Here is a 72,089-nt window from a genome sequence, read left to right on the forward strand (position 1 = left end):
CTGACTTCCCGAAGTCGTATAGATCGATAGGACTAGCAACCCACACTAATATGTCGCAGTTCAATGTTTGATGGATTGGTCGTAGAAGATCTATAGACCGATAGGTTGACTTTTGTTAGACTGATATATCGAAGTCCTACAATCTAGCTTGGCTGAGTTCGATAAATCGACGTGTCGAAATTCCTTACGTCCGTATGTGAGAAGTCGACAAAGAAACAGACATTTCGATTGATCGATAAGATGAGCACCAGTAGAATCACGTTGTATGTTGTTCACGTTGAATGTAGAACATCTACAAATCGTTAGGTCTACAACGAGTATAGGAGTTGCTCGAAGAGAAATTGATCGATAGGTCGAAGTTTTGTAGACCTTTGTGCCTACTGCGTTGTACTTTAAAGTCGTTCTTAGATAGACCGATAGCTCGAAGTTCGGTATACCAGTTGGTCAAAGTGTGATATTCCGAAACGCAAGGTTCAATATATGTATTGGTCGAAGTATCATATACGATAGGATCGATGTTCCATAGATGTGAATGTGAATTCATATGTATCGATTTGTCGTGCCCCTATGTACTGTAGGGCTGTGTACGATAGATCGATATGCAGCTGTTCGGTATATCGGAGAGTACGTGCTTATTGCATCTTTACGTCCCAGTCGACGTATGGATAGTTTGATGACCATTTTATCAATAAGTCAAAGTTCATAGTATTCATAGATCGTAGCTCGATACGACAACATGTTGAAGTTGGATATACCAACTGGTCGATCCTCGATATCGCGGCTTATCGATAGCACGTCAAAGTTCGATAAGTCGATAGGTTAGTGTTGTATATGTCTATAGGTGGATGTTCGAAATCCCTGCGTGCTGAAGTTTGTATCTGATACGTCTCCTTTCGACTTACAGACACATTGAAGTGCGACCTATCGATGCGTCTAAGTCCGCCATATCAATCGGTAGAAATTAGTGCTTTTTTACATTTTTATGTTTATATTTTTGGAGAGAGACACTATTAAAATAATATATGTACATGAATATAATTTTATAATATTTTTGGTAAATTGCTTAGTGGTAAATTGTAATTTTGTGATGTTTTTGGTAAACTATTTAATGGTATATTACTATTTTCCAATAAATGATGATACTCATAAAGCTGAAGATTCATACAAGAAACAGAGAGCTACATTTTTCAGTATCTTTCCAAATATGAATTTCTCTTTCCTCATAACTATCAAATACCTATTCCAATAAGTAGCAAGCTTCTTCTCTATTCATTCCTTTACAATAAACAGTAGCCTAAAATAAACTGCAAACAACACTTTCTACCGCGAGTGGCGGAAGCCTGTGATCATTTGTGCTGTCCCTTTCCGTATGTATTCAGCAGGGATGTTATACCTATTTGGTTCGGGTCCCATGTACTTGACCAATACTCCAGGACGAATAGCTAAAGCGTTTTGTAAGCTATCTTCTTTGTAAACTGACGGCATTTTCTCGTTGTTCTACTAATCAATTATAGTCTATCAGCTTCTTTACCTACGATTGAGCCTATGTGATCAGTCCATTTCATATAATCACAGAGTATTATTTCCAGTTATTTGAATGTGTCACAAATGTGACTCCAAGATAACATGCTGCGCCTCCTTTAAAACATTAGACTATCTAGAACAATGTCAGTATATTATAACAATCGATTTAAAAACTGGGCACCACTAGCCTGAGGTAGTCGCAGAAGACAGACCAAAGATAACTTTCATGTTCCCATGGAGAAATAACCAGTACAATAAGATGCTGTTAAACACGCCATCCGAGTGTCAAGAGATTATTAGATGGGCTCTTACATGATTTAAAGCAAAAAATTTGCATGGTATATTTGGATAATATCATTGTATGTTCAAGGGATATGAACGAGTAGGACAGTGCAATAGTAAGCATACTGGACTTGCATTTGGTGGGAGAATGATGGGTCAGACACACGTCCGACAATCCTGATTTAGGTTTCCCCTGATTTCTTTAAGGCAAATGCCAGGATGGTTCCTCAAAAGGGCATGACTGCTGTCCTTCCCCATTATTCCCTAATCCAAGTCTGTGCTCCATCACTAATGACGTCATTGTTGATGGGACATTACACACTGAACCTCTCCTCCACTTTCTCCTCCTTCTCCTCCTCTTCCTGCTCTTCGAGGGATGTGCCAAAGATCGTGAAACGTTTGGAAAATATATTCAGCAGGCAAAAATCTGCACATTTGAGGCTAAGAATAGGCAAGTGACATTTTGCGCAAACATAGGTGAACAACTACGGGTATGTGAGTAGGGGGAAAGGTGTTCTAACTAATCCTCAAATAGTAGTAGCAGTCCAGCAGCTCACAGTGCTACAAAACAATTATGTAATTATTATCACCAATATATCGAATTTTGTGCAAATCACAGACGCTTTAAATCAGTTTTGAGAAAGTGCCTGATATTTCATTGGTCAGCGGAAAATCACACAGTGTTTGAATCACTGAACGCAGCATTAGTGTCTGATCCAGCACTTCTATTTCCTGATTTTGAGAAGGAACTTTTCACCTTATTTGACGCCAATCATGAAGTGGTTGGCTGTATTTCGAGCCAGAGTATCGGTGGGCAGCAATATCTAGTAGTGGAAAAGGAAATGTTGACATGATATATGGAGTAGTGTACTTCTGTTATTTATAATGGTGGAGATTTAAGGTCGTCACAGAGCATATATTATTAAAATGGCTGTTGAGCACTCAGGCTCAGTGAGTATGATAATGAGGTTATCAATGAATTAGATAAAAAGCACACAAATGAACATTTATTGATTAGGAAAGTTGCACTGTTGAACACAATACGCAATAGTTTAACATACCGGCAGAGAACACAAGTGACTGACTCAGACTTATCGCAACCGCAGTTCGTGATGCATGTGGGCATGGTCCGCAGAACGACGAAATGCTGAATGCGTTTAGTGGTCCCAGCAGTCTTCACGGACAAAGTATTGGAATAAGTGCTTGATCATGTTTTGTCAGGTCATGTGTGGATGCCAAACAACAGACAGGCGAATAGTTTGTTTGTTTGTTTGGGGGAGGGAACCAAACATTGAAGTCAACGGTCCCATCGCATTAGGGAAGATGGGGAAGGTAATCGGCCGTGTCCCTTCAGTGGAACCATCCGGGTATTTGCCTGAAGTGATTTTGGCAAATCACCGGAAACCTAAATCAGGATGGCCGCATGCGGTTTTGAACCGTCGTCCTTCCAAATGCGAGTCCAGTATGCTAACCACTGCGCCACCTCACTCGGTAGACAAGTAGTGAAAGCGTTCCGGTGGAGAACAAGAAAACATGATGTTAAGCAGTACGTGAAGGACTGTCTATCTTGTACACAAAGAGCTGACCATATTCATCAGAAATTCCCTTCATAAATGCTGCCAGAGGCGTTTAGGCACTTCGAGTTGTTTGGACTTAAGGCCGTTTAGTAGGACATCCACTGAAAATACGTATGTGCAGACATTTATAGATAATGTTTCGAGATTATTGGCAATGGTGGCTGTTTTTGATCAGCAGGCTATTGGAGTGTCTAAAGCTTCAGTTAATAGATACATACTTAAATTTTGGGTGCCTGACACATTAGTTATAGATCAGGGTACAAATTTTGTATGAGACATTATGAAGTAGTTATCTTGTACTTAATATCTAGAAGTGACGCACGAGCTAGAAGTGACGGACGAGCCCATTCCATCCACAGACTAATAGAAGAATGCAACAAGTCCATAAGATCATCTCTAAAATGTTGAGTTATTATATTAGTAACTGTTTACAATAAGCTGTTTGTGCATTTAACTCTAAAGTACATACTGGTACAGTCCCTCACCTTTCGAGGTGGTGTATGGTGGAAAAATTCTATCTCTGTCAGAACTCATGATCCTTAAATGAGGACCAAACTGTGAATCAGTTAAGAAATTTACAAACAGAATATGGGAGGTTATGGCAGAAAGTAACGTGAGCCAACATTAAGGCTTTAGAAATATACAAACAGTCAACACACTGTGTGCGAAACTGCCACAGTATCGAGTGGATCAACAGCTGTTAGTTTCTAACCCCTACACACCTAAGAGAAAGACAAAAATGTTCTAGACAAAGCATCACAGACCTTGTGAAGGCATCGAGATTACTTTTCCAGTAAGTTTTGATATGCAGTTTCGGACAAAAACGTCTATTGCCTGTGTAAGTAGGGTTAAAACTTTTAGAGAATAGGGGATGTGTTGCCGGAAGTCCCAATGACGGAGGGAAGACGCAAGTAAACGATTCAAATGTCAAAAAGAACACAGCCACGGACAATAGCGCAACCTGACTGAGGTCACGTGACAAGCACTAGTATGTTAAGTTTAGTTCTGTTAAGTCTAAGAGTTGTTTATTTCAATTAAGGAAGCAGTTAAAGCAGTGGAATGTATGACTGACCACCAAACTGTGATGACAACTATGAATACAGGTATTACAAGAACTGTTAAGAAAGATAGGAAAATATTTTTGCTTAGCGCGAGATAACAGGATAGAAATTGTTGTGTATCTGAGTAGTCAGCTTCAGATATTCAGTACTGCGGATGAAGATGTGGAGCAGAAATTTAAAAAAAATATTTAAAACGTTCTTCAATATGTCTTACACAAGTATGTTCCGAGCAACGTCTTAAGAAATAGGGAAGATCCACCGTGGTCCAATAGCCTTGTTAGGAAACTGTTCCGTAAACGAAGAGAGCTTCACCTTGGTTCTCTAACATTCTGCGTGGTGTCTGTTTGTTCTAAGTCGTGTCTCCCTACAACTTTCACGCAACAACGCTCTGAGCGTGTTTTTTTAGGGAATTGAATAGTTTGAACCAGGGACCTGTTGATGGTAAGGAGACGCCAGACCACACATGAGATGTAGAGTTCAGAAGAGTTCAGTGAGACTAGCGATGATATAATCAAATACTTAATGATTTCAGCGTCAGCTCCACAGCACTCCCTGTAAAAGACTCTTAATACTAAGTAAATTTAGTGGAAGGGGTTCAAGGCTTTCCTATTTTTAGTTAGGTGGTAAAACAACGTCGAGAAAGTAGTTAAGTTTACCATTGGAATTTTTATTCTACTCACAAAACATTGTTTATACATTGCACTATTGATAAAAGGAAATATTTTAATACAGGATGATAAAAACCAATTGCGTTCAACAAAAATGTGAACGAATATTCCCTGAATGGGTTTCCAAGTTCTATAATGGCTCGAAGGATGACCTATGCCATATCACATCTATAATCTAGGTTTAAGTTAAGTTTCATAAAGGAGAAAACTATCAAAATGGTCTACAGTGACCCTCAATTATCTTTAATTACTTATTTAACTTGTCGTAAATTACAGTGGCTGATGTTGCTTCTCAATAATTATATAACAGAAAAATCATCGTGTTTCAGATTTTAACTTCTAATAGCAAATGTGAATACCACGAAGTTTAATTGACGATCGACACTAGTATTACGTAAAAAGGGGATGTAACAGATGAGACTTCTGCAGTTCTGAGTGAAGCCTTATGACTTTTATGTGGCATCGCATGCGTTCATTACCTTGTCGTTGGTTAGGCAGGGTCAGGGGTCGGCGGGCGGCGCAGCTCCACACACCTCGCCGTCTCGGAAGCAACTCTCTGTAACTTCTCCTTACTACAATTTACCGAAGTTGGTTTTAGAAAAGCTATCTGGCTGTGTTTTCAACTGACCAATCAGGGTCTCAATGTTAACCTTAAGCTCCGCCTACAAAACGTCCGTCTATCCAATGAGAAACGTTATACTTTTCGTGGTGGGGCAATGTTTTTAATGTTTGCAACGTAACAGAGACGGGTATAGTCTCACGCTAAAACTTTCAGCTGGTGTGGGCCTTTTAGTGTTATCGTAAGATCTATACTGTTCTTCTGGAGGGCTCTATCTTTTAACATGGGCTGGGGGTGGTCTTGGCGGTTGGCTGGCGACGTGGGTGTCCGTCCCTTATCGTAGGGCCTCCTAGCCTACACGATTCTGCTCTCGGCTTCTGTTCTCGTTTCTCCCCCCCGGAACTTCGTCTGTTTCACGGTGGGAAGGTATGACATGCATTTAGGCGCTCTTGTGTTAGCCTGTGGTATTCCATTTGCTCACTCGTTGATCGTATTACTTTGGTTAATTTAATGTCAAGATTTATTCGGAACTATGTGACATACTGTCGGATTTGCTATCATGTAAGGGTTTTCATGGAAGGTGTTGGATTTGCCTGACACCTTACAGTTTAAGAGAAGTCATAATATAGCTGACAAACTAAAGCTGAACGAAGCGAAAGTCAGTGTATGGATAGCAATTGGAGAAGTAGTCAATTACTTTTAAAGTAAAATTTTGTTAGCCGTTGTGAGTAAAAACCCAAAGAAGTTTTGGTCTTCCGTAAAATCGGTAAGCGGCTCGAAATCCTCTACTCATTCACACAGTAGCCACACTGGCCCCGAAACGGAAGTTAACAGAGAGGACCGAAATACTGAATTGAGTCTTCAGAAATTGTTTCACCGCCGAAGATCGTATTACGGTCCCTCCTTTCAGTCATCGTACAAAGGTCAAAATTTCAGATACTGAAGTAACCGGTGGCGGAACAGAAAAGCAACAACTGTCGCTTAGTAGTGGAAAGGCATCAGGACCAGGTGAGATGCCTGTAAGATTCTACGAATATTATGTGAAAGGACTTCTTCCCTTTCCAGCAGCAGTTTATCGTAGATTACTGGAGCAACTAAGGATACTTATCGACTGTAACAAAGTGCAGGTCATTGCCGTTTTCAACAAGCGTGGTAAGGATGACCAATATAATCATAGGCCAATATCGTTGACGTCAATCTGTTGTAGAATTATGGAACATGTTTTATGCACAAGAATTATGACATTTCTGGGCCACAAAAATCTCCTCTCTAAAATAACCACGGATTCCTCTAACAGAGATCTTGGGAAACTCAGCTCGCTCTGTTCCTCCATGAGATCCATAGCACTGTGGATAACGACGCGCAAGTAGATGACGGGTTCCTTGATTTCAGGAAGGCGTTTGACACCGTCCCACACTAACTTTTAGAAAAAAAAAAGCATGTCGGACATCGGGCCAGATATGCGTCTGGATTCAAGTCTTTCATGCAGGCAACACTCAAACCGTCGCTCTTAACGGCACAAAATAGTCAAATGTAATTTCCGGAGTACCCCAAGGAAGTGTGACAGGATCATTTATGTTTACAGTGTAGACAAATAATGTAGTAGAAAGCATCCGAAACTCTTTAAGATTGTTTTCAGGTGATGCGGTTGTCTGTAAGAAAGCAGCAACGCCAGAATACAGTATGTATTTCCTGAATAACCTCCAGGGAACTGATAAATGGTGTAGGCTCTGGAGGTTGACCCTGAACATAAATAAAGGTAACATACTGCGCATACATAGGACGAGAAATCCGTTAGTATACAACTACGATATTAATGAAAAATTGCTGGAAACAGTACCTTCCATAAAGTATCTAGGAGTAACTATACAGAGCGACCTTAATTGTAATGACTACATTAAACAAATAGTAGGAAAAGCAGTTGCTAGTCGGAGATTCGAGGAACAATCTCAAGGAAATATTACTCCTCTACGAAAGAAGTGGCTTTCATGGCTCTTGTTCGACCGACTCTTGAGTGTTGTTCATCGATCTGGGACCCTTCCCAGATAGGACTTATAGAAGAGGTAGGAAGGATACAATGAAGAGCTGCACGTTTCGTCACGCGTTCGTTTAGTCGGAGCCAGTGCGTTAGAGAAACGCTCAACAAGCTCCAGAGGCAGACGTTACAAGACAAACGTTGTACATCACGAAAAAGTTTACTATTAAAGTTTCAAGTAGCACATTCCAGAATGACTCGGAGAACGTATTACTTCCTCCCACACTCAGTTCACGAAATGACCAAGACGAGAAAATTCGCGAAACGAGCTATAAAGAGGCTTACCGACAATCCTCCATCCCACGCACCATTCACTAGTGGAACAGGGAAGGGAGGATCAGTTGGTGGTACCAGAAATACCCTCCTCAAAGCGCCATAGGTGGCTTACGGGGTATGACGTAGATGTAGAAGGGTGTTGTAACATGTAATTATCGAATTTAGAACAGGGAGTTCTGAGGAACGCCAAAATGGTACATGCGTTAACGTTGGGGTTAGCCCAGTAAATCCAGGATACAACGAAAACAGTGAGCCGTGATTTAGAGGAAGTACAAAAACGAATGAGCTTACGGGACTGAAAACTAGGAATATCCAATCTATTACAAGCACTGGTAGCTAGACTCAACGATGTGAGAACTGGAGTGGAGTTGTTACAAGGAACAGTATACCATGAAGTAAACTACGACAGTTGTTGACATTGTTGCACCTGGGGAAAAAGGATTTCTTGCGGAGCTAAGACACGTAACACAGGTGTCGAGAAAGATCTCAGCAATGTTTTACGACATAGGAACCATGGAAGTCAATACAGACAGAGAAAAATTGTACGTATTGGTGCGACTACCAGTGGTATGGATGAACGCAGAGTGTCGATATTATGCGGTTCACCCTCATCCAGTAAGAGATAGCGATGGGTAAATAGATACACCCAAAGGTACGAGAGGTGTTAATAATTTCCGAGCATGGATATGTTAACCCTCTTGAGTTACTAAAGAGCCTACAAAAATGTTTGAAGGAAAATATCACCATCTGACCAGCCAGAGCAGTGCAAAATGATGCACAGATACGCGAAGTGCAACTGTTTCTAGGAAAAACGGAGGCAACAAAATGCTACAAATAAATATTGGCACCACACTCATTTTCAGACGGTTGGAGCACATTGGATATACTCAGTTTTTGCGCCGGAGACAGTGACACATATTGCTAGAACAATGGAAAACTCAGAGCATGCTAAATTTCGAGTTACGTGATAGTTGTATCTTGGTGAACGGCAAGACTTGCGAGATAGCCGAGGTGAACTTCCGTCACCCAGCTACACTCACGAGTGTGACCGCCGTCCAATTAACCCATTATGCGTTGTATTGGCCAGAGAAACCGTTGGAAGTACTGCTAACGCAAAATCTAATCTATTTGAGCTAAGCCCTGAATTCTGATCTCATACACACTTTTTACGCATTAATAGCATCTGAGGAAGGCAAAATTTCAACGGCGTAAGTTTTACAACATATTCAGCAATACCAAGAAATAAGACGCCGAATTGTGGTAACCATAAGCATTAAGATTACTGTTCTTGTCATTGTTCTAATAGCAACCTGCGTACCTCACTTTCGTCCCAGATGTAGATTTATCCATTCTCCAGACCTACCCACTCATCACATATCGCTCGAGTGTTTAACTAACGCATCCCGAGAAATGTACATTAGTAATACTGAAACATTAATGTAAGTTGTAAAAACGGTAATAATGATAATGAAGCACAACTGCATCAAAGGTATGGCAAACCGAAACTTAATAATAACTATACAGGATTAGGAAACAAATTAACAATCCACGTAAGTCGTCTTGCATGAAAAGAAAAGTTGATGCAATGGGCACAATGCACAAGAATGTAAGTAGATCTATACGTTTATTTCACAGGTTAATCAAAGGCATATCGTATCTCGTCACCGAAGCTTTTTTTTTACGCAGCTTTGCCAGTACAGTAGTTACCTCGCTTTTATGGAACTCGAAGTTGACTTTGAATTTTGTTTGTGTGTTGTTGTGTAAGAAATATAGCTTCCTTCCACCTTACTAATTGGGGCTCAAGTTACTAGCAGTCGTAACATCGGCTGTCCACTGTGTTTTAGACTATAGAAAGTGTCAGATTTGGTTTACAGAAGCGTCGTGGTTCACGGTAATGACCTACCTCGTTAGTGCCAGGTGGTGACGCAAAACATATGATTATAGGTAGAGAGATTCCAAGTGATACATGTTGATAAAAGATATATTTACGCCAGTGACTGTAACACTTTCTTTATTTCACGATTGAATTTTCGGCCTTAGGCCATTATCAAGTGCAGATTTTTGTGACTGTACGCTATGTCAGCTTAAAATGAGATGACACATTTGTATGTCGTTGTCATTACTAGTAAATACATTCGTGACGTTGTTACATATTGCGAGCACACATATCCATATGTCATAAAACAACATAGTCTGTTAGCCCATCGCTAGTCACTTATAAGTTGCTACATTTGTTACCAGTAGGTTCGATCAGCATGCAGGTGTTACGGCGGTGATTCCTTAAATCAAATGGAAGTCCCTGGAGGAAAGACAATGCTCCTTTCCTGAGGCACTATTGTCGAAATTTAAAGGACAGCCATCTGAGGCTGACTGCAGAACGCTTCTTCTGCCGCCAACTCACATTTGGATTAACGACCATGAAGATAACATGGGCGAAATTAGGGCTCATATGGAGGCTTTGGGACAGTGATTTTGTCTTCGCGCCGTCTGCAAGTGAAACAGAAAAGGAAGTGAGCCGTTAATGGTAAATGATACCGTCCGTCAAGCACTGTACTGTGGCTTCATGAGTATGTAAGTAGATGCAGATAACATCTGTTTCCGTATGAAGAGTACAAAATTATAAGTGTTTTCAGAGTAAGGCGACTTGTCACTGAGTTGTGACATCGTCATGCAGGTGATTGCCACGGTCGTATGTTGTGCTGGCTGCATCGTAAGGACGAGGCGGCGTCGCCCGCCAAACGTTCCTTTACGCAGTTTGGCTGCAACGTCTGTGCTCTCGAAGGCAGATCTTCAGGCACTTAGGTGGAGACTGCCAATTGTGTTTCAGCATGTTGGTTGTCGCGAAGACCAGGAGACGTTCATCCATCATGGATGGACAGAGACTGCAGCAGATGCTCACAAGTCAGCCTGGAGGATGCACATACGCGCCAGGCCTTGTCGGTGTGAAGATGGCAACTTGCAGACCGTCCGCAGATACCCGTAGTGGACGAGCGCTGGCTGCACAACAATCTATTCATCCGTGATGACCCAGCAGACAGCAGGCCACGACGGTGATAGACATCAGGCTGGCTGCATCTCGATGTTGAAGTCAGCATGTAGGAAACAGGCTAACCATCATCGATCGGCCTGTCGTTGTTTCGCTGGAACTCGACAGACTGTCGTCTTCTCTGATTCTGTCGACACAGACAGAATCGCAGCACGACTGAACGTGTCTCTGAGCTTCGAAAACCGCGTAATTTACATACGAATGTCCGAGCCAGCTCCCATGACGTGGTATCTAGCGATAGCCCTGTTTTAGCAGATCCGTCAGCGAACTTTGCCTCGCTATTATAATTCAGTAATTATTCTGGGTCTCCAAGCTCTGTTCTTTCTGCCTGTGTAGAGTTTTGCAGTGCCTTGTATGTACTACAGTAAAATTTGCGTTTCTGCATTCCTCACTCTGAGGTGGTGTAGCAATTCTCACTACATGACTTGACGACTGTTACATTGACAGTATACCTCGTTGACATTCCGATAAAGCACACTGACTCAGAGTTAACCTCTGTTCTGAGCTCTTCCGGTAGAAAATTTTAAAAAATTAAACATGTACAAAAAAAATTATTCTGTTGTGCAACACTTCTCCTTCAAATTTAACTTAATGCGATGAATTTGGCAAATGCTAAAGATGAAGCATTCTGCATCATTATGCGTTTTACCGCTTAAATTTCGAGAACGTACGTTTCTAGAAGGGTCAGCTAATATGTATATCCCTCCAACGTGTACCTCCCGAAAAGGCCATGAAAGTAAAATTAGAGAGACTCGAGCTCATGACCGAGGCTAATGAACAATCCTTCCGGAAGACCATTGGGGACTGGATCAGCAAAGATTAGAAGTAACAGTAGTTTACGAAGTACCCGCAGTCACACACAATAAGAAGGGTTGTGGATGCAGATGTACTTCAATCGTTAGATGTAACATTTTTTTCGTCGGTGTAACCCATTTTACGAAACAATAATAGAGATAATTTCTATAGCTGGATCATGTCAGTTTTCAGTCTGACACCTCGACACTATGCTAAAATTGAAAACCAGTAATTGATTACCAGTTTTCCTCCTCTGTTTCAAATTCTATTTAAATGTGCGAGACACTCTTTAAAATATGCCGATAACGGGCCGGACTAGGTCACACCACGGGTCCAGTCCGTTTTATGTAAATATGCCGAAGCCTGATAAGCGACTGACAGACCCTTCAAGCGTCAGTCATAACAGTATCTTCATGGAGCACAAAAGATATGTTTGGAACATTGCTTGCCGCGCGGGGTAGCCGCGCTGTCTAAGGCGCCTTGTCACGGCTCCCCTCGTTGGAGGTACGAGTCCTCCCTCGGACTTGGGTGTGTGTGTTGTCCTTAGAGTAAGTTAACTGAAGTTAGATTAAGTAGTGTGTAAGCTTAGGGACCGCTGACCTCCGCAGTAGGACCGTACTACAAATTTCAATAAATAAATAAATAAATAAAAAATAGGAATATTGCACTAACATATCACGATTTTGAGATAGTTGAAGGAATAAAATTGTCTTCGATGTGTTGTAAATATTGAAATTACACATGACACTCCTAACTTACTTGGATGGAACATTACGAATGGAATTTAAACTGCATATCTCTACCAACATCCTGTAACATTTAGATCGCTTTCAACGGTCATTCAGCTCTCGCATAGCAAACCAATGAAACATCAGGTCGGCTAAACCCTTGTGCCATACGAAAAATTACATGTTCCTTCTCCTTTTAATAACTTTCAGTTCATTCACATCAGCTGCTAACACTTTCCATACAGATTTTCCTTAAAGTTGAATATCCGAAAGAAAAAAAAATCTGCATGACAATTTTCACAATTTCCATTGTCAGTCGGACTTATTTTGATAACTATAGACGTTATTGCTCAAATATGTCTATCTGAGTCTTTCATTCGTAAATGTCCTTACTATCACCACCTCAATTTCGCTTCTGCTGGAAACATTTCGATCAGGAAATTATTCACATGAATTGATGTAACTGGTAGTTATAGCTCTTCCTGTGACGTAATTCAACATATTTATAATGTTTTCTAACGCTTTTGTAGTGTTTTTAACTTGTCATTTGGAGCTTTATATCAGCCACTGCTATTCTTTCTGGAGTGAGGGTTCTGGAATTTGACGGAACGTCCACAATCACGCCTCCGAAACAGCTTTCATTCAGTTCCCTCATCTTGTTACTATATCCGTGAGCGATGGCTATGGTTCCTCGTTGAAACACGGCTTGCCAGTAAGCAACATTAGGCGTAAGCGCCTGTTAAGCACACCAATAATTTTATGTGGCTGTTCAAGTCATCTAGAGCTATTGAGCAACTACTGTATTTGTTTCAATTATTTAAAAAGTACAATTAAAATGAAGTAGTAAATAACAACCACAAAAAATATAATACCCCATGCGTTCCAGTTTTCAAGAACATTTCACACTATTAAAAAAGGAATGTCTGAACAGAACCGAGCAGGAGTCTTTTTTGCGTCAGGGGAGGTGAATGAAGCGTGACGCGTATGCTTTCATCTCTCTCCCCTCTAACTTGCAAGGAGTGAGGAGCTTCGCATGTCGTACTTCATCCCTCCGGTCTCCAAGCATCTGTGGTCTTCCGGCAGGCGGCCCTTTCTCTGAACCGCGCGGAAATGAATGGTGGCGCTAAATGTCGTGTGCCCCAACTTCTGCTGACACTTGGCGCCTCCTTTCGTGTCTTCTCATCACATTCCCGTTAGCCGCACAATGCTGGCCGCCGTGAATGTTTTACTTCGCCTCGAACCTTACTCGCGAAAGGTTTTACTTGTGACTTGCTGCGCAAAGACTTTGATCTCCAAACTTTTCTCTCTTGTAGAGAGTCTGCTGACACAATCTGGCTCACTTATTTGAAATTTTCAGACATTCTATGCCTCCAGCTCTCTTCAGAAAAATTAATACATGTCTTAACGATAGTTCTGCACATAAGAGACAACACTCTCCATAACGTAGACATCAATTAAATAAGGCACAAGAACAAAGTCTCAGAATAAATAACTAAATCACAAACTTTAAATACAGAGGAGATTAGGTGATTTCCAGCCCTGAGAGCAACGATAGAGACGTAGTCTCATGTAACGAGGATATCACTAACATTCCGTAAACTATTCAAAGTGTTCATACAAGGGATTAGATTAATGGTAGCAATGAGGAAGTCCTAATATTTGAATAATTTCGAAGGTCGAGTGGATGGTTTTTATAAACTGCTAATTTGTCTGTCACCATGATTTAATAAATTGTTAACCGGTTGGTCCCCACCGACTGACGACAGTAATCTTTTAGTTTCATTCGATAAGCCTAAAATACTAAATTCCGTTTTTCTAAATTGAGTCAATGAAGTAGATCGTACTGAGGCTTCTCATGTATATGTAGTCAGACCAGCGTCAGAATGACAGATATTGAAATAAATGACCAAGAGTTAGGAAATCAATTGAAATCGCTCAGCAGAACAAAAGAAACTCGACTTGATGGGAGACATAGGTTATGCATGTAGAGTGTGCGAAATAAATTGCTTCTCTTCTAGTAGCAGTGAAGCGTAGGTCGCTGAAGGAGCGAAGCGATCGTCATGATTTGAAAAAGCGCAGATCAGCAGATCATTGCCGTTTCAGGAAGGGTCACCGGACAGATGCACCAAACAATAGGCCTATATTGCTGACGTCAGCCAGATGTAAAATTTTGGAACATGTTTTATGCTCGCGTGTGATGACGTTTCTGAAGAGAGAAAACATCCTCTATAGGTGTAGATATCGACATAGTTTCCGCAAACAACGATTGTGTGCGACCTAGCTCAGTCTGTTCGTCCATAAAAACATAGGTACCGAAAGTAGATACCGGCCAACAAGTAGATGTCGTGCCCCTTGACTACCAGAATGCATTCGATACAGTACCGCACTGTCACCTCATGAAGAAAATACGAGTGTGCGAACCGGCAGATCAGTGTTGTGATCGGACTGTAGAGTTCCTAGCAAACAATACCAGGACACAGTGTATCATTTTAAACGTAGAGAAATCATCATACGTAAAGTAATTTTTTGTGGGGCGCACAGCAAAGGAATGTTTTGAGGACCATTACTCTTCACAAATTTGGATAGACCTTGTAAGTAATATACAGAACAACGCTTGTCAACATTACATTAAAATTAAATAAACTTCTAACTACACTACATAAGTTAAGTGATAACAAATACTTCTTAGCTGATGGCTGCGTCAGAAAGTAGTAGCAGAGAGTACCTTCTCAATGCTCCTACTAGGGGACTGAACAGACGTTGCCAGTGGAATTCTTTACATAGGTACGTTTTTCGTAAGACAATACATTTTGATCTGTATGCATAATTAAAATTAAGTTGACGTAAGATAATACATAAGAGTGATTTTATATATTATTAAACAGCAGTCAAAATTATTGAAAATGTTTTAAAATTATTAAACAATTAAAAGCGACAGTACATGTGTGGTAGTCTGCAGCCTATAGCTTGTAATCTGTTGACCTCAATTCAAAGAGGGTCAGACTGTAGAGGAAGTCAGCGAAGTATTTAACGAACGCGGGCAACATCGATTGACCGCAGTAGCTGCCACATCTACGCTACACAGGCGCATAGCTTTTCTAGGACTCAAGTATTTCTTTCAGTGTTGCAGACAAACTGGCAGAGTCTTCGTGAACGAAGCTGGAGGCGTCGGTTGCTATGCGTCTATCGTTGGGTTGGACCGCAGAGCGTTGCTGGTCAACGACAGTATCTAACGTGTTTAGGTGACGGGAAAATAATACACTTCACTGTTGGAAAACTTTCCATGTATTTGATAATAGGGCAATATAGCGGATGTAACGACAAATAAGAAAGAGTAAACCATAAAACAACAGTCATGAGATTCAAAAACCATGCAACAGTAGAGCGACAGTCTAAAAAGAGAACTTGGCCTAACCCGCGTTCTTGCTACATCCGTACTGCTCGATAAGAAATCCTCGGATTCTTTGATGGAGGTGAATCACATTTCAGAAAACGCAGGATCATTCACTAGCTCGGTTTTTGAGCACGACAGAGGATACCAAAATTGTAACTTACACTACAACATGATGCTTAAATATTACTGTGTCATTTACGGAGGTAGGTATAGTAGCATTCGCGCTTTCATTTTATTGCTTGAAGCCTATTGACAACCTTCTGTCAGTTTTCGAAAATAATGAAGGCAACAAGACTATTAATTATGTAAAGTTTCAATACAATTATCACTGGATATTAGTCTAAACAAGGAGTGTTGAGTGTGTACTTGTTTTCCTCAGTATAAACGAATAAATTCGCAGAGATACTGTGGGGCCTTAAATAAACAGTGTCGATCTCCACGACAATGTCTTTCCTCAAATAGCTCAACGAAAAAGGATATTTCTGCTTGATGTGGCTGGGAAAATCTTGACCATCCTCCGTGTGCAGCGAGGTGACAAAAGTCATGAGATACCTCCTAATATCGTGTCGGACGTCCATTTCCTCGACATATTTGCTAAGGTCTCAACAAGTCGTTGGAAGTCCCCTGCAGAAATACTGAGCCATACTGCTGCTACGGCCGTGCATAACGGCGAAAGTGTTGGAGATGCAGGATTTTGTGTACCAGCTGATCTCTTGATTATGTCTCATGTCGGGCGATCTGAGTGGCCAAATCATTCCCTATAACTGTCCAGAATGTTCCTCAAACGAACTGCGAACAATTGTAGCATGCTGACACGGGACATTGTCACCCATAAAAATTCCATCCTTGTTTGGCAACATGAAGTGGTCTCCAAGTAACTGAACATAACAATTTCCGGTTCTGTTGAACCAGAGGACGCACCATTCATGTAAACACAGCCCATACCATTGTGGAGCTAGTACTATCTTGCACAGTACCTTATTGATAGCTTGTATCCATGGTTCCGTAGGTTCCGCGCCACACGCGAGCCATACCATCAGCTCTTACCAACTGAAATCGAGACTCAAGTAGCCAGGCCACAGTTTCCAGTCGCCAAGGGTCCAACCGATATGGTCACGAGCCCAGAAAAGGCGCTGCAGCGATGTCGTGCTGTTAGCAAAGACACTCCCGTCGGTCGTCTACAGCCATAGCCCATTAACGCCAGGTTTCGCCACTGTCCTATCACATACGTTCGTCGTACGTCACACACTAATTTCTGCGGGACGTTATTTCAAGTAGTGTTGCTTGTCTGTTTGCACTGGCAGTTCTACCTGAACGACGCTGCTCTCGGTCGTTATGTGAAGGCCGTCAGCCACTCCGTTGTCCGTGGTGAGAGGTAATGTGTAAAATGTTGGTTTTCTCGGCACACTCTTTGAACTGTGAATTTCGGAATACTGAATTTCGTAACGATTTCCAAAGTAGAATGTCCCCTGTGTCTAGCTCCAACTACCATTCTCCGATCACAGTCTTAATGCAGCGTCGTGCGGCCATAATAACGTCGGAAACCTTTTCACATGATTCACTTGACTAGAAATGGTAGCTACTTCGATTCACTGCACTTTCATACCTTTTGTACGCAATATTACCGCCATCTGTATTTTGCACATCACTATCCCATGACTTTTGACACCTCAGTGTATAACTCAGACCTAACGCCAAGTGATGGTCACTTCTGCTAGTCTTCTAAAACCATTCAGGCAGTCAACGGCATTCCAACGGCGATCAAGTCGAAACGGCCGTCCAGCAGTGGTTGGCAAATGAAACGGCAGATTTCTATACGAACGGATACCTAAAGTTGGCTGTTAGTTGCGATAATTTTTAAAACACTGGCGAAAACTGTGTTGGAAAAGTAGATTTACATAGAGGCTTTAGTGTAATAACAAAATTGTTTTGACATGCACCATGTTTGCTTTCCATAAAATATTACTTAATTATGACTATCATTGTACGTTTTATTTTCTTTATATTGATAGTGATAATGTGATACTTCTGTGGTGTCTTCATGACTGGCAGTACGATTATTCGTTTCTTAACGTTCTACATTTCGGTTTAATAATAAATCCGTGTGGCTCAACACCAGTCTTTTAAATCTACACGTCTTCATCGACTTCCGAATTTCTAGACTACGTTAAGAATCCTTTCGCGAAACGGTAACCTACACTTTAGCGTAGAATCTGAACCATATGTCGTTCTTAGCGAAGCTTCACATCATTAAAAGACTAAGGGTAGATTATAAACCTACTGAAATGTTCCGCGATCTGACGAGGTTTCGATTCGACAGCCATTCCGTTTACTTTACATTAGGCAAACAGGTCCAACATACAGTTCATTTTTCCCGCCCTGGTTAAACTATTAGTCACTTTTGTTGCGGTCTTTCGTCACTCTTTCGTCACTTAGCATTTGGTCACCTGACTCTTCCGATACTTTCTGCATTTTACTTCTTTCTGTTGCTTAATTGATGCATTCATCTACGTTTCATCCACTTGCATGGTCATTTTCGCAAAAATGTCGAGTCCATATTTTGTTTCCTTAGGCGATTATATTATTTGATGACTATCTTGATATTTTATGGATATGTTTTTTGTTAGGCATCCTACAACATTGATTCGTCGAATTTTTAGGGAGTATCTCATCTACATCAACATATACTCCGTATGCCACTTTCTAATGTATGGCGGAGTGAATTTGGGAGGACTTTGTCTTATGTCATTCGTCTGTGAAACAAGGGGAAAATGGCAGCCAAACTGCCTCTATGCACATCTTGAACTTCCTTATCTTATTCTCATGATCCCTTCGTCAGGTATACGGTGGTTTGAATAGCTTTGTTCCATAGTCTCCCTCGAATACCAGAAAACAAATTTTGTCATTTAGCTGTATTGACCTGTTATGATTGTAGCAACACATCCATGAGGGTTATTTCAGATATATGCTGGTACATCAACTTCTTAAGGACCAAAGGTTACACTGGCGAGGATGTATAGAGATATAGTGACTGGAGGTCGATCGGTTGACGTGCTCAGAGTTTGACATGTTGCCAGCACGAAGGAAGATTGCATGGGAGATGTCCATTATGCAAAAAGCACAGTGTAAATAATGGAGCTGTAGACGAGCATAGGGCATTAAATGGGCAGATCTTCCTGGAATCAAACTGAAACGATGGAATATGGGAGCTGATTCGTAAGTTGCTTGAGAGGTCAACTTTGTTAACAAGTCAATGTATTTGAGCATTGTGTAACTAAAAAGAGGTACCAACTTACGGAGACCTGACATGGAACAAACGCAAGGTGAGTCGTCGGGCGAGGCGTCTGTCATCGTAAAAACAAGTCGCGCAAACCTATACGATCTACCGGGTGCAATGTTGGAACTCTCATTCTAGGTGATCGACGGATCACAATCAAGCTCCTCGCTGCACAACTGGACGTCTTGGTAGTAATGACACATCTATCCAGCAGTTGAGATGTGTGCCCGCTTGTTCCCTCACTGCTTGACAGAAGACCATACAGAGCACCGGAGAACCATCTATGCTCCGACGTCGACCAGTAGAGTGGTAAAATGCAGGCATTGTGACCTTCCCTGTAAGGGTCCGTAAGACCACCACATTGAACGAAGATTACGTTGGAAAATAGGGTTTTCTAGCCAAAAGACTGAGATAATATGGGGTATTAGAATCCTGAGTAAAACCAACCAGGATTGAGGAAAAAAATACGTTGCATCATTTATCGAAATTACTGGTACACACACACACACACACACACACACACACACACACACACACACACTCGCACACATTCATACAAAAATTTTTATAATTTGGTTGGATTTATGGACGAGCGGCACAATAGTGAGTATTACTAATTTTTTCCGTTACGATGTTTTGTGTCCTTATGAAAATAACTTAAAACTAAATGAATTTAGATGTGTTAACCCACTTCTAGCGCCCATCGTTATCTTTTTGACTGCATAAGTAAAATTATTTAAGTGTAATACATTAGTAAGGACCATATGATTAGTTACTTGAGAATTGTGTGGTGGCATACGAAATCTGCGTGTTAGAGAAGACCAGTACCTAAATGTCCGTCATAAAGTAAAATTCCATTACAGTGTAGGATTAGTCAGTATACTAATATACGTTTCTATTTTTCTTTCTTTTTTTTTAACGGCAGTTTAGACGCAGCATACACCAAAAACACTTGTTTCCTCTACACATTTACGGCACTTCTTACGACCCTTACAACGAATTTAAGACTTCGATTGATTTTTCCTACTACTGACTTTACGTGTTCAACACATGTCATAACGATTTGTAATATTACGACTATGTATTTACATGATGTGAGAGGATTCTGAAGTTAACTACTGATATCCCAGAAGGATACTGTCTATTTTATTCTCGTTTGTATAACCACTATCTTAAATTTATCTATATTTATAGAGAACTACCATTCAGTATACCATGTGTAAGTAATAAATCTTCCAGAATTTCCTTACAATACTCTTACGATCTTACTTTCCTCTGACAACAGCATCATCTGAAACTAAACTGAACTACGTTGCCTTTGGGCTTATGACTTGTTCAAAAATGGTTCAAATGGCTCGGAGCACTATGAGACTTAACATCTGTGGTCATCAGTCCCCTAGAACTTAGAACTACGTAAACCTAACTAACGTAAGGACATCACACACGTCCAAGCCCGGGGCAGGATTCGAACCTGCGACCGTAGCAGTCGCGTGGTTCCGGACTGAAGCGCCTAGAACCGCTCGGCCACCGTGGCCGGCTATGACTTGTTACTTCAGTTTCTGCAGCACATTGAAAATCCTGTACAACGCAATGGTTCACAAATCTGTCCAATCACATGTTTGTGAAGATACTTTGTATAAGGCAATATTCGTTATGATTTCATAATGTGATACAATGTGAAAACCTTTTTGGAAATCTGTAAAGACGGAAACCAACCACTTATCTCCATCCACCAATTCACACTATTTGATCAAAATATTCGGACACCCCAAAAAACATCCGTTTTTCATATTAGGTGCATTGTGCTGCCATCTACTGCCAGGTGCTCCATATCAGCGACCTCAGTAGTCATTCGACATCGTGACTGCAGAATGGGGCGCTCCGCGGAACTCACGGACTTCGAACATGGGCAGGTGACCGGGTGTCATTTGTGTCATACGTGTGTACGCGAAATTTCCAGACTCCTAAACTGCACAAAAGTGTACAGGCTGGCCTCGTCTCTTGACTGACAAGAGACCGCCGACAGTAGAAGAGGGGTCGTAATGTGTAATAGGCAGACATCTATTCAGACCATCACACAGGAATTCCAAAATGCATCAGGATCCACTGCAAGTATTATGACAGTTAGGTCGGAGGTGAGAAAACTTGGATTTCATGGTCCAGTGGATGCTCATAAGCCACACATCACGCAGGTAAATGTCAAACGACGGCTCAATTGGTGTAAGGAGCGTAAACATTGGACGATTCAACAGTGAAAAAGAGTTGTGTGGAGTGACGAATTACAGTACACAATGTGGCGGTCAAATGGCAGGGGGTGGGTATCGCGAATGCCCGGTAAATGTTATCTACCAGCGTGTGTACTGTCAACAGCAAAATTCGGAGGCGGTCGTGTTATGGTGTGGTCGTGTTTCTCATGGAGGGGATTGCACCCCTTGTTGTTTCGCGGTCTCTCCATCTCCTCGTCCTTCCATTTCTCTCCACGTTACCAAACTCTTCAATAGGAGGCTGGTAGTTCTTACCCCTACAGTATTTCTTTCCAGGTTGTAATTAATATATGTACCAATTCTGACTGAATTCGTTTCACCGCTTTAGAATGAGTCTTTTACACGAGGCTTTGCTCACATACGTACACGACAAATATATCTGTCTCATTGATTGGCGACTCCATGGAGTGCTGTGTGCACAACGACCTTATAGGTTAGATTAAAAGGAAGGTCAGCGTTGGCCGTAATATTGATGGTTTATTGATTGCAAAATCGATTTTAAATCACATAGTGATCATCTTCAGTGCTGTGGTGTACAAATGAAACTCATACACAATGGTATCAAGTTATCAGTAACAAAAACTGAGAAGCGATCACAATAACTGAAGCCCTGTTTTGTGAACGCTTCTCAGTTTTGGTTACTGATAACTTGATACCAGTGTCTATGAGTTTGATTTGTACACCACAGCACTGAAGATGATCGCTATGTGATTGAAAATCGATTTTGCTATCAATAAACCATCAATATTACGGCCAACGCTGACCTTCCTTTTAATTTTAATATCTGTCACATATTTAACCTATTTCATGCGTATTTGTACACATATTTCACCTCCATGTCTAGTGAATTTTATCCTGCAGGTTCATTTTCACGTAGCTCAATGTTTATGGCGTCATATCTCCTGAAATATATGGTATACAATGACACAATTTTTCAGGTACATCCACTTGTTTATGTGGCTACTGTCTGCGAAATGTGTTGCGAATAGAGTTAGTAGTAAAGAAATAACAAATTAAAACGTCATACATGATGCAGCAGTTTTCTCTTGGATCTCAGTGTTTGACTTCATATCTCCAGAACTGTGTGTCATGTATTGATATTTTTTTAGATACCTTCAGCGACAAATTTTAACACTGTCTGCGAAGAATGTGTGAATACATTAGCACCTACAAAACAATAAATGCATGATGTGGTAATTTTTCATGCATTCCGTGTTCGTGAAGTCATATCTACTGAACTAAGTGTCGTAAAATGATGTACTCTTTCTGGTAAACCAAGTGATACATATGAATCCTGTCTGCAAAATGCGTCAGGAAAACAGTTAGTGGTAAAGAAGTAATAAATTAAAATGTCATGCCTTAAGCAGAAGTTTTACTGCATGAAAAGCGCAAATGCAGTAAGGGACAAACTTTTTTCCTTTCATCATTTTGTGGAGATCGTCAGCTACAAAAAGTTTCGTAAAGATTTGATATTATGTGTAAAGTTTGTTAGACGTCACTAAGTGCTGCCATTCTCAAATTCTAGATGACAAAAATATATTGGTATTTTCACATCGTGTGTTACACCGCTTTTTCCCCTCCATCTCCACCCCTTTGGTAGATGGTTGGTTCTTAATCACACAACGATTCTATCCAAACAGCATATAATATCTGTACCAAGTTTGACTGAAATTCGTCCAGTGATTTACGAGGGAGGAGATGTGGACGAGACATACATACATAATACAAACGTACATCCATTTTTTTAAAAATTTGTATGGATTCAGTCAACTTTATTTTCTCTAGTACATGGAAGTTTGAAAAAAAAATAGTTGTTGAATATGTTGACCTGAATTAAATTTATAATCGTTATTCCAGAAAACATTACTTCAAATTTAACTTAGCTTGAAATTTAAGACATCTGATTAAGAACACATGTACTTTGTCGAGTGTGTGGTTTCGTCTAGACACAAACAGTCATAATTCCCGCTGGGAGTGACACAGTCTGCAGTAGAAAAATTTCTTACGCCTACAACACCGACGATAGCCTCGGACATTCATGTGGTATGAAACTTCCTGGCAGATTAAAACTGTGTGCCCGACCGAGACTCGAACTCGGGACCTTTTGCCTTTCGCGGGCAAGTGCTCTACCAACTGAGCTACCGAAGCACGACTCACGCCCGGTACTCACAGCTCTACTTCTGCCAGTACCTCGTCTCCTACCTTCCAAACTTTACAGAAGCTCTCCTGCGAACCTTGCAGAACTAGCACTCCTGAAAGAAAGGATATTGCGGAGACATGGCTTAGCCACAGCCTGGGGGATGTTTCCAGAATGAGATTTTCACTCTGCAGCGGAGTGTGCGCTGATATGAAACTTCCTGGCAGATTAAAACTGTGTGCCCGACCGAGACTCGAACTCGGGACCTTTTGCCTTTCGCGGGCAAGTGCTCTACCAACTGAGCTACCGAAGCACGACTCACGCCCGGTACTCACAGCTCTACTTCTGCCAGTACCTCGTCTCCTACCTTCCAAACTTTACAGAAGCTCTCCTGCGAACCTTGCAGAACTAGCACTCCTGAAAGAAAGGATATTGCGGAGACATGGCTTAGCCACAGCCTGGGGGATGTTTCCAGAATGAGATTTTCACTCTGCAGCGGAGTGTGCGCTGATATGAAACTTCCTGGCAGATTAAAACTGTGTGCCCGACCGAGACTCGAACTCGGGACCTTTTGCCTTTCGCGGGCAAGTGCTCTACCAACTGAGCTACCGAAGCACGACTCACGCCCGGTACTCACAGCTCTACTTCTGCCAGTACCTCGTCTCCTACCTTCCAAACTTTACAGAAGCTCTCCTGCGAACCTTGCAGAACTAGCACTCCTGAAAGAAAGGATATTGCGGAGACATGGCTTAGCCACAGCCTGGGGGATGTTTCCAGAATGAGATTTTCACTCTGCAGCGGAGTGTGCGCTGATATGAAACTTCCTGGCAGATTAAAACTGTGTGCCCGACCGAGACTCGAACTCGGGACCTTTTGCCTTTCGCGGGCAAGTGCTCTACCAACTGAGCTACCGAAGCACGACTCACGCCCGGTACTCACAGCTCTACTTCTGCCAGTACCTCGTCTCCTACCTTCCAAACTTTACAGAAGCTCTCCTGCGAACCTTGCAGAACTAGCACTCCTGAAAGAAAGGATATTGCGGAGACATGGCTTAGCCACAGCCTGGGGGATGTTTCCAGAATGAGATTTTCACTCTGCAGCGGAGTGTGCGCTGATATGAAACTTCCTGGCAGATTAAAACTGTGTGCCCGACCGAGACTCGAACTCGGGACCTTTTGCCTTTCGCGGGCAAGTGCTCTACCAACTGAGCTACCGAAGCACGACTCACGCCCGGTACTCACAGCTCTACTTCTGCCAGTACCTCGTCTCCTACCTTCCAAACTTTACAGAAGCTCTCCTGCGAACCTTGCAGAACTAGCACTCCTGAAAGAAAGGATATTGCGGAGACATGGCTTAGCCACAGCCTGGGGGATGTTTCCAGAATGAGATTTTCACTCTGCAGCGGAGTGTGCGCTGATATGAAACTTCCTGGCAGATTAAAACTGTGTGCCCGACCGAGACTCGAACTCGGGACCTTTTGCCTTTCGCGGGCAAGTGCTCTACCAACTGAGCTACCGAAGCACGACTCACGCCCGGTACTCACAGCTCTACTTCTGCCAGTACCTCGTCTCCTACCTTCCAAACTTTACAGAAGCTCTCCTGCGAACCTTGCAGAACTAGCACTCCTGAAAGAAAGGATATTGCGGAGACATGGCTTAGCCACAGCCTGGGGGATGTTTCCAGAATGAGATTTTCACTCTGCAGCGGAGTGTGCGCTGATATGAAACTTCCTGGCAGATTAAAACTGTGTGCCCGACCGAGACTCGAACTCGGGACCTTTTGCCTTTCGCGGGCAAGTGCTCTACCAACTGAGCTACCGAAGCACGACTCACGCCCGGTACTCACAGCTCTACTTCTGCCAGTACCTCGTCTCCTACCTTCCAAACTTTACAGAAGCTCCCCTGCGAACCTTGCAGAACTAGCACTCCTGAAAGAAAGGATATTGCGGAGACATGGCTTAGCCACAGCCTGGGGGATGTTTCCAGAATGAGATTTTCACTCTGCAGCGGAGTGTGCGCTGATATGAAACTTCCTGGCAGATTAAAACTGTGTGCCCGACCGAGACTCGAACTCGGGACCTTTTGCCTTTCGCGGGCAAGTGCTCTACCAACTGAGCTACCGAAGCACGACTCACGCCCGGTATTCACAGCTCTACTTCTGCCAGTACCTCGTCTCCTACCTTCCAAACTTTACAGAAGCTCTCCTGCGAACCTTGCAGAACTAGCACTCCTGAAAGAAAGGATATTGCGGAGACATGTCTTAGCCACAGCCTGGGGGATGTTTCCAGAATGAGATTTTCACTCTGCAGCGGAGTGTGCGCTGATATGAAACTTCCTGGCAGATTAAAACTGTGTGCCCGACCGAGACTCGAACTCGGGACCTTTTGCCTTTCGCGGGCAATTGCTCTACCAACTGAGCTACCGAAGCACGACTCACGCCCGGTACTCACAGCTCTACTTCTGCCAGTACCTCGTCTCCTACCTTCCAAACTTTACAGAAGCTCTCCTGCGAACCTTGCAGAACTAGTGCTAGAGCACTTGCCCGCGAAAGGCAAAAGGTCCCGAGTTCGAGTCTCGGTCGGGCACACAGTTTTAATCTGCCAGGAAGTTTCATATCAGCGCACACTCCGCTGCAGAGTGAAAATCTCATTCTGGAAACATCCCCCAGGCTGTGGCTAAGCCATGTCTCCGCAATATCCTTTCTTTCAGGAGTGCTAGTTCTGCAAGGTTCGCAGGAGAGCTTCTGTAAAGTTTGGAAGGTAGGAGACGAGGTACTGGCAGAAGTAGAGCTGTGAGTACCGGGCGTGAGTCGTGCTTCGGTAGCTCAGTTGGTAGAGCACTTGCCCGCGAAAGGCAAAAGGTCCCGAGTTCGAGTCTCGGTCGGGCACACAGTTTTAATCTGCCAGGAAGTTTCATATCAGCGCACACTCCGCTGCAGAGTGAAAATCTCATTCTGGAAACATCCCCCAGGCTGTGGCTAAGCCATGTCTCCGCAATATCCTTTCTTTCAGGAGTGCTAGTTCTGCAAGGTTCGCAGGAGAGCTTCTGTAAAGTTTGGAAGGTAGGAGACGAGGTACTGGCAGAAGTAGAGCTGTGAGTACCGGGATTGTGTCGTGCTTCGGTAGCTCAGTTGGTAGAGCACTTGCCCGCGAAAGGCAAAAGGTCCCGAGTTCGAGTCTCGGTCGGGCACACAGTTTTAATCTGCCAGGAAGTTTCATATCAGCGCACACTCCGCTGCAGAGTGAAAATCTCATTCTGGAAACATCCCCCAGGCTGTGGCTAAGCCATGTCTCCGCAATATCCTTTCTTTCAGGAGTGCTAGTTCTGCAAGGTTCGCAGGAGAGCTTCTGTAGAGTTTGGAAGGTAGGAGACGAGGTACTGGCAGAAGTAGAGCTGTGAGTACCGGGCGTCAGTCGTGCTTCGGTAGCTCAGTTGGTAGAGCACTTGCCCGCGAAAGTAAAAGGTCCCGAGTTCGAGTCTCGGTCGGGCACACAGTTTTAATCTGCCAGGAAGTTTCATATCAGCGCACACTCCGCTGCAGAGTGAAAATCTCATTCTGGAAACATCCCCCAGGCTGTGGCTAAGCCATGTCTCCGCAATATCCTTTCTTTCAGGAGTGCTAGTTCTGCAAGGTTCGCAGGAGAGCCTCTGTAAAGTTTGGAAGGTAGGAGACGAGGTACTGGCAGAAGTAGAGCTGTGAGTACCGGGCGTGAGTCGTGCTTCGGTAGCTCAGTTGGTAGAGCACTTGCCCGCGAAAGGCAAAAGGTCCCGAGTTCGAGTCTCGGTCGGGCACACAGTTTTAATCTGCCAGGAAGTTTCATATCAGCGCACACTCCGCTGCAGAGTGAAAATCTCATTCTGGAAACATCCCCCAGGCTGTGGCTAAGCCATGTCTCCGCAATATCCTTTCTTTCAGGAGTGCTAGTTCTGCAAGGTTCGCAGGAGAGCTTCTGTAAAGTTTGGAAGGTAGGAGACGAGGTACTGGCAGAAGTAGAGCTGTGAGTACCGGGCGTGAGTCGTGCTTCGGTAGCTCAGTTGGTAGAGCACTTGCCCGCGAAAGGCAAAAGGTCCCGAGTTCGAGTCTCGGTCGGGCACACAGTTTTAATCTGCCAGGAAGTTTCATATCAGCGCACACTCCGCTGCAGAGTGAAAATCTCATTCTGGAAACATCCCCCAGGCTGTGGCTAAGCCATGTCTCCGCAATATCCTTTCTTTCAGGAGTGCTAGTTCTGCAAGGTTCGCAGGAGAGCTTCTGTAAAGTTTGGAAGGTAGGAGACGAGGTACTGGCAGAAGTAGAGCTGTGAGTACCGGGATTGTGTCGTGCTTCGGTAGCTCAGTTGGTAGAGCACTTGCCCGCGAAAGGCAAAAGGTCCCGAGTTCGAGTCTCGGTCGGGCACACAGTTTTAATCTGCCAGGAAGTTTCATATCAGCGCACACTCCGCTGCAGAGTGAAAATCTCATTCTGGAAACATCCCCCAGGCTGTGGCTAAGCCATGTCTCCGCAATATCCTTTCTTTCAGGAGTGCTAGTTCTGCAAGGTTCGCAGGAGAGCTTCTGTAAAGTTTGGAAGGTAGGAGACGAGGTACTGGCAGAAGTAGAGCTGTGAGTACCGGGCGTGAGTCGTGCTTCGGTAGCTCAGTTGGTAGAGCACTTGCCCGCGAAAGGCAAAAGGTCCCGAGTTCGAGTCTCGGTCGGGCACACAGTTTTAATCTGCCAGGAAGTTTCATATCAGCGCACACTCCGCTGCAGAGTGAAAATCTCATTCTGGAAACATCCCCCAGGCTGTGGCTAAGCCATGTCTCCGCAATATCGTTTCTTTCAGGAGTGCTAGTTCTGCAAGGTTCGCAGGAGAGCTTCTGTAAAGTTTGGAAGGTAGGAGACGAGGTACTGGCAGAAGTAGAGCTGTCAGTACCGGGCGTGAGTCGTGCTTCGGTAGCTCAGTTGGTAGAGCACTTGCCCGCGAAAGGCAAAAGGTCCCGAGTTCGAGTCTCGGTCGGGCACACAGTTTTAATCTGCCAGGAAGTTTCATATCAGCGCACACTCCGCTGCAGAGTGAAAATCTCATTCTGGAAACATCCCCCAGGCTGTGGCTAAGCCATGTCTCCGCAATATCCTTTCTTTCAGGAGTGCTAGTTCTGCAAGGTTCGCAGGAGAGCTTCTGTAAAGTTTGGAAGGTAGGAGACGAGGTACTGGCAGAAGTAGAGCTGTGAGTACCGGGCGTGAGTCGTGCTTCGGTAGCTCAGTTGGTAGAGCACTTGCCCGCGAAAGGCAAAAGGTCCCGAGTTCGAGTCTCGGTCGGGCACACAGTTTTAATCTGCCAGGAAGTTTCATATCAGCGCACACTCCGCTGCAGAGTGAAAATCTCATTCTGGAAACATCCCCCAGGCTGTGCCTAAGCCATTTCTCCGCAATATCCTTTCTTTCAGGAGTGCTAGTTCTGCAAGGTTCGCAGGAGAGCTTCTGTAAAGTTTGGAAGGTAGGAGACGAGGTACTGGCAGAAGTAGAGCTGTGAGTACCGGGCGTGAGTCGTGCTTCGGTAGCTCAGTTGGTAGAGCACTTGCCCGCGAAAGGCAAAAGGTCCCGAGTTCGAGTCTCGGTCGGGCACACAGTTTTAATCTGCCAGGAAGTTTCATATCAGCGCACACTCCGCTGCAGAGTGAAAATCTCATTCTGGAAACATCCCCCAGGCTGTGGCTAAGCCATGTCTCCGCAATATCCTTTCTTTCAGGAGTGCTAGTTCTGCAAGGTTCGCAGGAGAGCTTCTGTAAAGTTTGGAAGGTAGGAGACGAGGTACTGGCAGAAGTAGAGCTGTGAGTACCGGGCGTGAGTCGTGCTTCGGTAGCTCAGTTGGTAGAGCACTTGCCCGCGAAAGGCAAAAGGTCCCGAGTTCGAGTCTCGGTTGGGCACACAGTTTTAATCTGCCAGGATGTTTCATATCAGCGCACACTCCGCTGCAGAGTGAAAATCTCATTCTGGAAACATCCCCCAGGCTGTGGCTAAGCCATGTCTCCGCAATATCGTTTCTTTCAGGAGGGCTAGTTCTGCAAGGTTCGCAGGAGAGCTTCTGTAAAGTTTGGAAGGTAGGAGACGAGGTACTGGCAGAAGTAGAGCTGTGAGTACCGGGCGTGAGTCGTGCTTCGGTAGCTCAGTTGGTAGAGCACTTGCCCGCGAAAGGCAAAAGGTCCCGAGTTCGAGTCTCGGTCGGGCACACAGTTTTAATCTGCCAGGAAGTTTCATATCAGCGCACACTCCGCTGCAGAGTGAAAATCTCATTCTGGAAACATCCCCCAGGCTGTGGCTATGCCATGTCTCCGCAATATCCTTTCTTTCAGGAGTGCTAGTTCTGCAAGGTTCGCAGGAGAGCTTCTGTAAAGTTTGGAAGGTAGGAGACGAGGTACTGGCAGAAGTAGAGCTGTGAGTACCGGGCGTGAGTCGTGCTTCGGTAGCTCAGTTGGTAGAGCACTTGCCCGCGAAAGGCAAAAGGTCCCGAGTTCGAGTCTCGGTCGGGCACACAGTTTTAATCTGCCAGGAAGTTTCATATCAGCGCACACTCCGCTGCAGAGTGAAAATCTCATTCTGGAAACATCCCCCAGGCTGTGGCTAAGCCATGTCTCCGCAATATCGTTTCTTTCAGGAGTGCTAGTTCTGCAAGGTTCGCAGGAGAGCTTCTGTAAAGTTTGGAAGGTAGGAGACGAGGTACTGGCAGAAGTAGAGCTGTGAGTACCGGGCGTGAGTCGTGCTTCGGTAGCTCAGTTGGTAGAGCACTTGCCCGCGAAAGGCAAAAGGTCCCGAGTTCGAGTCTCGGTCGGGCACACAGTTTTAATCTGCCAGGAAGTTTCATATCAGCGCACACTCCGCTGCAGAGTGAAAATCTCATTCTGGAAACATCCCCCAGGCTGTGGCTAAGCCATGTCTCCGCAATATCCTTTCTTTCAGGAGTGCTAGTTCTGCAAGGTTCGCAGGAGAGCTTCTGTAAAGTTTGGAAGGTAGGAGACGAGGTACTGGCAGAAGTAGAGCTGTGAGTACCGGGCGTGAGTCGTGCTTCGGTAGCTCAGTTGGTAGAGCACTTGCCCGCGAAAGGCAAAAGGTCCCGAGTTCGAGTCTCGGTCGGGCACACAGTTTTAATCTGCCAGGAAGTTTCATATCAGCGCACACTCCGCTGCAGAGTGAAAATCTCATTCTGGAAACATCCCCCAGGCTGTGGCTAAGCCATGTCTCCGCAATATCCTTTCTTTCAGGAGTGCTAGTTCTGCAAGGTTCGCAGGAGAGCTTCTGTAAAGTTTGGAAGGTAGGAGACGAGGTACTGGCAGAAGTAGAGCTGTGAGTACCGGGCGTGAGTCGTGCTTCGGTAGCTCAGTTGGTAGAGCACTTGCCCGCGAAAGGCAAAAGGTCCCGAGTTCGAGTCTCGGTCGGGCACACAGTTTTAATCTGCCAGGAAGTTTCATATCAGCGCACACTCCGCTGCAGAGTGAAAATCTCATTCTGGAAACATCCCCCAGTCTGTGGCTAAGCCATGTCTCCGCAATATCCTTTCTTTCAGGAGTGCTAGTTCTGCAAGGTTCGCAGGAGAGCTTCTGTAAAGTTTGGAAGGTAGGAGACGAGGTACTGGCAGAAGTAGAGCTGTGAGTACCGGGCGTGAGTCGTGCTTCGGTAGCTCAGTTGGTAGAGCACTTGCCCGCGAAAGGCAAAAGGTCCCGGGTTCGAGTCTCGGTCGGGCACACAGTTTTAATCTGCCAGGAAGTTTCATATCAGCGCACACTCCGCTGCAGAGTGAAAATCTCATTCTGGAAACATCCCCCAGGCTGTGGCTAAGCCATGTCTCCGCAATATCCTTTCTTTCAGGAGTGCTAGTTCTGCAAGGTTCGCAGGAGAGCTTCTGTAAAGTTTGGAAGGTAGGAGACGAGGTACTGGCAGAAGTAGAGCTGTGAGTACCGGGCGTGAGTCGTGCTTCGGTAGCTCAGTTGGTAGAGCACTTGCCCGCGAAAGGCAAAAGGTCCCGAGTTCGAGTCTCGGTCGGGCACACAGTTTTAATCTGCCAGGAAGTTTCATATCAGCGCACACTCCGCTGCAGAGTGAAAATCTCATTCTGGAAACATCCCCCAGGCTGTGGCTAAGCCATGTCTCCGCAATATCCTTTCTTTCAGGAGTGCTAGTCCTGCAAGGTTCGCAGGAGAGCTTCTGTAAAGTTTGGAAGGTAGGAGACGAGGTACTGGCAGAAGTAGAGCTGTGAGTACCGGGCGTGAGTCGTGCTTCGGTAGCTCAGTTGGTAGAGCACTTGCCCGCGAAAGGCAAAAGGTCCCGAGTTCGAGTCTCGGTCGGGCACACAGTTTTAATCTGCCAGGAAATTTCATATCAGCGCACACTCCGCTGCAGAGTGAAAATCTCATTCTGGAAACATCCCCCAGGCTGTGGCTAAGCCATTTCTCCGCAATATCCTTTCTTTCAGGAGTGCTAGTTCTGCAAGGTTCGCAGGAGAGCTTCTGTAAAGTTTGGAAGGTAGGAGACGAGGTACTGGCAGAAGTAGAGCTGTGAGTACCGGGCGTGAGTCGTGCTTCGGTAGCTCAGTTGGTAGAGCACTTGCCCGCGAAAGGCAAAAGGTCCCGAGTTCGAGTCTCGGTCGGGCACACAGTTTTAATCTGCCAGGAAGTTTCATATCAGCGCACACTCCGCTGCAGAGTGAAAATCTCATTCTGGAAACATCCCCAGGCTGTGGCTAAGCCATGTCTCCGCAATATCCTTTCTTTCAGGAGTGCTAGTTCTGCAAGGTTCGCAGGAGAGCTTCTGTAAAGTTTGGAAGGTAGGAGACGAGGTACTGGCAGAAGTAGAGCTGTGAGTACCGGGCGTGAGTCGTGCTTCGGTAGCTCAGTTGGTAGAGCACTTGCCCGCGAAAGGCAAAAGGTCCCGAGTTCGAGTCTCGGTCGGGCACACAGTTTTAATCTGCCAGGAAGTTTCATATCAGCGCACACTCCGCTGCAGAGTGAAAATCTCATTCTGGAAACATCCCCCAGGCTGTGGCTAAGCCATGTCTCCGCAATATCCTTTCTTTCAGGAGTGCTAGTCCTGCAAGGTTCGCAGGAGAGCTTCTGTAAGGTTTGGAAGGTAGGAGACGAGGTACTGGCAGAAGTAGAGCTGTGAGTACCGGGCGTGAGTCGTGCTTCGGTAGCTCAGTTGGTAGAGCACTTGCCCGCGAAAGGCAAAAGGTCCCGAGTTCGAGTCTCGGTCGGGCACACAGTTTTAATCTGCCAGGAAGTTTCATATCAGCGCACACTCCGCTGCAGAGTGAAAATCTCATTCTGGAAACATCCCCCAGGCTGTGGCTAAGCCATTTCTCCGCAATATCCTTTCTTTCAGGAGTGCTAGTTCTGCAAGGTTCGCAGGAGAGCTTCTGTAAAGTTTGGAAGGTAGGAGACGAGGTACTGGCAGAAGTAGAGCTGTGAGTACCGGGCGTGAGTCGTGCTTCGGTAGCTCAGTTGGTAGAGCACTTGCCCGCGAAAGGCAAAAGGTCCCGAGTTCGAGTCTCGGTCGGGCACACAGTTTTAATCTGCCAGGAAGTTTCATATCAGCGCACACTCCGCTGCAGAGTGAAAATCTCATTCTGGAAACATCCCCAGGCTGTGGCTAAGCCATGTCTCCGCAATATCCTTTCTTTCAGGAGTGCTAGTTCTGCAAGGTTCGCAGGAGAGCTTCTGTAAAGTTTGGAAGGTAGGAGACGAGGTACTGGCAGAAGTAGAGCTGTGAGTACCGGGCGTGAGTCGTGCTTCGGTAGCTCAGTTGATAGAGCACTTGCCCGCGAAAGGCAAAAGGTCCCGAGTTCGAGTCTCGGTCGGGCACACAGTTTTAATCTGCCAGGAAGTTTCATATCAGCGCACACTCCGCTGCAGAGTGAAAATCTCATTCTGGAAACATCCCCCAGGCTGTGGCTAAGCCATGTCTCCGCAATATCGTTTCTTTCAGGAGTGCTAGTTCTGCAAGGTTCGCAGGAGAGCTTCTGTAAAGTTTGGAAGGTAGGAGACGAGGTACTGGCAGAAGTAGAGCTGTGAGTACCGGGCGTGAGTCGTGCTTAGGTAGCTCAGTTGGTAGAGCACTTGCCCGCGAAAGGCAAAAGGTCCCGAGTTCGGGTCTCGGTCGGGCACACAGTTTTAATCTGCCAGGAAGTTTCATATCAGCGCACACTCCGCTGCAGAGTGAAAATCTCATTCTGGAAACATCCCCCAGGCTGTGGCTAAGCCATGTCTCCGCAATATCCTTTCTTTCAGGAGTGCTAGTTCTGCAAGGTTCGCAGGAGAGCTTCTGTAAAGTTTGGAAGGTAGGAGACGAGGTACTGGCAGAAGTAGAGCTGTGAGTACCGGGCGTGAGTCGTGCTTCGGTAGCTCAGTTGGTAGAGCACTTGCCTGCGAAAGGCAAAAGGTCCCGAGTTCGAGTCTCGGTCGGGCACACAGTTTTAATCTGCCAGGAAGTTTCATATCAGCGCACACTCCGCTGCAGAGTGAAAATCTCATTCTGGAAACATCCCCAGGCTGTGGCTAAGCCATGTCTCCGCAATATCCTTTCTTTCAGGAGTGCTAGTTCTGCAAGGTTCGCAGGAGAGCTTCTGTAAAGTTTGGAAGGTAGGAGACGAGGTACTGGCAGAAGTAGAGCTGTGAGTACCGGGCGTGAGTCGTGCTTCGGTAGCTCAGTTGATAGAGCACTTGCCCGCGAAAGGCAAAAGGTCCCGAGTTCGAGTCTCGGTCGGGCACACAGTTTTAATCTGCCAGGAAGTTTCATATCAGCGCACACTCCGCTGCAGAGTGAAAATCTCATTCTGGAAACATCCCCCAGGCTGTGGCTAAGCCATGTCTCCGCAATATCGTTTCTTTCAGGAGTGCTAGTTCTGCAAGGTTCGCAGGAGAGCTTCTGTAAAGTTTGGAAGGTAGGAGACGAGGTACTGGCAGAAGTAGAGCTGTGAGTACCGGGCGTGAGTCGTGCTTAGGTAGCTCAGTTGGTAGAGCACTTGCCCGCGAAAGGCAAAAGGTCCCGAGTTCGGGTCTCGGTCGGGCACACAGTTTTAATCTGCCAGGAAGTTTCATATCAGCGCACACTCCGCTGCAGAGTGAAAATCTCATTCTGGAAACATCCCCCAGGCTGTGGCTAAGCCATGTCTCCGCAATATCGTTTCTTTCAGGAGTGCTAGTTCTGCAAGGTTCGCAGGAGAGCTTCTGTAAAGTTTGGAAGGTAGGAGACGAGGTACTGGCAGAAGTAGAGCTGTGAGTACCGGGCGTGAGTCGTGCTTCGGTAGCTCAGTTGGTAGAGCACTTGCCTGCGAAAGGCAAAAGGTCCCGAGTTCGAGTCTCGGTCGGGCACACAGTTTTAATCTGCCAGGAAGTTTCATATCAGCGCACACTCCGCTGCAGAGTGAAAATCTCATTCTGGAAACATCCCCCAGGCTGTGGCTAAGCCATGTCTCCGCAATATCCTTTCTTTCAGGAGTGCTAGTTCTGCAAGGTTCGCAGGAGAGCTTCTGTAAAGTTTGGAAGGTAGGAGACGAGGTACTGGCAGAAGTAGAGCTGTGAGTACCTGGCGTGAGTCGTGCTTCGGTAGCTCAGTTGGTAGAGCACTTGCCCGCGAAAGGCAAAAGGTCCCGAGTTCGAGTCTCGGTCGGGCACACAGTTTTAATCTGCCAGGAAGTTTCATATCAGCGCACACTCCGCTGCAGAGTGAAAATCTCATTCTGGAAACATCCCCCAGGCTGTGGCTAAGCCATGTCTCCGCAATATCGTTTCTTTCAGGAGGGCTAGTTCTGCAAGGTTCGCAGGAGAGCTTCTGTAAAGTTTGGAAGGTAGGAGACGAGGTACAGGCAGAAGTAGAGCTGTGAGTACCGGGCGTGAGTCGTGCTTCGGTAGCTCAGTTGGTAGAGCACTTGCCCGCGAAAGGCAAAAGGTCCCGAGTTCGAGTCTCGGTCGGGCACACAGTTTTAATCTGCCAGGAAGTTTCATATCAGCGCACACTCCGCTGCAGAGTGAAAATCTCATTCTGGAAACATCCCCCAGGCTGTGGCTAAGCCATGTCTCCGCAATATCCTTTCTTTCAGGAGTGCTAGTTCTGCAAGGTTCGCAGGAGAGCTTCTGTAAAGTTTGGAAGGTAGGAGACGAGGTACTGGCAGAAGTAGAGCTGTGAGTACCGGGCGTGAGTCGTGCTTCGGTAGCTCAGTTGGTAGAGCACTTGCCCGCGAAAGGCAAAAGGTCCCGAGTTCGAGTCTCGGTCGGGCACACAGTTTTAATCTGCCAGGAAGTTTCATATCAGCGCACACTCCGCTGCAGAGTGAAAATCTCATTCTGGAAACATCCCCCAGTCTGTGGCTAAGCCATGTCTCCGCAATATCCTTTCTCTCAGGAGTGCTAGTTCTGCAAGGTTCGCAGGAGAGCTTCTGTAAAGTTTGGAAGGTAGGAGACGAGGTACTGGCAGAAGTAGAGCTGTGAGTACCGGGCGTGAGTCGTGCTTCGGTAGCTCAGTTGGTAGAGCACTTGCCCGCGAAAGGCAAAAGGTCCCGAGTTCGAGTCTCGGTCGGGCACACAGTTTTAATCTGCCAGGAAGTTTCATATCAGCGCACACTCCGCTGCAGAGTGAAAATCTCATTCTGGAAACATCCCCCAGGCTGTGGCTAAGCCATGTCTCCGCAATATCCTTTCTTTCAGGAGTGCTAGTTCTGCAAGGTTCGCAGGAGAGCTTCTGTAAAGTTTGGAAGGTAGGAGACGAGGTACTGGCAGAAGTAGAGCTGTGAGTACCGGGCGTGAGTCGTGCTTCGGTAGCTCAGTTGGTAGAGCACTTGCCCGCGAAAGGCAAAAGGTCCCGAGTTCGAGTCTCGGTCGGGCACACAGTTTTAATCTGCCAGGAAGTTTCATATCAGCGCACACTCCGCTGCAGAGTGAAAATCTCATTCTGGAAACATCCCCCAGGCTGTGGCTAAGCCATGTCTCCGCAATATCCTTTCTTTCAGGAGTGCTAGTCCTGCAAGGTTCGCAGGAGAGCTTCTGTAAAGTTTGGAAGGTAGGAGACGAGGTACTGGCAGAAGTAGAGCTGTGAGTACCGGGCGTGAGTCGTGCTTCGGTAGCTCAGTTGGTAGAGCACTTGCCCGCGAAAGGCAAAAGGTCCCGAGTTCGAGTCTCGGTCGGGCACACAGTTTTAATCTGCCAGGAAGTTTCATATCAGCGCACACTCCGCTGCAGAGTGAAAATCTCATTCTGGAAACATCCCCAGGCTGTGGCTAAGCCATGTCTCCGCAATATCCTTTCTTTCAGGAGTGCTAGTTCTGCAAGGTTCGCAGGAGAGCTTCTGTAAAGTTTGGAAGGTAGGAGACGAGGTACTGGCAGAAGTAGAGCTGTGAGTACCGGGCGTGAGTCGTGCTTCGGTAGCTCAGTTGATAGAGCACTTGCCCGCGAAAGGCAAAAGGTCCCGAGTTCGAGTCTCGGTCGGGCACACAGTTTTAATCTGCCAGGAAGTTTCATATCAGCGCACACTCCGCTGCAGAGTGAAAATCTCATTCTGGAAACATCCCCCAGGCTGTGGCTAAGCCATGTCTCCGCAATATCGTTTCTTTCAGGAGTGCTAGTTCTGCAAGGTTCGCAGGAGAGCTTCTGTAAAGTTTGGAAGGTAGGAGACGAGGTACTGGCAGAAGTAGAGCTGTGAGTACCGGGCGTGAGTCGTGCTTAGGTAGCTCAGTTGGTAGAGCACTTGCCCGCGAAAGGCAAAAGGTCCCGAGTTCGGGTCTCGGTCGGGCACACAGTTTTAATCTGCCAGGAAGTTTCATATCAGCGCACACTCCGCTGCAGAGTGAAAATCTCATTCTGGAAACATCCCCCAGGCTGTGGCTAAGCCATGTCTCCGCAATATCCTTTCTTTCAGGAGTGCTAGTTCTGCAAGGTTCGCAGGAGAGCTTCTGTAAAGTTTGGAAGGTAGGAGACGAGGTACTGGCAGAAGTAGAGCTGTGAGTACCGGGCGTGAGTCGTGCTTCGGTAGCTCAGTTGGTAGAGCACTTGCCTGCGAAAGGCAAAAGGTCCCGAGTTCGAGTCTCGGTCGGGCACACAGTTTTAATCTGCCAGGAAGTTTCATATCAGCGCACACTCCGCTGCAGAGTGAAAATCTCATTCTGGAAACATCCCCCAGGCTGTGGCTAAGCCATGTCTCCGCAATATCCTTTCTTTCAGGAGTGCTAGTTCTGCAAGGTTCGCAGGAGAGCTTCTGTAAAGTTTGGAAGGTAGGAGACGAGGTACTGGCAGAAGTAGAGCTGTGAGTACCTGGCGTGAGTCGTGCTTCGGTAGCTCAGTTGGTAGAGCACTTGCCCGCGAAAGGCAAAAGGTCCCGAGTTCGAGTCTCGGTCGGGCACACAGTTTTAATCTGCCAGGAAGTTTCATATCAGCGCACACTCCGCTGCAGAGTGAAAATCTCATTCTGGAAACATCCCCCAGGCTGTGGCTAAGCCATGTCTCCGCAATATCGTTTCTTTCAGGAGGGCTAGTTCTGCAAGGTTCGCAGGAGAGCTTCTGTAAAGTTTGGAAGGTAGGAGACGAGGTACTGGCAGAAGTAGAGCTGTGAGTACCGGGCGTGAGTCGTGCTTCGGTAGCTCAGTTGGTAGAGCACTTGCCCGCGAAAGGCAAAAGGTCCCGAGTTCGAGTCTCGGTCGGGCACACAGTTTTAATCTGCCAGGAAGTTTCATATCAGCGCACACTCCGCTGCAGAGTGAAAATCTCATTCTGGAAACATCCCCCAGGCTGTGGCTAAGCCATGTCTCCGCAATATCCTTTCTTTCAGGAGTGCTAGTTCTGCAAGGTTCGCAGGAGAGCTTCTGTAAAGTTTGGAAGGTAGGAGACGAGGTACTGGCAGAAGTAGAGCTGTGAGTACCGGGCGTGAGTCGTGCTTCGGTAGCTCAGTTGGTAGAGCACTTGCCCGCGAAAGGCAAAAGGTCCCGAGTTCGAGTCTCGGTCGGGCACACAGTTTTAATCTGCCAGGAAGTTTCATATCAGCGCACACTCCGCTGCAGAGTGAAAATCTCATTCTGGAAACATCCCCCAGTCTGTGGCTAAGCCATGTCTCCGCAATATCCTTTCTCTCAGGAGTGCTAGTTCTGCAAGGTTCGCAGGAGAGCTTCTGTAAAGTTTGGAAGGTAGGAGACGAGGTACTGGCAGAAGTAGAGCTGTGAGTACCGGGCGTGAGTCGTGCTTCGGTAGCTCAGTTGGTAGAGCACTTGCCCGCGAAAGGCAAAAGGTCCCGAGTTCGAGTCTCGGTCGGGCACACAGTTTTAATCTGCCAGGAAGTTTCATATCAGCGCACACTCCGCTGCAGAGTGAAAATCTCATTCTGGAAACATCCCCCAGGCTATGGCTAAGCCATGTCTCCGCAATATCCTTTCTTTCAGGAGTGCTAGTTCTGCAAGGTTCGCAGGAGAGCTTCTGTAAAGTTTGGAAGGTAGGAGACGAGGTACTGGCAGAAGTAGAGCTGTGAGTACCGGGCGTGAGTCGTGCTTCGGTAGCTCAGTTGGTAGAGCACTTGCCCGCGAAAGGCAAAAGGTCCCGAGTTCGAGTCTCGGTCGGGCACACAGTTTTAATCTGCCAGGAAGTTTCATATCAGCGCACACTCCGCTGCAGAGTGAAAATCTCATTCTGGAAACATCCCCCAGGCTGTGGCTAAGCCATGTCTCCGCAATATCCTTTCTTTCAGGAGTGCTAGTCCTGCAAGGTTCGCAGGAGAGCTTCTGTAAAGTTTGGAAGGTAGGAGACGAGGTACTGGCAGAAGTAGAGCTGTGAGTACCGGGCGTGAGTCGTGCTTCGGTAGCTCAGTTGGTAGAGCACTTGCCCGCGAAAGGCAAAAGGTCCCGAGTTCGAGTCTCGGTCGGGCACACAGTTTTAATCTGCCAGGAAGTTTCATATCAGCGCACACTCCGCTGCAGAGTGAAAATCTCATTCTGGAAACATCCCCCAGGCTGTGGCTAAGCCATTTCTCCGCAATATCCTTTCTTTCAGGAGTGCTAGTTCTGCAAGGTTCGCAGGAGAGCTTCTGTAAAGTTTGGAAGGTAGGAGACGAGGTACTGGCAGAAGTAGAGCTGTGAGTACCGGGCGTGAGTCGTGCTTCGGTAGCTCAGTTGGTAGAGCACTTGCCCGCGAAAGGCAAAAGGTCCCGAGTTCGAGTCTCGGTCGGGCACACAGTTTTAATCTGCCAGGAAGTTTCATATCAGCGCACACTCCGCTGCAGAGTGAAAATCTCATTCTGGAAACATCCCCCAGGCTGTGGCTAAGCCATGTCTCCGCAATATCCTTTCTTTCAGGAGTGCTAGTTCTGCAAGGTTCGCAGGAGAGCTTCTGTAAAGTTTGGAAGGTAGGAGACGAGGTACTGGCAGAAGTAGAGCTGTGAGTACCGGGCGTGAGTCGTGCTTCGGTAGCTCAGTTGATAGAGCACTTGCCCGCGAAAGGCAAAAGGTCCCGAGTTCGAGTCTCGGTCGGGCACACAGTTTTAATCTGCCAGGAAGTTTCATATCAGCGCACACTCCGCTGCGGAGTGAAAATCTCATTCTGGAAACATCCCCCAGGCTGTGGCTAAGCCATGTCTCCGCAATATCCTTTCTTTCAGGAGTGCTAGTTCTGCAAGGTTCGCAGGAGAGCTTCTGTAAAGTTTGGAAGGTAGGAGACGAGGTACTGGCAGAAGTAGAGCTGTGAGTACCGGGCGTGAGTCGTGCTTCGGTAGCTCAGTTGGTAGAGCACTTGCCCGCGAAAGGCAAAAGGTCCCGAGTTCGAGTCTCGGTCGGGCACACAGTTTTAATCTGCCAGGAAGTTTCATATCAGCGCACACTCCGCTGCAGAGTGAAAATCTCATTCTGGAAACATCCCCCAGGCTGTGGCTAAGCCATGTCTCCGCAATATCCTTTCTTTCAGGAGTGCTAGTTCTGCAAGGTTCGCAGGAGAGCTTCTGTAAAGTTTGGAAGGTAGGAGACGAGGTACTGGCAGAAGTAGAGCTGTGAGTACCGGGCGTGAGTCGTGCTTCGGTAGCTCAGTTGGTAGAGCACTTGCCCGCGAAAGGCAAAAGGTCCCGAGTTCGAGTCTCGGTCGGGCACACAGTTTTAATCTGCCAGGAAGTTTCATATCAGCGCACACTCCGCTGCAGAGTGAAAATCTCATTCTGGAAACATCCCCCAGGCTGTGGCTAAGCCATGTCTCCGCAATATCCTTTCTTTCAGGAGTGCTAGTTCTGCAAGGTTCGCAGGAGAGCTTCTGTGAAGTTTGGAAGGTAGGAGACGAGGTACTGGCAGAAGTAGAGCTGTGAGTACCTGGCGTGAGTCGTGCTTCGGTAGCTCAGTTGGTAGAGCACTTGCCCGCGAAAGGCAAAAGGTCCCGAGTTCGAGTCTCGGTCGGGCACACAGTTTTAATCTGCCAGGAAGTTTCATATCAGCGCACACTCCGCTGCAGAGTGAAAATCTCATTCTGGAAACATCCCCCAGGCTGTGGCTATGCCATGTCTCCGCAATATCCTTTCTTTCAGGAGTGCTAGTTCTGCAAGGTTCGCAGGAGAGCTTCTGTAAAGTTTGGAAGGTAGGAGACGAGGTACTGGCAGAAGTAGAGCTGTGGGTACCGGGCGTGAGTCGTGCTTCGGTAGCTCAGTTGGTAGAGCACTTGCCCGCGAAAGGCAAAAGGTCCCGAGTTCGAGTCTCGGTCGGGCACACAGTTTTAATCTGCCAGGAAGTTTCATATCAGCGCACACTCCGCTGCAGAGTGAAAATCTCATTCTGGAAACATCCCCCAGGCTGTGGCTAAGCCATGTCTCCGCAATATCCTTTCTTTCAGGAGTGCTAGTTCTGCAAGGTTCGCAGGAGAGCTTCTGTAAAGTTTGGAAGGTAGGAGACGCGGTACTGGCAGAAGTAGAGCTGTGAGTACCGGGCGTGAGTCGTGCTTCGGTAGCTCAGTTGGTAGAGCACTTGCCCGCGAAAGGCAAAAGGTCCCGAGTTCGAGTCTCGGTCGGGCACACAGTTTTAATCTGCCAGGAAGTTTCATATCAGCGCACACTCCACTGCAGAGTCAAAATCTCATTCTGGAAACATCCCCCAGGCTGTGGCTAAGCCATGTCTCCGCAATATCCTTTCTTTCAGGAGTGCTAGTTCTGCAAGGTTCGCAGGAGAGCTTCTGTAAAGTTTGGAAGGTAGGAGACGAGGTACTGGCAGAAGTAGAGCTGTGAGTACCGGGCGTGAGTCGTGCTTCGGTAGCTCAGTTGGTAGAGCACTTGCCCGCGAAAGGCAAAAGGTCCCGAGTTCGAGTCTCGGTCGGGCACACAGTTTTAATCTGCCAGGAAGTTTCATATCAGCGCACACTCCACTGCAGAGTGAAAATCTCATTCTGGAAACATCCCCCAGGCTGTGGCTAAGCCATGTCTCCGCAATATCCTTTCTTTCAGGAGTGCTAGTTCTGCAAGGTTCGCAGGAGAGCTTCTGTAAAGTTTGGAAGGTAGGAGACGAGGTACTGGCAGAAGTAGAGCTGTGAGTACCGGGCGTGAGTCGTGCTTCGGTAGCTCAGTTGGTAGAGCACTTGCCCGCGAAAGGCAAAAGGTCCCGAGTTCGAGTCTCGGTCGGGCACACAGTTTTAATCTGCCAGGAAGTTTCATATCAGCGCACACTCCGCTGCAGAGTGAAAATCTCATTCTGGAAACATCCCCCAGGCTGTGGCTAAGCCATGTCTCCGCAATATCCTTTCTTTCAGGAGTGCTAGTTCTGCAAGGTTCGCAGGAGAGCTTCTGTAAAGTTTGGAAGGTAGGAGACGAGGTACTGGCAGAAGTAGAGCTGTGAGTACCGGGCGTGAGTCGTGCTTCGGTAGCTCAGTTGGTAGAGCACTTGCCCGCGAAAGGCAAAAGGTCCCGAGTTCGAGTCTCGGTCGGGCACACAGTTTTAATCTGCCAGGAAGTTTCATATCAGCGCACACTCCGCTGCAGAGTGAAAATCTCATTCTGGAAACATCCCCCAGGCTGTGGCTAAGCCATGTCTCCGCAATATCCTTTCTTTCAGGAGTGCTAGTTCTGCAAGGTTCGCAGGAGAGCTTCTGTAAAGTTTGGAAGGTAGGAGACGAGGTACTGGCAGAAGTAGAGCTGTGAGTACCGGGCGTGAGTCGTGCTTCGGTAGCTCAGTTGGTAGAGCACTTGCCCGCGAAAGGCAAAAGGTCCCGAGTTCGAGTCTCGGTTGGGCACACAGTTTTAATCTGCCAGGAAGTTTCATATCAGCGCACACTCCGCTGCAGAGTGAAAATCTCATTCTGGGAACATCCCCCAGGCTGTGGCTAAGCCATGTCTCCGCAATATCCTTTCTTTCAGGAGTGCTAGTTCTGCAAGGTTCGCAGGAGAGCTTCTGTAAAGTTTGGAAGGTAGGAGACGAGGTACTGGCAGAAGTAGAGCTGTGAGTACCGGGCGTGAGTCGTGCTTCGGTAGCTCAGTTGGTAGAGCACTTGCCCGCGAAAGGCAAAAGGTCCCGAGTTCGAGTCTCGGTCGGGCACACAGTTTTAATCTGCCAGGAAGTTTCATATCAGCGCACACTCCGCTGCAGAGTGAAAATCTCATTCTGGAAATATCCCCCAGGCTGTGGCTAAGCCATGTCTCCGCAATATCCTTTCTTTCAGGAGTGCTAGTTCTGCAAGGTTCGCAGGAGTGCTTCTGTAACGTTTGGAAGGTAGGAGACGAGGTACTGGCAGAAGTAGAGCTGTGAGTACCGGGCGTGAGTCGTGCTTCGGTAGCTCAGTTGGTAGAGCACTTGCCCGTGAAAGGCAAAAGGTCCCGAGTTCGAGTCTCGGTCGGGCACACAGTTTTAATCTGCCAGGAAGTTTCATATCAGCGCACACTCCGCTGCAGAGTGAAAATCTCATTCTGGAAACATCCCCCAGGCTGTGGCTAAGCCATGTCTCCGCAATATCCTTTCTTTCAGGAGTGCTAGTTCTGCAAGGTTCGCAGGAGAGCTTCTGTAAAGTTTGGAAGGTAGGAGACGAGGTACTGGCAGAAGTAGAGCTGTGAGTACCGGGCGTGAGTCGTGCTTCGGTAGCTCAGTTGGTAGAGCACTTGCCCGCGAAAGGCAAAAGGTCCCGAGTTCGAGTCTCGGTCGGGCACACAGTTTTAATCTGCCAGGAAGTTTCATATCAGCGCACACTCCGCTGCAGAGTGAAAATCTCATTCTGGAAACATCCCCCAGGCTGTGGCTAAGCCATGTCTCCGCAATATCCTTTCTTTCAGGAGTGCTAGTTCTGCAAGGTTCGCAGGAGTGCTTCTGTAAAGTTTGGAAGGTAGGAGACGAGGTACTGGCAGAAGTAGAGCTGTGAGTACCGGGCGTGAGTCGTGCTTCGGTAGCTCAGTTGGTAGAGCACTTGCCCGCGAAAGGCAAAAGGTCCCGAGTTCGAGTCTCGGTCAGGCACACAGTTTTAATCTGCCAGGAAGTTTCATATCAGCGCACACTCCGCTGCAGAGTGAAAATCTCATTCTGGAAACATCCCCCAGGCTGTGGCTAAGCCATGTCTCCGCAATATCCTTTCTTTCAGGAGTGCTAGTTCTGCAAGGTTCGCAGGAGAGCTTCTGTAAAGTTTGGAAGGTAGGAGACGAGGTACTGGCAGAAGTAGAGCTGTGAGTACCGGGCGTGAGTCGTGCTTCGGTAGCTCAGTTGGTAGAGCACTTGCCCGCGAAAGGCAAAAGGTCCCGAGTTCGAGTCTCGGTCGGGCACACAGTTTTAATCTGCCAGGAAGTTTCATATCAGCGCACACTCCGCTGCAGAGTGAAAATCTCATTCTGGAAACATCCCCCAGGCTGTGGCTAAGCCATGTCTCCGCAATATCCTTTCTTTCAGGAGTGCTAGTTCTGCAAGGTTCGCAGGAGAGCTTCTGTAAAGTTTGGAAGGTAGGAGACGAGGTACTGGCAGAAGTAGAGCTGTGAGTACCGGGCGTGAGTCGTGCTTCGGTAGCTCAGTTGGTAGAGCACTTGCCCGCGAAAGGCAAAAGGTCCCGAGTTCGAGTCTCGGTCGGGCACACAGTTTTAATCTGCCAGGAAGTTTCATATCAGCGCACACTCCGCTGCAGAGTGAAAATCTCATTCTGGAAACATCCCCCAGGCTGTGGCTAAGCCATGTCTCCGCAATATCCTTTCTTTCAGGAGTGCTAGTTCTGCAAGGTTCGCAGGAGAGCTTCTGTAAAGTTTGGAAGGTAGGAGACGAGGTACTGGCAGAAGTAGAGCTGTGAGTACCGGGCGTGAGTCGTGCTTCGGTAGCTCAGTTGGTAGAGCACTTGCCCGCGAAAGGCAAAAGGTCCCGAGTTCGAGTCTCGGTCGGGCACACAGTTTTAATCTGCCAGGAAGTTTCATATCAGCGCACACTCCGCTGCGGAGTGAAAATCTCATTCTGGAAACATCCCCCAGGCTGTGGCTAAGCCATGTCTCCGCAATATCCTTTCTTTCAGGAGTGCTAGTTCTGCAAGGTTCGCAGGAGAGCTTCTGTAAAGTTTGGAAGGTAGGAGACGAGGTACTGGCAGAAGTAGAGCTGTGAGTACCGGGCGTGAGTCGTGCTTCGGTAGCTCAGTTGGTAGAGCACTTGCCCGCGAAAGGCAAAAGGTCCCGAGTTCGAGTCTCGGTCGGGCACACAGTTTTAATCTGCCAGGAAGTTTCATATCAGCGCACACTCCGCTGCAGAGTGAAAATCTCATTCTGGAAACATCCCCCAGGCTGTGGCTAAGCCATGTCTCCGCAATATCCTTTCTTTCAGGAGTGCTAGTTCTGCAAGGTTCGCAGGAGAGCTTCTGTAAAGTTTGGAAGGTAGGAGACGAGGTACTGGCAGAAGTAGAGCTGTGAGTACCGGGCGTGAGTCGTGCTTCGGTAGCTCAGTTGGTAGAGCACTTGCCCGCGAAAGGCAAAAGGTCCCGAGTTCGAGTCTCGGTCGGGCACACAGTTTTAATCTGCCAGGAAGTTTCATATCAGCGCACACTCCGCTGCAGAGTGAAAATCTCATTCTGGATTCATGTGGTAGCTTCCCATACATAATGCACATCTTACCTACCCGGAAGAATTCTATGAGGCTCCACCTTGTAGCAAAGTTTGTGTAATTCTGTGTAATCTACATATGGGCACGTTATTAAAGACATGACACCACTGCTAGGCTCCAGAACAGAGGATCCTGATTTGTCATCGTATTGCAATCGACAACTGTACTGAGAACCTACGACAAAGGATAATTGTTTCTACCACTCTCGGTGTCTGGAAATAACACAGGATAGCTTTTTTTTTATCGGGTAGATGTAGGTGGTTTCAATATGAGTGGCGATCTGCAGGTAAAAGCAATCCATGCTTTTGACTGCTCTCGAGACTGCGTCTGCCATATGGCGGAAGATTCCTTTCAATATACCCACAGAACACACATACGATTTTGTGATCATCCATGATGCTATGTGGTCGTAATTTGTAGCGCACTTCCTGCGAAATGCAAGGATGCGAGTTCAAGTTATAGTTCGGCTACCAATTTCATCTTTCCCTCTCAGAGTATACTCCACAGCGAGCAGGAGAATTCTCTTTCCACCACCTCCTACCCTCCAAATGCCACACCTGTTGACATATTGCCAATTTTATCAAGAAGAACAAACGGTTTGCTTCAACTGTGGAAAATCATGAAAACAGTAAGCGAACATCAATGTGCAGTTCATGAGCAAACAAAACGCAAGTACACAAAGAATTCGACAGAGTACGACCCACCACATGAGCTTGGGGCAGTCTGCAAACGAATAGCACAGCTAAAAAGATTGTAATAACGAAGAAAATACAGTCAATGCGACAATTGAAGAACACGACACACCGCCTGGGGAAAACGCAGAAAAGTGGATCCCATCGTTGTTGCGGATTATAAAATTATCTGTTAGCTTGTTTGAAATCCAAATCTCCACCGAAAGGAATACGGATATAGAAACTGGCAACAGCTTCGAATTCACTGTACAGTGGAAAACAATGGGGAGAAAATGTACGTTAACACAAAACAAAAAATGTTCAAATCTGTGTGAAATCTTATGGGACTTAACTGCTAAGGTCATCAGTCCCTAAGCTTACACACTACTTGACCTAAATTATCCTAAGGAGAAACACACAAACTCATGCCCAAGTGAGGACTCGAACCTCCGCCGGGACCAGCCGCACAGTAAATGACTGCAGCGCCCTAGACCGCTCGGCTAATCCCACGCGGCACAAAAAACTAAATAGACCGTGTAGCGAGTAGGTAATAAAGTCAACGGTAATAATCAGTAGTGGTCTAACATCCTTAGGTGGACAAGAAGAAAGGTAACCGAAGTGCGAACAGTACACATACCTCGAGATAATAAAAATCCTTAAAAGGTGACACACTTTGAGCTGATAGCATAACGAATACCGAATGCAACGACACACAACACGATAGAATCGCAGAGTCTGCTAGCACCGAACTATTAGGTGCAGGTAACAACACCATCTGTTATTTATAATTGTAAACAGCAGTTACGAAAATGGCTCTGAGCACTATGCGACTTAACTTCTGGGGTCATCAGTCACCTAGAACTTAGAACTAATTAAACCTAACTAACCTAAGGACATCACACACATCCATGCCCGAGGCAGGATTCGAACCTGCGACAGTAGCGGCAAACCGCAGTTACGTAGGGGCTATTGAAAACATACGACACTGTAAAGGAATGGAAGATTTCACGTTTGGGAAGTACAGCTGATATGCGGATCATATGAAAATAGTATGAGAGTAGGTAAGTTGGACAAATTCGATATGTTAACTATAGAAATAAGGTACTTGGTTAGAAGACACAGTCACCAAAATACCTTACCATCAATTTCTCAGTCGCAGAGCATATAAATGACACAGCTCAGCGACAACTTCTCCGTCAACAGAAGCGAACTTTACAAATACTTGGTGTCGACTGCCTGAACAGGCAGAAAAAATCAACTTTAAGTGTCCGTACAAATGATACATACCGATATTTTACAGCGCAGTTTGACGCGCCATGTCACGGTCTGCGCGGCCGCTCCCGCCGGATGTTCGAGTCCTCCCTCGGGCATAGGTGTGTGTTTTTTTAGCATAAGTTAAAGCTAGTTTAAGTAATTTGTAATTCTAGGGACCGATGACCTCAGTAGTTTGGTCCCTTAGGAATTCACACACATTTGAACATTCTGAAACCATATTTTTTTCGATCAGAGACTAAAATGGTCCAACATCTTTGTGCTCAGTAGGTACCAATAGCAGTAGTATGGAACCAGTTGGCAAACTTACGTCAATGATTCGCCCAAGAAATTTTAAAATAACAGAAATAATTGCATTGCGCAGTGCTGTGATGATGCAAAAACTCATGAAAATACAGGGTGGTGGTGATTAAACTTTCTCTACACGAGACGGCTCCAATGAAAACGATTGTTAGAAATACAATGAAAATTTTTGGAAACATTAGTAAGGACATGCAGAAGAGAAATAACGATTAAATCATTGAAAGAAACACATTTCGACAAGAGAGGGTAACAATTTTTAACGGTCTAGCACGTTTATGTTCCAGGTTTCAGGCGTTGATCAATGTGACGACCCTCAGCATGCACGACAGCCTGGAACAGCACTAAAAATACCATTTTACAATTGATTGCAGCACTTTTCAAACTCTGTATCACGGAATGTTCACCTGTAGTGACACAGCCCGTGCAATGAATGAAGATCGCACTTCTCGTCCAGAATTCTCAGCCATAGCAACAGTAACTTCAACAATTTGTGGCACAATTGGCCATCGGTGACCCCTAGGAGCAATTCTCAAATCGCCAGTTAATTCTAATTTCCGAATGACATTCTTCAACCCCAGTGCGGAAAACAGATCTCTCCGTCGTATTCCTATAATACTTCGATACTTGAAATGAGCAGTAGCACTATTGCTGTCGTTTTGATAAAATAGCTTTACGAGCAAAGCCCCGCTCACTTAGTCAAAGCCATGTTTACTGGCAGAAACTGTAATGCACACTGATGATAGGGTTTCAGCCTTACGTTTCCGTACCAGTACCGGCACCTAACACTACTAACAACGCAAATCCTGCACCAATAATCTCCGAATTAGGAGGAGAACTCAAGGCCAAGCATTTGTCGACGAGTAAACTCATGACTTTAAGACATAAACTTTTGCCTCTTACCTTCCAGCTGAAGCAAAGGTTGAATTATTGCAGGAGGAGAAAAGGTGACTTTGGTCCGACCTCCAAAAAGTATCAGACCCTGCCAAAGAGATGCAAATAGAATTTCTGAAACAATTAGGGAAATTAGAGATTGAAAACAATGAACTGAGCACTCACAATAGGGAGCTGCAAGAACAAGTTAGGGAACTTACACAAAGGAGCCCGAGCAAGCACAAAATCAAGCCAAGGCATTTGTATATGCAGCAACACTGACATCTTCACCCATAACAAAAGAGGCGAAGCGTATCGAAGTGGTTCAATCTAAACAATCCACAGCACTGTTCATCAGATCAGCAGCTGATCAAGATGCAGAATCAGTCAGGCAAGAACTGACTCAAAAGATAAATCCCAGGAAAGAGAACTTGCATACCAAATCAATTCGAACAACATAAATTGCAGTTATCATAGAGACTGCTACTCAATATCACTGCAAAAAATTATGGAAAAAACGAAGGAACTGGGCACCATTGTATGTTAAGGCCCCAGGAAACGAAAGCCTCTAATTGTAGTCCAGAGTCCCTGACACAATCACCACAATGAATTTCTCGAGAGTGTCTATGAGCTGAACCTAAGCAACGAAACGTCTAGGGACGAGTTCGAGCAAGATGCGAAAATTCGCTTCAAAACAGGTTCCAAAGGGCGTGGATACAACTATCAAGTTCTTGAGGTGACACTAAAACCTTATTGGTATCTCACCATAAAACAAAAGGTCTACACTGACTTCGAGTCACTTAATGTTAAAGACTTCACCGTTGTGAGTCAATGTTATGAGTGCTGCGACTATGGTCACTCCACCAAAACATGTAGAAACCAAGAGGCTCTATGCACTGAATGTGGCCAGGTCTGCCACAAAAAGTCAGAATGCAGGACCAGGGAACCCACAGCATGTATTCCATGTAGAAACAGGATAAGACAATGTAATAAATCAAAAGGAGGAGGGTGTCAAACATACATAAGGTTACTAGACAGACGCAAAGACGGTACTGATTAAGGTAATTAATCAATATACAGTGAACAACACTCAGAATAATAATACACACGCACAAATTTCCTTCCACTAGAAGCTGAAACTCCCGGCGTGCCATCTCATGGCACCAGCAGCTGGACCTACTACCAGACTGCACATACAGTTATGATCATATACCCGCACTATTGCATACAACAACACTAGCGGAGAGTTACACAAATACAATGGAGTATAACGACGACATGACCTTCAATGGATCGATACATAACGAGGTAGCAAATCTAATAAAGAAACAGGTGTTCTACTGGATTAACTACTTTCAAACCTCGTTAATCCAAAGAATAAAGGACGAGTTAATAAATGGTCCAGAACACTCAGATACCGGCGAAAACCACACCACCGTATCAACAACAGCCTTGGGAACAGACGATCCAAACACTAGACCCAACATAAGACAACACTCAAAACACACAAATATCGAAAACCAAACACAGCTAGAAACATCAAGTGAAGGGAAGTAAATACGGTACAACCAAGTGTGAGTACTACATTAAGCCTGAGGCTTTTGTATCAGGCGGACTACTGTCCCGGACACAATACTAACATGTACTGTGCCCAAACTACATATTGCAGACTACAATAATAACGAAACTGGCGAGAAATAGACGGTAGAAAAAGAAGACGAACATAAAAATATCCACGCATGGAGACCCCACTGATTCCAAAATCACAACCGGAGACTGTGAATACACAAAAGAAAAAACATTATTAAAACGAAGATAGAGACGATGAAAATGAAAATGATGATGAATACAGGTGTCCAATTGATACTTGTAACATATATAATCAGAACACGCCAACAGATGGAAGCACAACAACAATATCCGGTACTCCCCCAGCAGGACACTCTGCCATTGTACAATCCAACAATGCCACCAAAGAGCAAAGCAATAAACTCCCACCGACATCCAACTCTGTCTTAAACAATAAACCGAATCAAAAGAAAGCTACTGCCAGTGTAACAACTCGTATCGTAATCCCAATAAAATCATACAAAAAGGGTCTTCTACAGAAGGCACGCAGTTTATTTAGAACTTCACGTGTGACGAAAAAGATGATTAATGCGTGTGACGTAGTGAGGGTAGTGCAACACCAGGATACACGGCACACACCATAAAACGCCGACCTCAGCACACTACCCGACGCCATAGCTACATCTCAGGGTTTCGACGTGAGGTCCAACGCACCCACCACCAACGGCTCCATTGCAAAACCCACCACCTCTGTCCCAAAATGCTCTCATCCAGCACCAGCCCGATGGCATCTAAAACCACAAAAGCAGAGCCCACCGCAGTCGACAATAATTATAATGACTTCGAACTTAACATTAAGCTAAACGGATTAGAAAGAAAAGAAATTTTATAGACAGCTCAAAGAATGCTGCTTAGGCAGCTGCATCCATAGGGTGACTGTCTGTTTCCCAACTTTGGAGCAGACAGACAGCATCACCCTAAAGACGGAAAGCATTCCAACTGAACCCGACCAGTTGTTAGACTTAATGATACAAGTATGTATGCGAAGAGAAGAACCGTTTGACATAGATATGATTTATGCCGACCATGTCAGGGCATACGGATTTACATATTTCGAGTATGCTCAAACAGGTAGCAAATGCTACGTACACGTTAAGCACCCATAGCATCACTAATGAACATTCTTCAACTGAATGCAGTGAGGAGCACAAGTTAGAGCTGAACTCCCCAAAATCATTTAAGACCTAAACATAGATACTGTGTCTGCAAGAGCCGTACACCAACCAAGGCAAACTTATATGCTTCCCGACAAATGTGATAACCATAACCAGTAGTCAGGACAGTAAGGCAGCAGTTTCCATATTAAATAAACGTATAAATATTGTTAAAATAACGGTATTATCTAATGAACACTTGGCAACAATTGAAACTTCATACCAAAGACATGGATAATTGGTTGTTGTGTGTGAACCCCTAAGAGACCAAACTGCGAAAATCATCGGTCCCTAGACTTACACACTACTTAAACTAACATATGCTAAGAACAACACACACACACACACACACACACACACACACACACACACACACACACACACACACACATGCCCGAGGGAGGACTCGAACCTCAAGTGGGAGGGGCCGATATTTGCTTCACTGTATGCCAAATACAGTCATTCTATAGCACCACATGCAAATTTTATAAAACTAGTAGCCGAATACGCACGAGGCAAGAAAGTTCTTATATGCTCGGACATAAACGCCAGGTTCACCCTGTGGAATTCCAACACGACAGAGGACGCATAATAAGCGACGTCATACAGGAAGCGCGTCTACACGTTGTTAACGTAGAAGGGAACATACCGACACACAGTGGACATGACGGATCGAAGATTAATATAGACATCACACTCGTAAATAACGCTACCAGAGAACTCATACGCACTGTAAAGTACAAGACCACATTACTGTCACTGACCACAACGCGATCACTTTCAGACTAAAAGACAAAACAGCACAACCAACAGAGTACATACGCGACACTTACTATTACATAAAGCTGAAGAGACTAAGAGGAATAGTACAAGACGGAAACCTTTAAATCATCGACGGAAGCGGGCACACATGCTTACCGATCTCATCACAAAAGCACAAAATATAACGATACCAAAAACACAATTCAAATCGCACACACATACCATGGACAAAAACTGACTATACTAAAACAAGAAACCCGAAGAGCGAGCTGACTATACCTACGGTCAATAGCAGACAGAGATACACAAAGAAGACTGGAAGCATATAGGCTCGTAAAAGACCAATACAAAACCCAATTGTTCAAAACATGTAAATAACAATGGGACAGACGTGTGGCACCGCTAATAAAAACATAGGGAGAAACCATAAAAGCCGGCCGAAGTGGCCGTGCGGTTAAAGGCGCTGCAGTCTGGAACCGCAAGGCCGTTACGGTCGCAGGTTCGAATCCTGCATCGGGCATGGATATTTGTGATGTCCTTAGGTTAGTTAGGTTTAACTAGTTCTAAGTTCTAGGGGACTAATGACCTCAGCAGTTGAGTCCCATAGTGCTCAGAGCCAAACCATAAAAAACAACTGCTGAACAAATAAAGAGACCACTAGTTCTGAGAACGCTAAGACCTGATGACATCGCCAACACTAAAACATAACAACAAGCAACACTGCGAGAGGAACTGAGCACACCATACAACACTACCACAGTCACCTGTTCCTTTGCGCTAGAAGAAGTGGCGATAACGATCTCAGAGCTCAGAAAGAAAAAAGCACCTGGACCAGACGGAATTCACTCAGAAGTATTAAAACTGATAATACCTTAGATCACCTCATTATTTAGTACTCAGCTGAATGACGCTCAACGGCTAGTTCGTGTGCCTACAATTTGGAAGGTTTCCAAAAAAAAAAAAATGGCTCTGAGCACTATGGGACTTAACTTCTTAGGTAATCAGTCCCCTAGAACTTAGAACTACTTAAACCTAACTAATTTAAGGACATCACACACATCCATGCCCGAGGCAGGATTCGAACCTGCGACCGTAGCTGTCACGCGGTTCCAGACTGAAGCGCCTAGAACCGCACGGCCACATCGGCCGGCGAAGGTTTCCAGACCAGTCGTATTTATAGAAGGCAGCTGACAGGGGTCCATCAGATCCTAAGTCATATACCTATATGTCTTATAAATACACTTGCCAGGATGCACGAAAAGCTCCTGTGCAGGGGTTTATAGGCGCGCAGAGCTCTCCATGGCCTAAGCCAACAATATTTCGGCTTCAGTGTGGGAAAGATGATTGATGATGCCCTCAACCAAGCTTTAAAATTTTCCAGCAACACTAGCGCTAAATATGCAGTGACATTTATAATGGACGTTGCGCGTGACTTTCATAATCTCTGGTGGCCCGCAATGTTCAAGAGGCTCAGACAACTGGAGGTACCTGTAACACTATACAACAGTCAACTAGACTACTGTAAAAAGAGAGTGGTTGAATGGCTGATGGTCGGACGAAAAGTAATAAAACGAGTTAGAAAAGACTGTCCCCAAGGGTCGATCTGTGGTTCCATCTTCTGGGACACCACTATTGAACACCTCCTGCAACTACCGGAGGGAAGAATGACAGATGGAGTTATCGCATATGCAGAGAACCTTTTAGTCGTAGTGTCTGTTAACAATAGGTCCCAGCTAAAAGAAACAGCAAAAGGACAATTCAAAACAATATCACAACGGTGTCACAACAACAAACTCAAGATAGCCGATAGCAAAACAAACACCCCCTGTCAGTTACACGGACATACCATTGTGCTCTCTTCGAATCGGACTTAGCTTCGCCGGCAGCACATGGGTTCACGGATTGAGCCTATCAACAAACCGGACCCTCGTCAGACGAGGACAAAGGAGCGGCTTACCTAGACTATCGGGAGCTTTTGACACCATCTCAATGGAATCACTCAGTGTGGTGCTTGGAATCTACCCAATACGTTACGATAAGATACAGAGCTGCTATGTATTGGCTTAAGGTGGATACGCATGACCAGGTTCGAAAGATCACTGGAGTACCAACTGACACGACACGCCAACTAAAAATTGGCGGATGGTTATCTGGCAAGGTGAGTGGGACACAAGTGATAAGGGCTGCCGGCTACACCAGTTCTTTCCCGATGTAAGGGAGAGACTAAAACTCAAACATATTGATCACATCCGGAGTGTAGTCCACTTCTTAAGAGGACATGGCCCTTATCCCACGCACTTAAACCGCCTGAGTCTGAGGCAGACATCAACATGCACATGTGGGGGAAGAAGGGTCTCTAGAACACATCGTAGTCTTTTTATCTGTGGACAATACACCAACATCAGACACACAATATACGTAAACCTCCACAATATTCAAGACACCATACACGCAATGCTCGGAGAGGAAGACCAATGGACCATTTTAAACACATTCACTGACGATAAATCCAAAGCGACCTACAGATAGTATGTCCGAGCCGGACAACAGTCCTATATACAAAGACAGGAAGGAATCCACTGGTTGAAAAACAGGACTGATTCCGACATGGAATCAGGTGATGACACTGATCCCGACATGACCGCAAATGAAAATTAAGAAATACCCTAAATAGGCAACACATCAGCCTAAAAAATGAGGTTAAGGTTTAGTTATTAGTAAATCTGGAGTAGATGTTATATGTTGGTGAAGAGCTGTGACTGGCGGTCGGTGGCTGATGGATAGTTCCAAGACACTCATCGTCATAAACTCTTGGTCAAGGGACATACTTTCACTATCATCTTTCCTATATTCTGTTTTTATTCTTCCTAAAAATACTGTTGTGGTTTGTAATTCAATTTTCCAAAATTATGTTAATTTCATAAAGGTTTAGTATCTTTTATCTATCCACCTTAAATGTAAGAATCTTGTTTATTCTAGAAAAGTTTTTCGGAATTCATAATATGACTGAAAGCCACATCATCTCATAACCTCTTCTCTGTCTTCATAAATTCCTGTCTTCCTTTCATAAATCGCTAATTTTAAAATTTTCGTTTGTTCATTACTTTCAAGTGTATAAGTCTTTAAAGCTGCAATTTTATTAACCCTTTTTAAAAATTAGAAATAACAAATAAATACACTCCTGGAAATTGAAATAAGAACACCGTGAATTCATTGTTCCAGGAAGGGGAAACTTTATTGACACATTCCTGGGGTCAGATACATCACATGATCACACTGACAGAACCACGGGCACATAGACACAGGCAACAGAGCATGCACAATGTCGGCACTAGTACAGTGTATATCCAACTTTCGCAGCAATGCAGGCTGCTATTCTCCCATGGAGACGATCGTAGAGATGCTGGATATAGTCCTGTGGAACGGCTTGCCATGCCATTTCCACCTGGCGCCTCAGTTGGACCAGCGTTCGTGCTGGACGTGCAGACCGCGTGAGACGACGCTTCATCCAGTCCCAAACATGCTCAATGGGGGACAGATCCGGAGATCTTGCTGGCCAGGGTAGTTGACTTACACCTTCTAGAGCACGTTGGGTGGCACGGGATACATGCGGACGTGCATTGTCCTGTTGGAACAGCAAGTTCCCTTGCCGGTCTAGGAATGGTAGAACGATGGGTTCGATGACGGTTTGGATGTACCGTGCACTATTCAGTGTCCCCTCGACGATCACCAGTGGTGTACGGCCAGTGTAGGAGATCGCTCCCCACACCATGATGCCGGGTGTTGGCCCTGTGTGCCTCGGTCGTATGCAGTCCTGATTGTGGCGCTCACCTGCACGGCGCCAAACACGCATAAGACCATCATTGGCACCAAGGCAGAAGCGACTCTCATCGCTGAAGACGACACGTCTCCATTCGTCCCTCCATTCACGCCTGTCGCGACACCACTGGAGGCGGGCTGCACGATGTTGGGGCGTGAGCGGAAGACGGCCTAATGGTGTGCGGGACCGTAGCCCAGCTTCATGGAGACGGTTGCGAATGGTCCTCGCCGATACCCCAGAAGCAACAGTGTCCCTAATTTGCTGGGAAGTGGCGGTGCGGTCCCCTACGGCACTGCGTAGGATCCTACGGTCTTGGCGTGCATCCGTGCGTCGCTGCGGTCCGGTCCCAGGTCGACGGGCACGTGCACCTTCCGCCGACCACTGGCGACAACATCGATGTACTGTGGAGACCTCACGCCCCACGTGTTGAGCAATTCGGCGGTACGTCCACCCGGCCTCCCGCATGCCCACTATACGCCCTCGCTCAAAGTCCGTCAACTGCACATACGGTTCACGTCCACGCTGTCGCGGCATGCTACCAGTGTTAAAGACTGCGATGGAGCTCCGTATGCCACGGCAAACTGGCTGACACTGACGGTGGCGGTGCACAAATGCTGCGCAGCTAGCGCCATTCGACGGCCAACACCGCGGTTCCTGGTGTGTCCGCTGTGCCGTGCGTGTGATCATTGCTTGTACAGCCCTATCGCAGTGTCCGGAGCAAGTATGGTGGGTCTGACACACCGGTGTCAATGTGTTCTTTTTTCCATTTCCAGGAGTGTATATTCTCTACATGTACAGTTTCGTATTATGAAAGTACGACCTGTCTTAGTAACTAGGTGGCAGGTATTTGTAAATGGCAGCAAATAAATAATAAAATACTCATACCGTGAACAGTTGTCAGTGTACACTTGCGCAAGTAGCGAAAGTCTAATTATGAACACTCTGTATTAGACGTGATGGACGTCCGGTTGCTGTGCACACAACAGCCAAATTCTAGTAATTGAACGTTGCACTACATCTAAAATACAGGACAGTTCATGTCATCACCTAATGGCTGCCAATGTGGTGGAATTACTACACATATTCGAGATAAATATACGTCACCATGCAGTAAACACGTAGTAACTGAAGACATGGGGAGAAATACGACAAAATTCTAGAAAGAGATGAGAGAAAGTATAGAAAATTAAAACCTGGGGCACTACTAGCTTGAAATGCCGACAAATCCGTTTTAATGGACCCTAATACTAAATCTTCATTGTGGTATAGCGGCGTCACTTCGTCTGCCTTCATAGTGATCAAGCAGAGCCTTCGCTTCAAGCCATCAGTTTGTCCATGAAACTATCTGCGTTCCATATTCGTGCGGTGCACCATAAGATACAAATATCGCAATTTCCAACTTAAAGTTGGTGACTACATTTAATTAGCGACATATTGACAGTAAACAACCAAAAACTTATAAGAGCAGACACAGTGTCTATCAAAAGATAAATCAGCTCTTGAAAATTTATATCTGATCAGCACAGTCGCAATTGCATAGTAACAGTAGTTTGCCGGTTTCGGCTATTGGAGGCCATATTCAGAACTAGACAGAACTACATAAACGAAACAACATGCCACAAATACACAGAAAGTGATAATCATTCTGTTTTACCCTTAAATATACACCGATGCTGCAAACCATTATTGCTACTGCCCACAGTGGGACTGAATGCAGCCTGGTGACGTTGAGCACTCTCAAAAGTATGTAAGCCGAACAGAGACGAATGGGAATTCATTCTAGCTACGATGCGGTTCACAATGGGAAAATTAACTGACGTAAGAAACTTTAACAAAGGACAGATCATTATGGCCTGGAACCTGAGAACGAAATTCTCGATAACGGCGAAGTTGGTCGGCAATTTGCGTGCTCCGGTATTGAATATCTTCGGAAACTGGTTGAAGGACGGTGAAAACGCCTCTTACTAGCTCCTGGATGCCGGAGGCATGCCCGGATATACAACGATCTGCCCAGATATAACGACAGATTACAGAGCTGGTGCAGGCACAAGTGTTTCGGAGCATCATATTAAGCGCACAGTACTTAACATGCCCCCCCCCCACCCCCAAGTAACGCCTACGTGTCTACTTGTTAACCCTACGACACCGTCAGATGCGATTGCAGTGTGAACTGGATCATCGAAATTTAACCGTGGATCAGTGGAAAGCTGTCGCGTGGACGGATGAATCACGTTGCTTGTTACACCAGGTCGTTGGTCGTGCTGGATGTACCGTCATCCAGGCGAGAGGCTGGTACAATGCGCCACGGACACAGGCCGATGCGTACAATATCATCCTGTTGCGTACATTCACCTGGGCTTCCAAGAGACTTGCGATAGTAATCGAAGGCACCATGACAGCCATGAACTACGTGAATGTTATTGCACAACATTCATGTTTGTGGTTTTCCCTAAAGAAGATGTCATTTTCCATCAAGATAAAAGCCAAAATGACGACGGCAGAATTATGCAACAGTACTTTGAGGAACATGACAATGAACTAACGCTGGTATCTTCGCCAAGCAAATTGCCTGATCCTACCCCAGTGGAAAATGTCATGGATGCTACTGAATAGCAGCAAGACGCCGTCAAACCGTAATTTAGGAGAACTTCGTAACTTCGATATCTGGTATCAAAAACCTTCGGAAATCTGCCAAAGACTTGTTGAATTCGTGACACGTACAATCGCTGCTGTATGGGATTTCAGATGTGTACAAACATGTAATTAATAAGGTAGTCACAATGTTTATGCTCATGAGAGTACACAGACATTTGAGATGTAAAGGGTGAAATGAAACTATATTGACAAACTTAGAGATGGCGACTTGGTGAACAAATGAATGATACAGCCCATAATGAGATTTTCATTCTGCAGTATATACAGGGTGGCCCATTGATCGTGACCGGGCCAAATATCTCACGAAATAAGCGTGAAACGAAAAAACTATACAGAAAGAAACTCGTGTAGCTTGAAAGGGGAAACCAGATGGCGCTATGGTTGGCCCGATAAATGGCGCTGCCATAGGTCAAACGGATATCAACTGCGTTTTTTTAAACAGGAACCCCCATTTTTGTTACATATTCGTGTAGTACGTAAGAAAATATGAATGTTTAAGTTGGACCACTTATTTCGCTTTGTGATAGATGGTGCTGTAATAGTCACAAACATATGGCTCACAATTCTAGACGAACAGTTGGTAACAGGTAGGTTTTTTAAATTAAAATACAGAACGTAGGTACGTTTGAACAGTTCATTTCGATTGTTCCAATGTGATACATGTACCTTTGTGAACTTATCATTTCTGAGAACGCATGCTGTTACAGCGTGATTACCTGTAAATACCACTGTAATGCAATAAATGCTAAAAATGATGTCAGTCAACCTCAATGCATTTGGAAATACGTGTAACGACATTCCTCTCAACAGCGAGTAGTTCGCCTTCCGTAATGTTCGCACATGCATTGACAATGCGCTGACGCATGTTGTCAGGCGTTGTCGGTGGATCACGATAGCAAATATCCTTCAACTTTCCACACAGAAAGAAATCAGGGGACGTCAAATCCGGTGAACGTGTGGGCCATGGTATGGTTCTTCGACGACCAATCCAACTGTCATGAAATATGCTATTCAATACAGCTTCAACAGCACGCGAGCTATGTGCCGGACATCTATCATGTTGGAAGTACCAGGTGATCAAAAAGTCAGTATAAATTTGAAAACTTAATAAACCACGGAATAATGTAGATAGAGAGGTAAAAATTGACACACATGCTTGGAATGACATGGCGTTTTATTAAAACCACCCCATATTGCTAGACGCGAGAAAGATCTCTTGCGCGTGTCGTTTGGTGATGATCGTGTGCTCAGCCGCCACTTTCGTCATGCTTGGCCTCCCAGGTCCCCAGACCTCAGTCCGTGCGATTATTGGCTTTGGGGTTACCTGAAGTCGCAAGTGTATCTTGATCGACCGAAATCTCTAGGGATACTGAAAGACAACATCCGACGCCAATGCCTCACCATAACTCCGGACACGCTTTACAGTGCTGTTAACAACATTATTCTTCGACTACTGCTATTGTTGACGAATGATGGTGGACATATTGAGCATTTTCTCTAAAGAACATCATCTTTGCTTTGTCTTACTTTGTTATGCTAATTATTGCTATTCTGATTAGATGAAGAGCCACCTGTCGGACATTTTTTGAACTTTTGTATTTTTTTGGTTCTAATAAAACCCCATGTCATTCCAAGTATGTGTGTCAATTTGTACCTCTCTATCTATATTATTCCGTGATTTATTCAGTTTTAAAATTTATACTGACTTTTTGATCACCCGGAACATCACCATTCTGTCATGCAGTGAAACATCTTGTAGTAACATTGCTAGAACATTACGTAGGAAATCAGCACACATTGCTTCATTTAGATTGCCACCGATAAACTGGGGGCCAATTATCCTTCCTCCCATAATGCCGCACCATACATTAACCCATCAAGGTCGCTGATGTTCCACTTATCGCAACCATCGTGGATTTTCCGTTGCCCAATAGTGCATATTATGCCGGTTTACGTTACCGCTGTTGGTGAATGACGCTTCGTCGCTAAATAGAACGAGTGCAAAAAATCTGTCATCGTCCCGTAACTTCTCTTGTCCCCCGTGGCAGAACCGTACACGACGTTCAAAGTCGTCGCCATGAAATACCTGGTGCACAGAAATATGGTACGGGTGCAATCGATGTTGATGTAGGATTCTCAACACCGACGTTCTTGAGATTCCCGATTCTCGCGCAATTTGTCTGCTACTGATGTGCGGATTAGCCGCGACAGCAACTAAAACACCTAATGGGCATCATCATTTGTTGCAGGTCGTGGTTGACGTTTCGTATGTGGCTGAACACTTCCTGTTTCCTTAAATAACGTAACTATCCGGCGAACGGTCCGGACACTTGGATGATGTCGTCCACGATACCGAGCAGCATACATAGCACGCGCCCGTTGGGCATTTTGATCACAGTAGCCGTACATCAACACGATATCGACCTTTTCCGCAACTGGTAAACGGTCCATTTGACGAGGGTAATGTATCACGAAGCAAATACCGTCCACACTGGCGGAATGTTGCGCGATACCATGTACTTATACGTTTGTGACTATTATAGCGCCAGCGCCAGCGAAAAAAGTGGTCCAACTAAAAATTCATATTTCTTTACGTACTACACGAATATGTAATAAAAAATGGGGGTTCCTATTTTAAAAAACGCAGTTGATATCCGTTTGACCTACGGCAGCGCCATCTAGCGGGCCAACCATAGCGCCATCTGCTTTCCCCCTTCAAGCTAGACGAGTTTCGTTCTTTGTAGCTTTTTCGTTTGATGCTTATTTAGTGCGGTATTTGGCCCCGTCACTATCAATGGACCACACTGTATATGCAGAATTATGCAACAGTGCTTTGAGGAACATGACGATGAACTATCGTTGCTATCTTCACCAAGCAAATGGCCTAATCCTTTCTTTCAGGAGTGCTAGTTCTGCAAGGTTCGCAGGAGAGCTTCCGAAAAGTTTGGAAAGTAGGAGACGAGATACTGGCAGAAGTGAAACTGTGAAGATAATTACAAACATACCTAGAGAGGCATTACTTATACCATACTTGACTAAGCGCATTGTTAGAGGTTGCTTCCTATCAGCTGAAGCCTATGCTACATTCCTAGTTGACTTCCCGATCAAGAGTGGACGAGAGTTCGGTAGATACTTGGCACAAACCGCGGAGCGGCGCTAGGGGCATCAGTTGCGACTCGTGGGTCCAGAGATATCTATTGCGGACCGCGGTCGATATCTGCAACCCCTAACAAGTGTGGTATAGTCTTACATAATTTATCCAATCAATTATTAATAAATGCACCCCACAGTGAAGCTCGCTATAGTGCATCAATATGAAAATATATCAGATTCAGCAATTGTAACTGTTCATAGAGCTCATAACGACGACACGTCTCAAGTGTTGAATTTTGACTAAGTCCCACATCACACCAATATTTTCAGAATACCGCAACTGGTAAATATCTAGTGCAAACGCATGCCACCCAAGGTGAACCATCACTTGAAAACTCTTCTTACGAACCCCCGAACTTAACTGCTTTTCGATCGTGTAAAATGAACTCCCCTTTTCACACCTTCCGCTGCCTACTAGCTGGCCTCCGAACACACCATCAGCGGGACTCGGCGCCAGTAAACAGCGTGACACCATTGGGCTGCAGGCTGTCTTCCTTCCAACTTAGTCTTTCTTAAGTCTAATGCTTAATAAATTGGAATGCTTAATAAATTTGTATATAACTTCTCTTTTTCTCCTGCAATAAAAGTATTTACATTACACAGAAGAGCGCAGATTAAAGTAGCCCGTGAAGTTTAAAGGAAATGATGTGAAATTACAGAAACGAAGAACTGATATAAGCTTACCATTTATTTACAATGAAAAATACGGGGAAAAATACATTTATGGAAGCTGCTGAAAGACCCCTGCAACATCAATACAGAGCTGTGCTCGTCTAAGCGTATTGGTTCAAATGGCTCTGAGCACTATGGGACTCAACTGCTGTGGTCATAAGTCCCCTAGAACTTAGAACTACTTAAATCTAACTAACCTAAGGACATCACACACATCCATGCCCGAGGCAGGATTCGAACCTGCGACCGTAGCGGTCGTGCGGTTCCAGACTGTAGCGCCTTTAACCGCTCGGCCACTCCGGCCGGCTCTAAGCGTATTCAGACACACCCAGCATAAAGTTCGGATATCGATGGCGGCAACTTCACGACTGATATCGTCTTTCAGCTCCTATATAGTGCGTGGATTGGTTTCATAGACCTCGGTTTTCATGTCTCCCCACAGCAACACATCACATGTTATTAGATCCGGCGCCCGTGCCGGACATAAATATTAGCTGACAATACGTTCCTCAATGAAGACATTAGACATGTGGCTTGTTGCCCCACCTTGCTAGCAGAAACAGTATTGTCTTTCATATTCAGTGAACCGAATACAAAATGTGTCAAAAAATTCCATACATGCAACCGTGTAGAGGGTTGTGTTAAAAATTGTCGGTCCAGTGATCCGCGTTCCAGTTACACCGCACCGAACACGGCTTTTTCTTTTTTTAAAGAGTAGTTGCTAACACACAGCCTGAGTTCTCCATTGTCCGTGTCCGTGAATTCACATGACTTTCATGATGTAACAGAAAGAGGCTAACAACCCATCGTTGAGGTTATTTAAAAGCCACGTGCAGTTATCTACACGTTTCTGACGATCATTCTTCCGTAATTGTTGCACAGCCGTCAAATGAAGAGTTTTAAATATCCTCTGGCCACTCCTTCTACTTACATGCGATTGCTGAACCAATTTACGTGTAGACGGCTTTCGGCTGTGAATGATTCTTCAGCGAATGTCTGCAATAACTTATGGTGTGCGACCTGAAGGAATTTTTTGTCGTTATACATTTTGCACAGATCCATAGGTGCGACAGTTTTTATAAAGACTCTGTATTGCTCTGATTTCTGGTAATATTCCGTCTGGATACTTGACTCCGAAAATTTCTCGGGTTTGCTTAATCGAACCCGATTTCACGTATGCTTCCACAATTTCAATACTTTCTTCTATTGAGAAAGTCATTTCGCAGACTGAAAAGTGAAACGTCTAACTTCACCGATGAAAAAAGAAAAAAAAAACAAAACAGAATGCTTACAGAAGATTACTAACAATCGGTTATTGCATAATATTCTCCATTGTTATAGCTGTTTACGCTATTTAAAAAGTCGAAATATTGCATTCTCATTCAAAGAGAATGCAGCTACTTTTAACTGCACCATCGTTTATAAAAGTTCCTTTTTTGCGGTTCGAAAGGTATTAGATAGCACGTATTAAATTCAGTAATTTCATATAAATAATTAATAATGTTTTTTCCGCACAGCGCTTTATTGAAGGTATCATTAAGAACTACAATCAATGGATGACTGATGATGAAAGTATCATACTGGATTCAGTGATTGCGTTCATGTGGAGGACATGATGACCTGATCCTGGTAGGCACTAAATCCCTGTTCTAACTCACCACAAGATTAATTCTGGCTGTGTAGCCTTCACGACAAAGGGAGAACCAATAGAGGTACTCAAAGTACCCTCCGCCACAAACCGTCACGTGGCTTGCGAAGTATGTATGTAAATGTAGATGTAGATGTAGAGTGCAATACTATAGTTTGACATAATGTCTTTCGAGATCGCTAGTAGTGCTTACAAGTGATTAAACTTACCATTGTTATCAACTGATCTGCTTTCATTCAAAAGCTAACTTCCGTATTATTAGAAATATCACAGACCAGCAGAAAACTGCTCCTGCTGGAGCACAATAAATGCGGATATGTTCCTGTTCATTTAACAAACTCTGACTGAAAAGTGGGGTACCAGCTACTTCATTCCACTCTCCTCAGCACATTAACAATTTTTACTAGGAGTTTGGCATGTGGACATATTCGCTCTTTTTTAACATTCAACTCACTTCACTCTCCCACAAGCTCCCCTAACTGTAAATCCATCGCTGTTAAGTCGCTGATACCCATCCACTCCCAGTTACCCTTTCTCACTGACTCATTCAGCACAACCCATTGTGATCATTTCTTTGTGTCTCTCTTCCATTGTCTCCTGTGTCACAGATACAGTCCCCTTCATTCTGTGCTACTACTACAGTCTCCTCCCATTATCATTGTCTCCCTCTTGCTCTTTCTAGCTGTTAATATATCATTCCTTCCTTCCTACTGCTGCTGTATCTTCTCCCTGTCACTATCTCTCTTTGCACCATTGTCAGATGCTCTGTCTGTCGTTATCAATGGCTCTCACTCACCTCACTTTTTCTTTCTCTTTATTCCTCCTCCCTGGCACCATCATCTTCACTCTTTTCCTAGTACTCTTCCGTCACTGTCAATTATGTTCCACTGCCACTGTGTTCCTCTCTTTCTCTCGCACTGCCATTGTCTCCATCGCTCCTTCTATAACACAACCATTATCTACTGTCTTAGTCTATTTATTATTTTCCAGATCTTTGCCACTGCCACTATCTTCTTTTCGCTGAGCATAAAAAGGCGCGAATATCATGCGACCGTACCTAACGGCTACTGCTAATTTAGTTGCTCTTCTAAACAACATCGTATACGAAGAAACCAGTTGCGACTGTACCTGATATTGCTAGTACCTTAGGTAGTTGGGCTATGCACGGCTCTGTAAAAAAAGCATAGCTCGATGTAGTCATATTGTCAAGCCACACACGTCTGCTTTCATGCCCCACAGTGTAACTGTGATCCTTCAGTGGAATAGTCTGTGCACTGGCTAGAGTTGCAATTAATAAGATACACAGAAATATAAAGTAAAAGATAAAAGTATGATTTAATAAATGGTTTAAATGGATCTGAGCACTATGGGACTTAACATCTGAGGTCATCAGTCCCCTAGAACTTTGAACTACTTAAACCTAACTAACCTAAGAACATCACACACATTCATGCCCGAGGCAGGATTCGAACCTGCGACCGTAGCGGTCGCACGATTCCAGACTGAAGCGCCTAGAACCGTTCGGCCACTACGGCTGGCATGATTCAATAAAAAGTGTTCCATTACAATACCTGCAATTGACGTAAAAAACAGAGAATTGTGATCAATAATCTTTATTCAAGAAAGGACATCTCAAATAAACGGAAAGTGGTTCTACGATAATCAAGTATGTTACAGACAGAAGTACTCTTCTAAAATGAAGTAATGTTACTCTGAGAGCATTACGAGAATGGTAGCAAAATTCCCAAACAAAACAGTCATCAAAGATACGAGAAAACTAATCGATATTGCGATCACAATACACTAAATGTTCCCCAGCTCAAAACAGACTACATTTCATCATGATAATTAAAAAATTAACACATGCGATACAGAGAATGGTCACTCATACTCTGGCTATTCACAGTTCTGCAATATAAGCGGGACAAGTTAGAATCCTACACTGGAGCACATTCAAACATCCCGCAATATAAGTCCCTTCAGAAGTTAAAGTATGGTAGTGGCCGTTCACTGCCCAGAATCTATCACCTATACGACCGAACACCCTCGGTTAAGTACTGAAATGCATGTTACCACTATAAGAAATGTATATGTTATGTTTTAATGTGTAATGTACATTAGCCCTAGGTTACTAAAGTCTAACATTTACGATTGCGCAAGCCGGTGTGGCCGAGCGGTTCTAGGCGCTACAGTCTGGAACCACGCGATGGCTACGGTCGCAGGTTCGAATCCTGCCTCGGGCATGGATGTGTGTGATGTTCTTAGGTTAGTTAGGTTTAAGTAGTTCAAAGTTCTAGGGGACTGATGACCTCAGATGTTAAGTCCCATAGTGCTCAGAGTCATTTATTTGATTTACGACTGCAGTGAGTACCAATTCGAGATTGAAGAGAATCTGGTATTGCAAGTACATGGTGTAAAGCAGGATTTTTGTACTTCTTTTGTATGTGACGTACCACTGGAGGATTTACGATTGCAAGTAACTAGTCCATGAAGTATAAATTATGACTTCCTTTCAGTAAAATATGGAACACTTATATTTACAATGGTTTAGTAACAACGTAATATTTTTGCCCCTTTAGTGTTCTAGGGTTAATATGCACAACAGGATAGTAACGCGTTTTAAATCTTTTTTTTCCATCTTGTTGATGAAATACTAAGATTTTTTCATCTGTATAAACAGTTAATTTTTTACCATCTATTCTCTACATTAATGTGTACACCTATTTGAATCAGTGACTTTATGGCATGTGGCGACTGGTACTTCAGACTCCACTACCATTCTACTCTTTCCTCCACAATTTGCGAGTGGGTAGAGCGACTGACGGAAATCAACCTAATGGATCCAACCACTCATTCTTACACAGGCTCTCCGAGGGAGGGAGTAATACGTGGCCTCACTCATCTTGGAATGTATGGGTCTGGAATAATAACAAAATTAATCACCATGATGTACACCGCCTCTGCTGTAGCGTATAGTATACAACTGGAAAGTGACGAACATTGCCGTAGCGCGCTTCCCCCTACTACACGAACCCATGACGAAACGCAACGCCCTTATTGGCAACTTCCCTTCTCAGCTCCAGTTGTGCCAGAATTACGATCAATACTCAGCAGACGACCAAACTAAATACCCTGCCGAAAAAAAAATAGTGCACCGTTATAAAGGTTTCCAATTCACTCAAGATTTTTTATTGCAATAGAATAGAAAATGGTTCAAATGGCTCTGAGCACTATGGGACTTAACTTCTGAGGTCATCAGTCCCCTAGGACTTAGAACTACTTAAACCTAACTAACCTAGGGACATCACACACATCCATGCCCGAGGCAGGATTCGAACCTGAGACCGCAGCGGTCGCGCCTTTCCAGACTGTAGCGCCTAGAACCGCTCGGCCACTCCGGCCGGTGCAGTAGAATACATTAAATGAGTACTAGCCCAAGCTGAATAGCATAAGCGGTTCTGAGGTACTAGTTATCAGCCCATGCCGAAACACCCATATAAGTAAATGGGGTAGCCTCCACGGGCGGCAATGCAGGCGTAGACTCTGGCATCCAGTCGATCGAAAAGATGGCGAGTACTCTCTTGGGATACGTTATTCCACGCCAGCTCGACCTGTTCACGTAGTTCTGTAAGAATTGTAGTTGACGAGTCGCACGAGTCATTTCTTTTCTCATCATATCCCACATTATCTGGATTGGAGGCAAGTCCGGATATTGTGCCAGCCAGGAAAGTTACTGCACGTCTTGCGGAGCACGTGGAGTTTCACAGGCAGTGTGTGGACAAGCATTACCCTGTTGGAACAACACATCACCTTCCTGTTGCATGAACACCAAAAGAGCCGATCTGACAACATTCTGCACTTACCTCGCGCCGGTTAGCGTCCCTTTCAGAAACGCCAAAGGTAAACGAGGGTTGTAGCTTATCGCAACGCAGACCATACGGCCTGAGGTGGAGCCAGTGTGTCTTGGACGAATGCACTCTACAAGACAGCACTCACCAGGACTACAGCGTACGCGCAAAGACCATCACCTGCGTGCAGGTGGAATCTACTTTCATCACTGATGACCACGGTGCACTATTGCACCTTCCAAGTGGTCGTCTGTTGGCAACAGACGAGTCACGTGCGTTGATGCTGTGGCGTGAGTAGAAGACGGGCTAGAGATTTGCATGCCTTTAGTCCCACTGCTAATAACTGTTTCTAAACGTCCCTCTATTTTCCCCCTTTCAAACATCCCCAGTTGGCTGTAGGAGGCACTAGGGCGTCTCCGTGACACGGTTGCCTGCTTGCTTGACACGACTGCAAAACACTGAGCCTTCTGGCTGTGAGCGTAGACACAGGTGGCGATCTAGCAGCTATGCCAATACGCTACCTATTGCCGGACGATATTAAAGCCATTATCAGTGCATCTACTATCCCCAAGTTGGTCTGCCATAATCAGATCGAAATCGACGTTGTCATCCCAGGTGTACTATTTTCTTTCCGGCAGTGCATTTGGAAGCCACAACTCCATTTATGTAAGTTCATAGGCTTCCAGGGCCGGTTCACTTTGAATATAATAATTTTGGCTGTTATGCAGCGTCATTGTAAATTATCAAAACAACTAACTGCCGACATTTGGAACGACTTGCTGAGGTTCACTTCAGGGAACCACCCTGGGGAGGACCACAGGAACTCGCTTGAAACGTCGGTAATTTAGTTGTTTGAGTGGGTTACAAGACGCGGCCCAGTACCTAACGCTATTTCACCCTAAACGCACCTTCAGTTATTTTCCGAATTTATTAAATACCGGTGTCCTTAGGATGTTCCCAAGTAATCTCATCCTAGCATCTATGCTTCCCATCTATGTAGTAATTCCATATTAGTGCGTCCCACAATGTTATTGTTAGGTCTTTCACAGCTGTTAGTGTTTCCATGATTTATTACAAATAGTGTAATCAGTCACTATGTTATCTTTCTTCCCATTTGTGCTTAACACATTACATCCTTTTTTTTTTTAATTTAACTGTCATTCGCTATAGGTCTTCTGTGAGTCTTTTTGTATTTCGCTATAGTGCTTTAGTATAGCAACTTTTTCCGCCCTTATTGGCCGAGTGGTTCTAGGCGCTAAAGTCAGAAACCGCGCGACCGCTACGGTCGCAGATCCGAATCCTGCCTCGGGCATGGATGTGTGTAATGTTCTTAGGTTAGTTAGGTTTAAGTAGTTCTAAGTTCTAGGGGACTGATGACCTCCGCTGTTAAGTCCCATAGTGCTCAGAGCCATTTGAACTATTTTTATAGCAACTTTTCTTTATACAACGGCAACGTCCGCGAACAGTAGTGAATTCCATTGGCCTTAAACACTCCCTTGGGGTAAATTCGTAGTTACTTTGATATATGACGAATTCGCACCCTTCAGAACAACGTATCGAGTTCTCTCTTCTTGGAACTCCTGGATCCAGTCACTCAACTGATCTGTTATTCGACAAGCTCTTGTTTTGTTTATTATGTGACAACGCGGAATTTTACCAAGTGCGTTCCGTAAATCAAATTTGTGGGCCAGCATCTTTCACGGATATGTAAGTAAATTTGGTGGTACTGTATTATATTTTGTCACTGTCATGAACTTTAAAATGAACCACAAACCGACAGGTACAGATATTATAGTCAAGAAAGTATTATGCCATCCTGAGCAACCCATGCAGGCCAATTCTCGTTTTCTCGTTAACAGAAGTTTAAGGCATTTCATGGACGATACTGGAGTAAAAAATGCGCCTTGCTCTAAAAATTGGCCCAAGTAAATATATTATACTGACGTACAAATGGAAACCTTCCGATCCGAGATCACAAGCTATCTGTAAGACGAATATGGAAAATATTATTCCGAGAAGCAGCCACTTAAGGTAAAAGTTAGTGCCCAAGTTGTATATTACCAAAACAAGGTTAGCCCACTCAGTGTATAGAAAAAAAACCATTCTGAGACCCTGACAGGTTTAACGTAGGAGAAAATTCGAATAACAAAGAGCAAATCTGATTCTGGGCTACACCTGCAGACTTGAAAACGCTTCATATCATTGATCAGCATATGACATTTTCACACAGGGCACCTAAAATTCAGATGCCGAATATGCTGTAAGTCCTTCAGATTTATAGTTCTGTTACACAACAGCCACAAAATATACTGAACCAGCAAAAAGTATCCCTATGGAGCAACCTAAATCCACACCTATTCCTGCGTCATATAGTACCTACACACACCCAATTGTCACACGCCTGAATAATCAACTTTTGTATTCAGCGCAGAAGTGCAAGAACGGAATCAATGAGGTTCCGAAAGGTACCACCAGAGCAGTGGAGATGAATTTTGTTTTGTATTCTAGGCCCATACATTCCAAGATGAGTGAGGGTATGTATTACTTCATCCCACGGAGATCCTGTGAAAGGACGACAGCGAAAAGTATCAGAAAGATTGGATCCATTCGGATGAATTCCGTCATTGACTCACCCACTCACCATCGCAAATTGTATAGGAGAGAGTAAAATGATAGTGGTGTCAGAAGTACTAATCGCCACACGCCATAAAGTCGCTGCTTCATAATTGGTGTAGACATTGATGTAGGCCATAGATGGTAAGAAATTAACTGCTGATAAAGATGAAGAACGTTGAATATTTCATCAATAAGAAGAAACAAATTTATAACGCGTTGGTACCCTGCTGTGCATATTAACCCTAGAACACTAAAGGGGAAAAACATTACGTTGTTGTCAAACAACTGCAAATTCTGCTACTTCATATTTTACTCAAAGGAAGTCGTAATTTATACTTTATGGACTAGTTACTTACAATTGTAAGTCCTCTAGTGGTACGTCACATGCAAAATAAGTACAAAATGTCCTGCTTTACACCATGTACTGTAAATACCAGATTGCCCTGAACCGCGAACTGGGACTAACTGCAATCGTACATGTTACGAGTGTTTAGTAACCTAGGACAAATGTACATTAAAACGCCACATATATGTTTCTTATAGTCATTATATGCACTGTAGTACCTCTCCGAGGGTTGTAAATTACACTGCTTGACAAAGAAAGTGAAGCACTCAGTAGTGAAGGAGGAAAAGAAGTTAAGCTTCACGCCTTGAGGGGATACGTGACGTTATTCTAGTCATTACAAAATCGTCCGTCTCAAATTTAGGAAGAATTTGGCAGTATCTTCTAACGTATCACTCTGACGTATCATCGACTCTGGTTTGTATATATGCAGTGACTGGGTAGGAAAGAGTGTCATAAAGTTGTAGTACCGTCCTCGGGGGCAAGGTGTCCCAAAACGGTTGTAACTGGTCCCTTATATTCTGGTAGTAAGACGCAGTTAATGTCGGAGCTGGTTCCACACATGTCGTATCGGGGTGAGACCTGTGTATCTCGCTGACCACCGGAGTACCTCAGCCTCACGCAGGCAGTTCATAGAGACAAAGGACATGTGTGGACGAGCATTTTTCTGATGGAAAATTGAAAAGGATACTGTTACATGGGAGGTAACACATGAGGACGCAGGGTATCAGTGACATACCGTCGAGTCACCATTGGCCCCTCAGTCACTATCAGCCATGACCTGTAACCATACATGTTGGCTCTCCAAACTATGATTCCAGGAATAACACCACTGTGCCTGTCTAAAATACTGAGAGGGTGGGAGCTCTTCACAGGGGCCGCCATATTCACCGATAATCGTCATCCGGAGTAGTGCAGAACCCCGATTCATCACTGATCACAATGCTGCACCAGCAGTCCATTCTTCTCACTCGGAGCACCACTACAAACGCACCCGTTCGTGTTGGTGTGTACTTGTTCGAGGTCCCATTGACGTCCGACCATG

General features: G+C 45.2%; 3 non-coding genes across 3 annotated transcripts; all 3 read left to right on the plus strand.

Annotated features, from left to right (window-relative positions):
• Positions 1 to 33,981: 33,981 nt before the first annotated feature.
• Trnar-gcg (transfer RNA arginine (anticodon GCG)) lies at positions 33,982 to 34,057 on the plus strand. The gene has a single exon. It is a non-coding gene; the product is annotated as a tRNA-Arg (tRNA).
• An 829-nt stretch (positions 34,058 to 34,886) lies between these two features.
• On the plus strand, positions 34,887 to 34,962 carry Trnar-gcg (transfer RNA arginine (anticodon GCG)). The gene has a single exon. It is a non-coding gene; the product is annotated as a tRNA-Arg (tRNA).
• A 2,641-nt stretch (positions 34,963 to 37,603) lies between these two features.
• On the plus strand, positions 37,604 to 37,679 carry Trnar-gcg (transfer RNA arginine (anticodon GCG)). The gene has a single exon. It is a non-coding gene; the product is annotated as a tRNA-Arg (tRNA).
• The last annotated feature ends 34,410 nt before the right edge of the window (positions 37,680 to 72,089 follow it).

This window comes from Schistocerca cancellata, chromosome 4 (assembly GCF_023864275.1).
Source record: "Schistocerca cancellata isolate TAMUIC-IGC-003103 chromosome 4, iqSchCanc2.1, whole genome shotgun sequence".
Taxonomy (NCBI): Eukaryota; Metazoa; Arthropoda; class Insecta; order Orthoptera; family Acrididae; genus Schistocerca; species Schistocerca cancellata.